We start from the raw sequence: 72,089 nt of genomic DNA, 5'->3' as shown, positions 1-72,089 counted from the left end.
TGAGCATGTAGGTAACATTGCTGTCCCTAGTACTATCATTCAATATTGGGATGACTTGTTGGCATGTAGCAACACAGAACATCAATGCAGGGAGCACTCTATAGCATTGTTACAATTGTTGGCTGACAAAGCGTACAAGGTGGACTGAACAAAATTACAATATTGTCAACAAGAGGTGTATTTAGGACAGATGATTTCAGTAAGTGGTAAAAGAGGAACTCCAGAACGTGCAGCCACAGTGCATACAACACCCCAGCCAGTGGCAGTAAAGGATATGCAGACATTTCTCGTGTTATATAACTACTATAGAGATAACCCATCACATACTAAACCATTGCTCCAGGCCCTCAAATAAGCTGCGTGGACAGAAAATACTATCATTTGGACAGGAACTTAAAGATGTAATTTCTGCTGCCCAGTACCGGCTACTTCTGATTATACGCAAGGGATATATCTTTTTTCAAATTCTGATGGTCAGATGATGACTGCCATGCTGACACAACACAGCACAATGGGGCAAAAACCTTGGGCCAATTACAGTGGCATGTTAGATTCTGTCATGCAAGGGCAGATCCTGTGCGAACAAGCATTGGCTGCTGCTGCCTTCACTATTGAGAAGTCAGCTACTTCTCAGGGGATGAATACCAGTTTTGTTTTCGAGGGCATGGAACTGTTCCGGTAGGTACTAATACCAAGTGTAGTAAGACATTGTTCATCCCAGATCTTGCAAAAGGAACAGCGGCATTGGTGGACATATGCGGGGTGTGCGGTCAACAGGGATATCTTCATCTTCCACCTTTTTGGTGAGGCACCTGTGCACTGACAACCCTGCACTCGGCTATCCTGGTGGTGCCAGAAATACACTTGACAATAGCATCCGAGTGTGAGGTGTTACAATCTGTTTCATCATTCATCCAACCCCCCCAATGAAAAAGAACAAGCGGATGCCGAACTTGTGCACGAAGAGGTAGAACTATTTGTCGGAAGAATCATCCAAGCTGCTTAAAGCAATCCCAGGCAAATATTGATTGTACACCAAAACAAGTATTCTTCGCGTCCCTGATTACCTGCAAATATCAAGTGGTTGCAGATTGTTTGTTAGGAGGTGATCCAATTTGGAAATGATACTGAACAAGGTCTCAATACAATAAAAAGTGAGCTGATTGCGATCCGGTTGATGACACTCCAAAACAGATATGTTTTGGACCTCATAACGTTGATGGAAGGGTATGTGTGCAAGAAGATACGGTTGTCATGTTGCACATGCACACCCCCAAATGATCGGAGAACGGGTCTGTGACGCATATCATAGGGGCCTTGCATAAGCTGAAGACTGGAATGGAAAACGAAGCAGGTATGTAATCCGAAGATTGGTTCGACATGTTGTTCTCCCGGGTACCGTCTTGGATTAGGGCACTGGTGAAGATTGTGGTTCAGATCGTGATGTTCCTGTTGGTGGTGTTTTGCATGTGCCAAATGATGCTCCGAAACTGTGTCAAGACTATCCCGAGCAGTGCAAAATTGATGGTTACTATTGGGGAAAGGATAGCTCTCCCAGGCACAAAAGAGGGGCAGGCTCAAACTGAGGATTTGAATAAGACATGTGTGGTTAGAATTGAATGACCCTTTAACCCCCAGGGACTAAAATCACCCCTACCAGATCCTGAGAACTACACTGAGTACTAGGTAGATTTAGCGGGTGTTGGGGATTGCATATACCTTACATACACCCCGGAAAAGTATGCACAAGATGGGGGCAGCTTGTGCCACATGTGTAGGGCATGGGTCCCTAGGGATGAAGCAGATAGAGAAAGAGATAATGAAGGATTAACTAAAGGGGGGAATGTTGGGATGCATATCCAGACCACCGCCCCTCCAAGACGATTTAGATTGCGAAAAATATATTAAAATATGCAAATGAGCACTGGACGTGTAGGGCGGAGGGGGGTTGTTATGGGTGGGTATAATTGGTGGCAGTGGAAAATCATATAGGAGAAAGTTATTTAGTAAAGTTCTAATTGAATTATGTAGGATGTAGTCTACATATACACACGACAGTCATACACGACAGTCATAACCTGCACTAACACTGCATTTACGAGTAGGTCTGAATCCTTGCAGGCCGTGTTTTCACAAAGACGCAGAGCAACAAGGCCTTATCCCTTGCCTCACCATTGCATCCCGATTCCCAGGTGCAGCAAAGGAACACGCATATGCCCCCACATCAGTTTCCCCTTTGAACTAACAAGGAAGGAATGTGTGCAGTCGAATAAGTGAAGGGCTGCAGTCTAGTACCAAGGTCATATTCCTGGGAGCGAAGGCAGAGGTTTTGGGATGCCAAAACATGAACCACGATTTAAGACACTAGCGTCCCCCAAAGCGTTGGTCACACTATTTGAACTACCAGATGTGCAGGGAAATGGGTTCTAAATCTTTTCTGAACTGGATTGATTTTGGGACACTAGGTTTACTCCTGGTGAAGGGAACTGATAAAGGGTAAAGCAGAGAATGCCATGATCTATGTTTTGTGCCAAGGAGAGCTAAGAATGAGGCCCATACAGCGGGGAAGGCATGATGTGGGCGCCAACATGTCTGGGTTGAGAAAAAGGAGGCTTTGTTTGCCAGGATCAGGCTGGCCTCGAAGTTGCCCACTGAGTTCACGTTGATAACCAGATGCATGTCACGTGGTTAGGATCGAAGGTAGGGTGGTGCCAGTTGATGTTAAACAATTGCTTTGCAGCATTCCTTGATGGACAAAGATGTTGGCGAAGAGGAGCGAGAAGACAGGGGAATCTATCGAAGGATGGGCTATATCTAATTATTAGCATGTATAGAGGCAGCAGCCAATGAGGGGGGATTAACACTGTATGTCGAGTCCATCATAAGTGACGATTTGTGTGGTTATAACCTGAATATCATATGGAAGATGTCGTAGAGCTCTTTGGCAGTTGATTTGTAATACCATGTCGCCTTTTTCTTTTTTATTCAAAATAAAGCTCCTCTCATCTTTCTCGTTAATGGGTAAAAGGGTGCACCTAGCCTTTTTGCCTAGCGAGTTGTATTTTCGTAGTCTGATCTCTGGGAGTTTCCCTACAATAAACTGAGACCTGGAAGAAGCTCAGATTTTGTGTTGATCAACATTGCTTTGATACTTGATCTCTCTACACACAGTTTAGCTTTAGTTGTGAGGGAAAGTATAGATTTTGGATGCAGACTTTTTAGTTGAACTCTTTGATTCAGACTTTTCTTAGGAAATTTCCTTAGGAAATCCCACCTTGGCATTGGGCAAGTTAGGCTTTCTACCAACCTGACATTTAAGTTAATAAATATCTTTTGTTTGAATTTTAAGTCTGTTGTCTGTGTCTTGCTTCATGATGCCTTCACAGCGCCTATGTGTCTGAGATGAGAAGAGAGTTGCTTATTGGCAACGACCAGGCTGACATCAAAGTTATCTGCTGAATTCATGTTGATGAACAGGTGCACATCACGTGGTTAGGTGTGAAGATAGTGGTGAAGAGGCCTTTACCCAGCTAGGGAAAAGATGGAGGAGAAGACGACACAACCAATCCATGACAGGTCCGTATGTGGCTGTTAGCATTAGCAATAGATGGTAGCCAATGAGGGTGGAGGATTAATACTGTATATCAAGTGCATCATGAATGACAATATGTGTGTTTATAAGATGAACTTCACTTTGATGAGCTCTGCAGCAGTAGACTTATAATACCCTGTCGCCGTTTCCTTTTTTTTTTTATACAAAAAAAAGCTCTTGTTCTTCTAAAAAAAAAAGGCGCACTTAGCATTTTTAAATAGTGGGTTATTTTTCCTATGTCTGGTTGTTGTACACTTCTCTCTCCCCACTTGGCTCATATGCTTGTACCACAGATCATTGGACACATAGACAGAATCATCAATATACTTGCTCAGTTTCTTTGAGTTATCTAGCATATTTCTTTTCAATGTCACAGTAGTTATGCTCACATTTACTGGTCTAGCTGTGTTATAAATGAACAATTCTCGTAATGCAATGAGAATAAGAAAATAGTCACCACAGCATGTAATGATGTTGCTAGAATCATGATGGCTACCATGTCTACCTTTTACAAATAACTGGGGGCATAATTCCCCCTACGTGCTAAGGGAGAATATCTAATTTTATTTAATGCACCATTGTTCTTCCAAAGGAAATATTTCTGTCTTCTCTCTAAAATAAGTGCTTACAAGGACAACTTCAGTTAAGTGTGCAAGAACATTGTTTTCTAGAATGATAGATGGTCTTGAATTCAAACAATAGAACTGTTGGTCCAATGTTCCAAGTTCTTAAAAAAAGAATAAGTGTTCAAGAATAATGAGAGGATCAAAATAAAGAAAGGGCATGTGCTTCTTTTGACGAATGTTAAATGAGAAATGTTCTTTTGCTGGAAAATATAGTTCTGTTGCTCTTATTCTTGCGGTTTCTCCTACTACTGATTGGCTCTGATCATCACTCACGTCTGAGGTCACATCACTTATTCAGCTTTGGGTTCAGTAGCTGCAAGCAAGGGAGGGTTTCGGCTCAATACAGTTTGACGGTGTGGAGGTGAATCCTGGCTCTCCTTCTTTCTACCTTTACCACAGATGGAGTGACCGCTTCGATGATCTAGGGCGCTTCAAAACGTGGTGTGTCCACTTCTTAACAAAATTATGATGCAGCAACTGGTAACCAGAGTATAGGAGGAGGGGTTTTAGCAAATTGTCCTGGTCAGTTTGTTTGTTGTTGTCATGTGTTTCTCGTACCCCCTGCCGCCTCTGCACCTGTGCAGACATACATTTAAGAGATTCCATCATATCTGTCAAATAATCGTGCATCTCTTTCCCTAGCACAGTAGCAGCATTCTCTGCATCAGTATGAGCCCGTGTGGGTGGAGCAATGGGCATATGCGTTCTGCGACCGGATCATATGGAGTCAGGTGATGGTTAGTCTGGCTGATTATGTAAGACAAATGGGGCTAGAGGAAGGCAATGTAACTCTTTTTCAGTGCCTCTTTTAGTTTGGCAATTTGTTTTTTTTAGCATACCATTGAGGCTATCACAAAGATGTTTGCTTGTGGATGATAGGCGGACGAGAATTTGTGCCTTATCCCCAACAGAATGGTGATGTGCTCGAAAACCTCCTTTACAAAATGCGGTCTGCTGTCGCAACGCAATACATTGCACCCTCCGCAACTTGGAAATACCTCTTGGCGAGGAACTTTGCTGCATATATGGTATCGGGATGTGTCCGTGGACCAGCTTCGATCCATCGGGAAAATGGACGTACGACCACTAACATTCCTGTAGCCGTTAAAAATGTGGGTCATGTCTACATCATCAATATGAAAATGCTAGAATGGTCCTGTGGGAGGGGCTATTGCTCCTCTTGCAGTTCTCAGGGTGTGACCAGCAGTGAATTTCTGGCAAATCAAACAATAACAAAATTATCAACATGCTCATTTAAGTTGGGGACGAACCAGTACTCCGAAATCAGTACTGCAAGACATTCTCTGGATATGTGTGCTGGATAGTGCAGCTGTTCTAACACTAATAGAAATCAGCTCTTTGGACATAACAGGTTTCTTGGTGATGTCCTTCTGCCTCATTGCATCTGTGGGGGACAAAGAGAACCCTTGTCTTTACCAACATTCCTTCTCTTCTGTTGTTTTGGAGTTCTCCCCTGTAATTCAACAATGTGTGCTATGGGCAGTGCATTAAAGCCTTCCTTTAGCACCATGTTGTGTGCACGTGCGTTTTTGTTCAATGTAGTTACAGTGTGAGTTACTCCTGTGAAATACACTGCTCTTTTGCTTCTAAATCAGTGGCCTTGTTGCTGCGTGGAATAAATTCCACACTTATGGTGTTCACTGCACACTTCACGACGATAGCAATGGGATTACAAGTGTGTCTAAGTCTATCTAATAATGGCGCAGCTTTACTGGTGCTCCGTCTGCATGCAGGAAGCCCGTCCTTTTCCAACGTGACAGTCCCGTGTGTACTGTTGACATCATGTAGGCGGCGTTGGAACACACCGTTCCCACCTCATCTCCATACGCTTCAAGCACCAAGATCGATGCTACCAATTCTGACATTTCTGCTGAGAAATGCTCTGGCAATTTCACGCCCGTCACTATCTCAAAGCTGTAATTTCCTCTTACCTTCACCACCGCGCTTCTCCTCTGCTTCTCGCCAATGCTCTGGTCTATTGATGATGACACATCAAAAGAATTTCCCCCGTTCCTTCCCCTCTGCTTCTCGCCAATGCTCTGGTCTATTGATGATGACACATCAAAAGAATTTCCCCCGTTCCTAGGGCATTTTTCTTAACATGGGGTACTTCATTGTGATATACGGTGTAGCTGGTGCAATCATGCACCCTCCTCCACTGGCTCTGCTATAAATCTGGCTAGGTTTACTACTCGACATCTGACAATTTTGATTGAAGGGTTTTATAGAATCACCTCCTAACCGGATGCTCTCTGTGTGATCAATGTGCTTTTGGGTATTTCAAGGATGGCGAAAAGGGCATGCTCATTATATAATGTTACTGAACAGCCCATAGTTCTGTTGGCTGACTTTTCAATTGCAAAAGCTGCTGCAGCCAATGCTTGCTCACATGGGTAGTGGCCTCTAATTACTGGATCTAGGATTCCACTGTAAAATGCAAAAGGTTTAAGTCCCTTGGTGGTTTACTGTGCGAGGACAACAGTCATCACTAATCCATTTGAATGGGAAAACAGAAACAATTCTTCATTGTAATCAGGGATCGCTAACACCGGGGCTTCAGTTCATTAAAGGTGTCGATCATTTCTCCTGTCCAGGCTATGTTGCTTTTGTCTTTCTGCACTTCTTTCAGTCCTTTTAATAGTGCTCTGACATAAGTGCTGTAGTCAAAGACCCATTCCCTACAGTAATTGCAAAGGCCTAGGAACTGCTCTAATTCTTTCACTGTCTCTGGCCTGCATGTTTTCATTATTGCTTCTGCTCTTTCATGGGTCGCCTTTCTTCCTTCATTTGATATCTGCTGACCTATGTATACGATATCTTCCTGGCAATATTGCATTTTCTCTTTGTCAACTTTGTACCCTTTCTCTGCCAGTACTGTCATCAGTTTCAGTGAGCCTCTCCTGCACTCTTCCTCTCTCGTGCTGCACACCAATATCTCATCGATGTACAGGATGACTGCACTATCAAGTTGTACATTTCCTAACTCCATCTGCAACACTTGGTTGAAGACCAAGGGTGATTCACAGTGCCCCTGGGGTAAATGGATATGTGGCAGACGATCACAGGCAAATATTGTGAATTAGGATGCAAGAGAATTGAAAAGAACGCATTCTTTAAATCTATCACTGTAAAATAATTTTCTTTGGGCAGGAAGCTAGACAATCTCGTGGCTGGGTTTGGCACTAATAGGAATTCTGCCTCAATTATATTGTTCAAGGGACCCAAGTTCTGTATACATCTCCAAGAGCCTCCTGTCAATTTTTTAATTGAATACATAGACCTGTTGCATGTGGATTCTGAAGGCACTAATATCCCCTGTTGCACTAAGGCAGCAATGGTTTCATAGATATTCTAGTTGCTTCCTTTGACATTGGATACTGTCTTACCTGTGGTAAAATAGCCCCTTTCCTTAGTTTAACTTTCACTGCCGCTACTCCTTTTAATAGCCCAACATCATATGGACTGCTGGTCCAGAGTGAGCTCGGTACATAGGCCAAATCTCCTTGCAGAAAGGGTGGTACCTTCTTAACTAATGATATTCTCTGAGGAATTTCCCTTTTCTCAATTTGCTGCTGGTATTTGAAACAAATGCTAAACATCACATCTCCATCTTTCATATGTAAAAAAAAAAAGAAATCTGTCAAGTCAGTCTATGCACCTCGTCAAGCACCATTACTGTGTGCCAATTTACACTGTTGACATCTATTCCATATAAAAGTACTCTGTCTTCCCTTACTATTGCTGCTTGTAGGTCAATCGAAATTATCTGCCCTTCCTCTACGTTTGTGGGTACTTCTGGGCGAAACAAAAACTCTGGTGGTAACCTCAATATTTTGATCTGTATTATTGGCAAGTCATGCTAATAATATGTGTACTCTGCAAAGGAACACTTCCAGGTTGAGTGGCACGCCCGCTGTGCTTTCTGACCATAAAAGGCTGTTATGAATTCTTGTGCATTTACATAATGAATCCTTGAGGTAGAACATATTATCCCATCATCAGTAAAGAATATGGTCATGTTTATTTTACTCATCAAGTCTCTCCACAATATGTTCAATGGTGTTTGGCTGGAATATAACAGCATAGCCATGTTTTGTTCTCCTATAGTTATGGGCAAGCTGTCTATGAAAGGAACCTTTGTTATGACTCCCGAAACTCCTTGCATGTCCATGGGTATATCTAACATTAGGAATTTTCCCTCTTTAACACATGATCGTGTAGCTCCCGCATCAACTAAAAAGGAAACTTGTTTTACATCTATTATTACGCTGACCCGTGGGTCCGGTGTAATAGATGGGATGGGACACCTCAAGTCTGTCTGTGAGCTGTCCTATTGTGGGTACATATTCAGTCCTGTCCCTGTAAAGAGATTCCCTCCCACTACAGTCACACCCTCTATTCTAGATGTTGGTGCCTGTGGCAATATGTCTGTGGTCCATGGTGTCACTGTGTTGTACTGGTGCCTGTGACTGCATCAGGGCTTGTTGTGTCTTCATTGATGCTTGATGTGTTTGCATTGGTGCTTGCTGTGTTTGGGGTGGCATTCCCTGTTGCATCTGCTGTATTTGCGGCGCTTATGCCTAATTCTGTGTTTGATTTTAGGCAGAATATGCTGGTGGCTCTGTGCTATGTGGTGAGGGATATGTTGTCTACTGGTTGCCAATTCTGTAGCATCCCTCCCCTACTCCTGAATACAGGTGAAATGGCCCATTTTCCCACATGTTCAAAACTGTTGTTTGTGGTGTTCCTCCAAAATTGTGGTTGCCCCCCCCATTGAACCCTTCTCCTTACTGGGCTTGGAATTCAAACCCTGTGCCTCTGGGTGCAAACCTTTGTCCCCGGGGAAAATAGTTCTATTTCCCCCTTCCTGCAAAATGTCCATTTGGGCCTGGTTGCCACTTTTGCAGCTCTTGCACAGCATTATGTTCTCCTACATTTGTTAACATAGCACCCTTCATGTTAATTTCAATAATTTGTTTTGCACCAACTTTGCTTACTCTATCTTTCTTTCCTCAACTTTTGTCCCTCTCTCGTTTCAGTCTATAATGATGAACAATATTCAATGGTATCTCGGGCCATGGTTTTGCTTCTATTCTCGCAATTTTCTTTAAATTCCTTTGTACTTCTTTAGGGAGTCCATGACTTAAAATGTGATTTTAAAAAAAGTGATCTTTTTCTCACATGGCTCCCTAGTCTCTAGTCTCCAATTCTCTTGATGAATGTCGTGTATGTATGCAGCGTCATCTTCCTGGGACCACTTTTTCCATCTCATATTTGCACCCATATCCGATGTGTCTGGGTATTGTATTCTAAGTGCCTGTCAAACTTCTGCTCTGTAATTATTAAAAGGTACCCGGTCATGTTGTGTGTTTTGGGCAGTCACTCCAGGATACCCTGCCCGCTTCCAAATGTCTTCTGATTGTTTGTCCAATATGGCAGCAAACAGACTTTTTATGTCGCCTACTGCTAGTGTCATCCCAGCTCTCATTCTTTCCAACTCATAGACCCACTTTCCTGCCCCTGCTGTGAGTGATGGTGTTTTATTAATCATATTATTTGAGTCTGTCTGTGGCCATGGTATTATATATTGTGCTATCCCTCCCCTTTCTCTAATAAGGGGAATTGGTTTAGCCCTGTGCCCAGTCGCAGCACAGTTGTGCCCCTTGTCTTTGTCACTGTGTCTATCATGTTAACAATCTTTCGTCCGGGTAGATTTCTCAATGTAGTCGCATATGGCGTCCTACCTTCTGAACTGTACAAGCGTACCTTTGAGAGCCTCGAATATTCAACGGGTTCGGACCTCATCGCTGGATCCTCTATTTCTGCTCACGCTACCTCCTCTCCCTATCTGAGTACACTTGGATGAGGCTTGAGTTGCCTCTTCTTCGCTTCCCCCTTCTTTTTTGAAAATGATATTGCCACTTTCTTCATCCTCTCTATCTTCAAAATCTAATCTCCTAAGGGGATCTGTTATTTATGTCCCATTCATTACTTCCTCCTTTATGTTCTTGCCTTCCCCTGGCTGGCCTGCTCACCAACTTCCTATTGCACCAACACCCTCCTTTCTGTTCCTGTCTAGACCATAATTTCGCCTTCTCACAACACCTTCTTCCTCTTTATCTAATCCTGCATGTCTGCGCATATTGTAATCCACTTCCTTGCAGCATTTCACTAAGCTCCTTTATCATTCCCTTTCTTCACCTTGCCATTTCTCTTTCTTTCTCCTCGCATCTTTTCTTTGCTCTTTCCTTTTCTTTCCGTCGCCTTTCTCTTTCTCGGTCTGGAAGGGTAGGCTCCTTAATATCAACTTCCTTCTGGTGCCCCTCCCTACTTCTTTCTGCATCTCGCTGTCGCTCTCTCTCTCTCTCCCTCTCTCTTCCTGCTTTTCTTTTTCTCTTTCCCTTTCTCCTTCCAGTCTCTCCCTCTCTCTTTCCTTTCCCTCTCTCACGCTCTCTTCTTTGTTCCTTTTCCTCTTCTCTTCTGCGCTCTATTTTTCTCTCCTCCCCCATTCTTTTCTCTTCTTTCTCTTTTCTCCTCTAACTTCCTTTGCCTTCACTTCGGAATCATTGATGCCCTTTCCATTCAGTTTGAGCATTATTTGTCCTCTTACCCACTCGTTTGGTACTGTTGCTGTCTCCACCTTGTTGTTTTATTTTTTGATGTTATTGTTTGCTTGTTAGGCGCTTATACATGAAGTAAATACTGTACCTCGTTGTCTTTCCTGCCTCTCTGTCTCTGAACCTATTCCTCTTTTTTGGTTAGCCTTGCTTACAACTCGCAACATTTGTCATATTCCACATGTGTGGACACTGGTCGTTGTTTACTTATTTTTCTCTCCACTTATAATGTCTTCAACGCTATATGTGGGCGGCGCATATTCAGGGTTAGTATATCCTCCTGTGGCTTTTAATACATGTAATGTTATAATCCCTGTGCAGTCGAGGGCTGTTCCTCGCTCTGGGGAAGAGGAGGAGGAGGAGGAGCTGTTGGTGTCGTACACCCTTCATCATGCTGATTAAGCATCCATTCTTTTGTATCTAGTTCTATGTCCTCTGAATACATTTTCCATAATTCCAGTAGACCTAATCAGTTCCGTAACTGTTTTCCCTTATAAGCAGCATGTAAATATGTGCACATGTGCTTCAGTGCTGTCTTTCGAATGAGTGCCTTCTTGTGGCCAGGCATAAACATCTTTCCCACTGTATCTTTAACCCATTCCATATGGTACTGGGGGATTTTCCCCTTGTACCTGCTAGTGATTTACATAAATGAATGATTGGAGTGTCCCCCATTTCAATATTTCACAACACAATTTACCAATACTCACCAAACTTTACTTTAGTTCTCTTACACCCTTTTCAAACCTCCTCCCCACAATACTTTTCCACAATTGAATACTTCTGCCTCTCTCCTGCATCACCCGATCCTTTTGATCGGCACCACAAAATGCCACTCACACTTTGACCTATGTCTGTGTATACTTTTAGGGAGTCTTGCAGGTGTCCTATCATATGCTGGTTCCTACTGAATAGCCAGTATTCTTCATAAGTCATGTATTAGAGGACTGTGAATGAAATGGATGGAATTAGCTCATATTTATTGTGAGTTTAGCTAAATGTGCGTCATGTTTTCTGTTTCCACTAGGGACACTCTTGAGTTATTCTCTATGGAGTTTATTGGCTTCCTATTTTACTGCACCTGGTTAACAAGGACTTGTATTCCTATAAACCGTTAATTAATCTGGGAGTATCCTGCTTGTGTCTTGGGAATTGCTGTCTCGTGCCTTTGTTCTGCTATTCCCATCCTCCCTACCTCATTCCTAACCTTGACACTAATCGCCAGCTACCGTCTAAGCTCTGCAAAGCTCTGTATTTCTGTGGATTCAGCTTTTTTGAGTTCTCTCCAAGTCTTGAGGCCTTTGTCTATTTAAAAGCTTGCTGCGGCTTCCATTAAGTAGATGCCTGCCCAATTACACTCTGGTTTATCTGTCAGTGAGCCATACTTGCGTGTCGTTCATGTTGCATTCAACGTATACATTGGTTATGTTAGTGTTCTTGTCTTATGGATGCTATGTATAAATGCACATATTACCTTGTGTATGTGTGGTTCATGTGGAGTGCATGTTTACTTCGTGCCAAATGCATGTGCACGTTAATGTTGTAACATTAGCTTGACTGTTTTTGCCATCTTTTTCTTAGATTCTCTCTGTCTTGATGTACCTGCCTGTGATAAGGGCCGTACATTATTTTAGTGAGTAGTGTTTCTCATCTGTGTGGAATTTGATCTGGTGCTGGGCAGAAGATATAGATGACCTATTCATCTGCCTCCCAATACCATTAATAGGAGAAAGATATGAAGTCCCACAGATCACACAGATCCCCACCAATGGTTTGTTCTGTTGGACACATGTACTCACTTCGAATCTCTCTGAGTTTGTGTACAGGATAAGTCGGTAGGCATCCTCGGTCATCTCATGGGAAGCAATGTGACATGGTTATGGATGATACGCCAAAAGCCCTTTTGTCTCTGGTTATGGATGGCCCAAGCCCCAATCCTTCTCTCTGCCTCTTGTTATGGATGGCCCCCAGCCCTTCTCCTGGTTCTCTCCAGATTTTAGTTTCCACCTTCCTTCTTAGCTTCTTGTCTCCATCAGTTAGTCACCTTTTCCATTGTGCGTCTAGCTTTAAAATCTCCTGACCACACCCCACAGATGTCTAAATTATGTAGTGCCGGCTCATTGGTTGATATTCCTGTTTCAGCATCTCTTGTTCCTCCCATCTCTAACAAGGCCTAGCCCCTTCAATTTGATTGGTTCTTAGGTCTCCAGGCCCTATCACTGAGAGTTCCTGCTCCACCTATCTGAAATTGCATTTCTGAACAACTCAGATATGAGTTTAAAAATCTTCAACATGACACTTTTATCTAATTTACAAATAAGGGTCGCAATCCATATATTTCTAAATTGGTCTGATCATGCTGCTCGCGATGACCTGTGTCTGGCGTCGGCATGTGGTTGCATGTGCGGATGAAAGATTTAATTTGATTTCCCCCGAAAGGACTTCAGTTAAAACCTTGATATTTCACAGACAGGATTCAGTAAGCTACCATATCCCTGGCTCTCCGATACATATCTTTTTCCGGGAAGCTTTAATCACATTTTAGCTTATAGCTCTGATTCCCAAGGTCAAATTGTGAGGGGATTCCTAGCAACAGATGGGGCTTGTCACGTGCCTTCTGAAGTTCACGAAGTTCATGAGCAAAATAGGATTCCCCAAATAATCCTATGATACTCTTTAACTATATGCATATTATTAATTCAATGAAACAGCACATTTCTGTGGTAGGTAGCTCAGCCCTCTGGCTTTTGTTGACTTTGTCTGCAATAATATCGCTTAACATTCTTACGGGGCTAAGACCTTAGCACATGTTTTTTTATCTTCTCGGGCAGAGGAGTGTAGCTATGCCCGTGACTCATGTGACATTCACTGGTGCCTGCCAACTGTCAATCAGCCAAGATCACCACCACAAATTTAATTTAATTTTGAGTATTTTAAAGAGTTCAGAATCCATGGGCTGTACCTTTTTATTTACTCAGTGGTCATCCTTTTACCCCATAAACCTCTGCCCCAGGCACAAGCTCCATCCCCTTCCTGGCTCTGTTGGGCTTCAAAGATTTGACCAAATTGAGAGGTGATGGAGTGTTTGACCTTTGTGGTCTGATTGTTCCAGCACAGGCTGAAGTCAGTTCTTGTGAACGGAAACTAATGATTTTAAATTCTGCATTTCTCTTTCTTTACCTGAGACCTGCTTTAATATTTAACATTGCATCATATGTATTTTTCTCCTGCACTATACCATCAATGTCCAACCTTACATTCTGATATACATTTAAATTACTCTGGCAATGGAGTTTCATGGTTGATTTGCTCATAGTTCCATCCAAGTTGCAAAATGCACAGACTTCTCCATGGCAGCTCTCTGCCTTAGCAAATCTACACTTTAGTGCATCTGTACCTGTAATGGAAAGTTGGCCTCATTATATTCGGCCTGGTTACTCGAACACAGGGCACAATTAGTTTTTATTTTCCTCTTCTAGATGTTTCTTCTTCTAGATGTTTGGTAGTTGAGTTACATGCTGGCCTTTTGGTCTGATATCCAATGGTTTGATTTGCATATTCCTGCACCTCTGGGCCCAACACAGTGGATGCAGTCCACTTATATGCCAGTGTTAAAAAATACCCCACGCTAACGAGAAAGGGGAGACGGGTGTGGGGAGGCCGATCTTCAAAGGCTTGGAACATTTAAATCTATTATGTTGAAGAGAGGGTGTGTGGGAAATTGCAAGGAAGGGGGAGGTGAAGATAAGTGCAGACAGGAAGATATGGCAAAGAAAAGTGCAAAGAACTGTTTATCAGGCAACAGTCCAGTGAAATGCAGAAAGGAGCAGGAGATGGCAAATAACAAACGTAGTATGAGATGTAGTTGAGAACCAAATGTCCTTTCGGCAGAAACAGATCTGGAGGTCCAACATTTTGAGGTAAAAGAAAGTCTTGGGGTCCTTTATGGAATTAATGTGGTCATTTGTTTTTCTTTTTTTTTTTAGAACATCAGACAGTGACAAATATGGCAGAGGCCTATCTGAAGGGCTTGAGGGGCCCATACCTGGATTTATTTTTGCAGAGATAAGCATGGCCCAGCCGCAGTAAGCCTCCGTGAATAATGCAGAGTATGTTAACGGTAATGAGGGAATCAGTGTGGAGATGTTAAAACAAGTGCTGTCTCTGCATCAAGCCCAAGGATTAGCTGAGTGGCCTTATTTTTTAATGATCTCTAGTTGGTGAGTATGAGCTTTATGAAGACAGTTAAAAGCTACTTCCATAGTCAATCTTGGACAGAACCCATGCCCTTGTTACTTTATTTAATTTATTTATTGGATATTTTCAAGGCACCTATACAACAAATGGTGTTTCAAGGCGCCACAAGACAAAAAAAAGGGGGGGGACAAGGGAGAAAGATAACAGTAAACAATCCTACTTGGGCTTGTGACATTCAGATTGTGCAAGTGCAGTAACAAGAAGTGCAAAGGGGGTGCTGGTCTGCACAAAGCGTGAAGTGCTAGGTTGGGAAGGGAAATGTAGGGTGAAGAGGAGAGAGCAACTGAAAGGAATGGGTGGAGGAGGGGAAGGAAGAGGGCCACAGGGGCTAAGCGAGTACCAGGGATTGCATGGGGTTCAGGGTTTGAGGGTCCACGTGCTAAGTGCGAGGAGGAGCGGTACTAGGCAGGGGGGGCCTGGTGCCATATAGAACTCGGAGGCAACCAGGCAGCCAGTCACTGCGGCAGACTGGGGTGTTAGCAGGGAATGGGGAGAGGGAAGGAAGAAGATTCTGGAACTTACGGAGATCAGGCTCAATCCTGAGAGGGGAAAGGGGACCATTCCAGAGGGAGGCTCCTGTGGAGGAGAGAGATCTACCGCCACTCTCTGCTTAGAGAAGTATCTGATCTGCAGAGAGTTGGAGCTAGTAGACCGAAGGGCTCTAGTAGGGAGGTTATTTAGGGATAGAGAGTTGGATATAGTGGGGTCTCGGGTCCCAGAAAGCCTTGTGGATGATGCAGAGGGTTTTGAACTTGATCCTAGCAGCACCCGGGAGCCAATGGAGAGATTGTAGGCTGGAGAGATGCAGTCCCTGGGCTTGAGGCCAAGGATAGGTCTTGAAGTCCTATTCTGGATTAGTTGAAGGGGGAGAAAGGGAGGATAAAGGAAGATCGAGGAAGAAGCTGTTGCTGTAGTCCAGCCTAGAGAAGACCAGATCTCTGGAGACAGTGAGTTTCTGTGGAAGGTGAGGAAGGGGAGAATGCCTCTGAGGAGGTGAAGCTGATAGTGGGCCTTCTTAGCAATGTCCATGATGTGAGGAGAGAAGGAGAGAGAGGAGTCAATCATGACACCAGGGTTTTTTTGCCTTACAATAGGGTGAGGGGAGGGGACCCATAGAGGGTGGCCAGAGGGAAGGAGGGAGCTGGGGTCCCAATGAGAAGGATCTCAGTCTTACTGGTGTTAAGGCAGAGATCATTGGCAGCACATCATGCCTGAATAGCAGTCAGACAGTCAGGGATGAGAGAGGAGGAAGAGGAAGCAGTAGAGAGATGCTTGAAGGAGAGCTGTGGGCCGTGTGCATAACATCGGAAGTGAGAGGAGAAGGAGGAGATCAGGTGGGCCAGAGGGGCAAGGTAGATGTTGAAGTGTCAAATTGAGAGGATAGAGCCTTGATGGATGCTGCAGGTGTAGAGAGTGATAAGGGGAGAATAGGGCCCGGTTGAACCAGGGAAGGTTGGTTGGAGAGGAATGAGGTCAGCCAGTCCAGTGCCAGGCCCGTGATGCCATGGGTGTCATGGAGCCGATTTGTCAGGGTGGCAGGATTGACCGTGTCGAAGGCAGAGGAGAGATCCCCCAGAAGGATAAGAACAGATGGAGTGTTGGAATCGAGATTTGAGAGCAAGCCTTCAGAGGCGTTCCGTAGAGCAGCTTCCATGCCTCTGGCTGCTGTGAAGCCAGACTGGTGGTCATGGAGACAACCAACAGATTCAGTGTGTTGGATAAGTTGGGAGATGACCAGCTTCTCCGGGATTTTGCCCAGGAAGGGGTTAGTGGAGATAGGACAGTAGTTAGCCTGGCAGTAGGGGTCGGCAGAGGGCTGTTTGAGGAGGGGATGCACAAGGGAGTGCTTGAGTGGTAGTGGGAAGGAGTCGGTGGCAAAGGAGTGATTACAGAAATCGGCCAAGGCTGGCGCAAGGGAGGCAATGTTGTCCTTGATAGTTCTGGAGGAGCAGAGGAGCACCTGTTTGGAGGAGACTTTCATAGAGAGGACTTGTCTAGAGACCTCATCTGGTGCTCTGGGTGAGAAAGAGAAGCGTATGAGGGAAGGGCAGAGGGGGGGCCAAGAGAGGCTGGAGAGCTGGGGAGGGGGTAGAAAGGGGAGTAGAGGAGAGAGAGGATGGGCTGTCCTAAGTTTTGGTTAAGAAGTAGGAGGCCAGTGAAGTACAGAGAGATCGGGATGGAAGGGGAGAATTGGTGACTGCAGTAGGATTGGAGAATTCCTTGCAGATTTTAAACTGTTTGCCTGTGTTGTTAGTGGCCCCAGAGATGCAGGCTTGGATATGGGCCTTCTTCTTCAAGCAGATGGATAATCTGTATTGCCTTCGGAGCAGGTGACAGGCCACTCTGTCAGAAGATGTGCCTGATGCCTGCCACTTCCGCTCAGCAACTCTGCACTTGTGTTTCAGAGCAGCTATGTCAGAGTCATACCAGGTGTTGGACTTGGAGGTAGGCTTCATGCGGATCCTCATGACAGGGGGAAGGATTTCCAGGGTTTCGGTGATAGAGAGGTGAAGATTAGCAAGGGCAGAGTCAGTGTGGGAGTCCGTGGAAGGTGTGGGAGGGGGAATGAAAGTGGCAGAAAAAGCAGCAACTGGTACTTGCTTCATCCGTCGAATGACAGAGGAGACTGGCAGTACAGGCAGCGGCTTAGCTGGGGTACCGAAGAGATCCAGGTGAAAGGACAGGAGAGCTTGGTCAGACCAGGAGGGGTGTAGTGAGAGGGTTGGAGATGGGAATGTTTGCTGAGATGAAAGCATCCAAGGGATGTCTGGCTGAGTGCGTCAGACCGGAGGGATGAATGGTGAGGAAAAGAAAGTCATAGAAGCTGCAGAAGAGTCCAGTGGCCGAATCAGGAGGGTCAAGGTGAATATTAAAGTGTCAGAGGAGGAGAAGCTTGGAGGTGGAGGACATAAGATAACAGGTGAGGTCAGACCCCTCTGCGAGGAAGAGGGAGACCGGACCAGGAATCCTGTAGATGATGGCGAGAGTCAACAAAAGTGTTGGAGAGACACCAAAACTGCAGACAAGGCATTCGAAGGAAGAGTAGGTCTGGGTGGGAATGATAGTAGCAGGGAGCCATTCAGGGAAGATCAAGGCCACTCTGCCTCCAGACCAGTTAGGCCTGGACTTAGAGAGGATCTTGCAGCCCTCAGGGAGGAATGTGTCAAAAGCAGTGACAGAGCTGGCAATGAACCACAACTCAGCGAGAGCGAGAATGTCAAGGTCAAAGTCTTCAAGAAGGAGAAAGATATAAGAGAAGTGCTTAAAGCAGAGCAAAAGTTGAGGGTAGCTAGGTGAAGCGGGTGCCACCTTTTGAAGCTCTTCCAAGGAGGGGTACAGGTATGTCCGGGGAGGTTAGATCAGTGGCAACGTGTTCGCCTTGGAAGCAACACGACACAAAGCAACACAGGTTCGATTCCCCGGGTCCGTGTTTAGAAACCACTGGGTATTTAAGTGTGTTATAAATACACAACTAAGACAAAAAAAACCTATTACGCAATAAAAAAAAAACTGTTCCTGTAACAGCGCCTCGATGCCCGCGGGCTGTGTGAGCACTTTAAAAATGCAAATAAATATGTGATGCACCCATCGGTGGTGAAGGGGCAAGAGGGGTAGCAGACAGAGGAGTTGCAGGAGAATGGAGGAAGTTGAAGAGGAACAGAAGATGCCTATCAAGAAGGGGGAGGTTGGGCTGAGAGCCCTGGGCCATGGCAGTGCCATTCTGATAGGCATTAATGATGCACCTAGAGGATGAGAAGCATGCCAAGAGTACTTCCTATCTGGTGCCACCATTAATAGGTGACGAAGAGGAAGATGACCATGTGCGGAGTCAATAGGTCCGGAGAGGTCTGTGACAATCTGCCTGGAAGAAGCATTGACATAGGTGTCAGCGATGCACAGGCCTGGATTGGAGGCCAGGAGATCTTTTTTAAAGTTTTTCCTTCGAGGCTTCGAGAGAGAGGTAGGATAGGCGAAAGAGTAGCAGTTAGAGTAAATGGGAGGGATGGAGAGCACCATGGAGGGAGAGTGCAGAGAGATGAAAAGGGGGAGAGGGCGAGATGGAGAAGCTGCAATGCATGGGGAGACTGCACAACTACCTCACCAGGCAGCCTAGCAGCAAGGCAGTTGCAGACAAGTCAGGTGCACGAGATTTCCCAGGTTGCCAAAAACAAGCATGGAGAGACTTCACTTATTAGATGCTTGGTTTCAGAAACCAGAAGGTGTCTCACCTGATAGTGCCCGGGGATCTGTCATCCAGGTGGCCAGGACATGGCCATCGCTTTTGGATCCAGTTCCTGGGGTTGGACCAGTGCGGGAGGATCACCTGGGTGAGGGGTCTTTGGGGAGTGGGAGTGAGACACCGGACGGTGAGATGCAGTATCCCCTTCCCTGTAACAACTTTTCCCCATCCTACCAGGTAGGATACTTAGGAACTCTTCTCCCCCCTCCCTTTCCCAACACGAACACTTTCTCACGGACAGCTCACTGTGAGAGAAAACAGACTAACACCCGAGCTGTAGACCTGACATGTCCCAACATAAGGATCAGGCAGAATCCGGCAATTACTGATCATTACACACACCTGACTTCCATCACACTTCCCCACACGGATAAAAGGCGGAGCACGAAAGCACACGCTGAGCAAGGCAAAACGCACAAGAAAGCAGTAGTTCCAAGGTGGCACTTTAATACAAGGAGAAAGACGGCAAGACCAGAGAGGGTTGCAAGGGAAGAAGAACCCTTGACCTTTTCGGAGATAAATCACTATTTTCACGAGCCCTCGAGAATAAGAAACATAAGACCGGGAATTAAAGCTGAAGAAACGTGCGTCGAATGTATCCAGGGTGCCGATTAGTGCCATGGTACTGTCCTTGGCTTTTACAACAAAGCAGCGCCAGTAAGGTCAGCACAGCTGGTGAGTCAGGGAGCCTGATAGCAGGCCGGTCTGTCTTAGAACCAAGGTTGCAAGCAGCAACATTGCATGGAGAAGTCTGAAGAGAACAGTGTGTGAAGCGTATGTGATGAGCGACGCAAATATTATTGGACATCCAAGGAGTGACTGAACTTTTGAAGCCAAGATAGATACCCTATACAGAGTGGTTCGGCACTATGTAGGTGCTTATTCGAAAGTCTCTGTTAGGTATCCAACTGAGAGGTGGCAAATGTCAATAGTAAATTGTGGAATCAAAGTGGTCCTGCAACTGGTCAAGCTAAACACGTGCACATTCAAAAGTCTTCGACAGCTAATACTAACTGCAATTGGTCCCAAGCCTGGCTGAGGGAGACTAATTGTGTAGGAGGAAGGATCTGAGCCCAGCTGAGGGGGATCCGTGATGAACCGTCAGTCACCCGAGAAAGGATATTCTCTGAACATTGGAGAAGGGCAGCTGAGCCTGGAAGAGGGCGACCCAAAGTAACGATTGTGGTATAAAAAGGGAACTGAACCCGGCTGAGGGGGATCCAGGGTGAAGAGTGAATCACATGATTTGAGTGCTTGTAAGAGGAAAGGAACTTTTTGTTTGTTTTGGTACATTAGGCTGTCTGAATCAAGAGACTTTAATAACTTAAGAGACTTGGGCACAGAGGGCGCTGGTGCTGGTAATGGAACTGTGTCCTCGTGCCAGAGAGCATGCTATGCTCGAATGAACCGCCTTGTCCCGTGAACTGTGGTCACTTGTTTCTGTCTTACTATTGATATCATGCCTTCGTTATATAGGGGTAGCAGGGCCTCACAGGCTTTCAGAAGTGCTTTGCACCATCAAGAGCACTCCATCAATGGGGCCACTTCACCGTGCCAGCTAGCTGGACTGCAAAGCCCAGCAGAATCGCTGCTGTGAGCTTTCCAATTCAGGAGGGGCAGCTGTCTCTCCTGCGGCACCAGGAGATAATATAAACAAAGTGATCAGAATGTCATGGGTGGGAGCGATGGTGACAGAATCCATGGGGAACTTGTAGGGTAAGTTCAAAAAGGGGAAGGTGCACTTGAGCACATGAAGCTGGTCATGAGATTTGTTGGCAAGTTCAAGAATCCAGTTGCCATACCACCTAGTTTCCTGGCTGTAGGGACCAAGGAGGGACGATGGACCATAGAGGGACAGCAATACCAATGTAAATTAATTCAATTTTTTCTGCATTGTAGCAGAGTTTGCTACTGGACATCCTGCTTTTGACACATGTAAGACAAATTGCAATCAAGCCGGAGTCCAGAGCAAGATGACCACCCACATTAGAAGCAACCTGGATGGCTAAACCTGGAATGAGCAAGAGAAAGGGGAAAGATTTCAGTCAGTGGTTGCAGCCAGGTGTTAAAGACCCATGGGGAGAGTATGTATTCTTGGAGAGCACCACAAGTATAGGTTCTGTGGTTAAAAAAAATGATGAGTTTCTGTTGTCCGCAAGTGCCTTCCCCTACAGAATCCAGTGGTTCAGAATGGGTTGGAGAATTTCCTGGTCTCAGTAGGATAGGCATGCCTTAGCTGGTCTTTCAGAGCACAGGTTCCCCTTTTCTGAATTTCTTGATGTTATATGATAGGTCATTTATAACCCGCCTGTACACAAGTGTTTCTAGGTGCGACAAGACAAAGAAGGGAGGACAGAAGGGGGACAAACAAACGATCTTACTTGGCCTTATGTCATTCAGATCGCGCAAGCCACCCATGGTGTGGGTAGTCTTGGGAGGAATGCGTGTTGGGGAGGAATCAACCCAAAGGGGAGATACTAAGGTACCTCTGGGAGTTAGGAAGAATAAAGCACATTCAGGAGAGGGACAAATCTAAGGGTACATAATGTACTGTACCCAATACATGAGAATATTCTCAATTTCCTGGGCATCTAACCACAAGGTGTTCTTCAAGCAAGGATGTCTAAGTGTCCCAGCTCACTTGTGTTCTCCTTTACCCTGATGTTAATATTTGGGGTTTTGCTAGTATATTACCAGGGCAAGACCTGTACCTTCCCTTATTTGCATTCTGAGATACAAATTCTCCCCCTGTCTGATATCTTCTATGTAAGATTCTTTTTGCCACTAAGTGGGTTCTCAAGGGTTGAACAATTATTTAGTTAGGCTGGGGACCTTGCAGCTTCCACCAGGATCTGGGCTTGAGCCCAGGCTTACTTCCCTTCTCAAGGTCTGGCTCGTGACACCCATTTGGAATAGATGTCTTGCAGGCTGTCTAGTCCATCCTTTCTTTTTAAACTGGCCTGTTCTTTGGTGTGGCTCAATTGCCACACCCACCTCTAGTTCTGACTCCCTCTATTGAACTGGGCTTATTCTTTGAGTGTTCTGGTTGTGGGTCAGATTTAACATTAATACCTTTGTTCTCGATATGCCCTCTACTAATGGGATTAACTGCTTCCTGGATTGTTTGACTTTAAGTTGCACTTATTTTCTGCTATTGCGTCTTTTACCTGGGATTAACCCCTGCCCAGAGTCCCAGGTCGTAGATTAGAAAATTATTGACACTGTCATTGCAGCCCTATGATCCAATGCTCCAGCTCACCTGTTTTGCAGTAAATGTGCCCCTCTGTTCCCCATATCGTCGCATGGGACACTCACCCTAGTCCTTTTTTGGGATTGTCATAAAATGTGCATTTAGCTTGGGTCCACACCTCATCTTGGGCTGTGCATACCCAGCGTGTACTGCGGGGGCATGCATACCCAATGGGTACTGCCGGTCGAGTAATCCTATCTGCACCGTGTGGAATCCTACTGAGCGTAAAATCACTCTCTAACCCCTGTCCTGGGATTGATTTGCTCAGAGTTTTGTCCCCAGGGAGAGTGGCTGACCCTTGCAGATCATTCTGGACCCTCTATTACATGTTTCTGAAAACATATTTCTCCTTGGGGCATTTGGTTGTTCTGCATTGACTCGGCTGTTGTGGTCCCCTTTAATTATCTGAGGGAGGAGTGGGGCGCTCTGGTGGACTTCATGGACCACCGTTAGAGGATGCATTGTTGAGCCGATGATGCACTTCCTCTCCAGAGTGCCGCAGCCTCAATCCTTGGCCAAACACCATTTTCTTTTGTCACTTGCATGAATTCAGTTCCCTAGTTTGCAGTTGGTAGCTGACTAAAATTAACCAACTGCTTTGGTTGAATTTCACTTTCTGCCACCTGACATCCTGGGCCGTCGAGACTTGTAATGTCCCAGTGGCACTGGGATCTCAGGCGGCGGAACAGTGTTACGAGGTCGGCGGCACCGGCGTATTGCCGCCGACTTTGTAATGAGGCCCATAATATCTGAGAGAAATAATTGGCTGGCCTGCTATTTGCTGGGCAGCATGACACTGCAGGTTTTGATAGGTTGGCATCTTGCTAACCAACCATGGACACTTGGCAGGCCTTCAATATATGAGCCAAACGAAGAGTAGGGGGTGAGAGGCCTATAGACGGTCCATTGTTCAATTAAAGAAGTTACCATCCCTCCTTCTCAGGCCATGACCTTGTAAGGCAGCTTGTGCCTGTGTGTGCTTTTAGGGAGTAATGCATATGTCCTATCTCTTGGCTTTTAACCCCTTAAGTGCCGAGGACGAGTATGCTTGTCCTTTTTGCATAGACTTGCATAATAGCCTGGCAGTTAATAGCTAGTGTGTTCCAATTGTAGGTCACGTGTTAGAAGACCATGTATAAACTGGATTTACCGCCTATTTATTGGGATTTTAGCTAGTATTAACGTGTGTGTCTGGTTTTCTGTTTCCACCATGGGCACTCTTGAGTTACTCTTCATAGAGTCTTTTGGCTCGCTATGCTACTTTACCTGGCTAACAAAGACTGGTTGTATTCTTATAAAACTTTCATTAAAATGGGAGTACACTGCTTGTGTCCTGGGAACTGCTATCTCGTGCCTTCGTTCTGTTGTTACCAAACTCTGTTAGTTCACTTTAACATTGGTCCTAATGATCAGCTACTGTCTGATCTTTGCACAGTTCTGTATTTCTGTGGATTCAGCATTTTAAGTTCTCTCGAAGTCTCGATGCCTTTGCTTATTTAAAAGCATGCTGTGGCTTCCATTTTTAAGGAGATTGCTGCCCAATTACACTCTTCTTTCTACATTAGTGAGCTATATTTGGACATTGTTCATGTTGTATTCAACGTATACATTGGTTATGTTAGTGTTCTTAATGTCTTATGGATGCTATGTTAATATTCGGCATGTATAAATGTATATATCACCTAGTTTACGTGTTCTTCATGTGGAGTGCATGTTTGCTTCTTGTCTAATGCATGCTCCTGTTACAATGTTAGTTTCACCGTTTTCGCCATCTGCAGCATAGAGGGTGTCTATATCCTGTTGTAACTGCCTGGGATAAGGGTGGTATGGTTGTCTCAGTGAGTAACGTTTCTCACAGGTGCGTTATTCGATCAGGGGCAGAAGCTATGGATGGCATATTCATCTGCCTCCCAACAACAGGAAAGGGTTTAAAGAAGAATGAATCAAGGGCTGTTGGGAGTCTGTGCAACACACACAGTTTCGGTTTCCATCTGGTCCTCGCATGTGTTAGGACAGTGGTTCTCAGTCCTTCACTGTCTCCATTAGTTATGGGCGGAGTGTTGGTGCAGAGTGTGGTCAGCTGTGGTGCTCTGCTGACTGAGCTTTTTTGTAGTCTCTTTACAGTGACTATTATTTTCCCAGGAGAAGCAAGAATCCAGAAGCTGCTTAAAACCATTTACTCTGCGCGGATTGTTGGTGCAGAGTGTGGTCTGCTGTCGTACTGTACCAAGGCAGCTTTTTTGAAGTCTCTTTACAGTGACTATTTTTTTCCCAGGAGGAGCAAAAACGCACAAGCTGCTTAAAACCATTTACTCTGTACGGAGCAGTCTGCTGTGGTCCACTGGGAGACGGCAGGCCGCGGGAAACTTGCGGATTGCCACACATTTCAGCAAGGACGGTGAGCGCCGTAATGGGAGGTAAGCTAAACATGCGTAACTCGCACTGTGAAGCAATATCTGATTTACTGTTTTCTAGCTATTGTGGGATACATGTAGCAACACCTCCATTAGTGATTCACTCATACAGGTGAGTTTTGACAAATGTAAGCCTGATGCCTGCGAAAGTACAGAATAAAGAGAAAATCTCAAAGCTGAGGCAAGCCAAACTTTATGACAAAATGCATGCTACAAGGTCACGGACAAATGTTGAAGTTTCACATAACGACGCAGCACCTTAAGCAGAACTGGGAAGGCGGCTGATCTAATAAAAGTTAGTAATAGGTGAGGTAAGATCACAGCATTTTTCCATCAGGCTGAAGACACCCCCAAGTGTAGGAACGAGGTACAAACACTCCAGCAGGAACGGGAGCTTATGGAAAGCTCTAATGGCTCCTGCACGGAATATGGCAGCATTGAAAGTAACATCCTACTTGCTTTATGCTATGCTTTGCAAGATACCTTACAACTGTGTGTTGCGAAAGTAACAACTGTTGTGGAGCCTATTCCAGAACCAACGCAATCACCGGCAGCTCTGCCGCCCTTACCCCCCTCTTTGACTGCGCCACTAACCTTACAGAGAATGTCTACAACCACATTGCTCTACCTGGACTCTGATTATTATAATTGTTCTTTTATAGCACGCTTAATACCAACTATTGGTTTCTAAGCGCAGGATCAGATTCAAACCTGTGTTGCTCTGCGTTGTCGTGCTTCCAAGACAACCGCATTGCCCCTGAGCTATCCTTCCTCCCAAATCAAACTATACCATCAATAGTAATTGAATTAATGCTGGGTCCAATGTGAGTACTAGGACGGTACAATTTGCAGATGTTACTAAAACTATGCAGCATCATTTTGCAAGAAGTCACGGTCCAAGTTGCCGCGATTGCAAATTTAACAGAACTAAGGATGAGCGGGTAACAAAAACTGGCATATCGGCCAACTCAACCAAGCTGACAAATGAAGCCGCTGCGGATCCGGTCAGTGTCCAGGAGATTTTATAGAGGTGGTGGACATACAGGATGAGTCCACAATTTTTCAGACCTGCAAAGGTAGGTGGCTAGCAAAATGCTGCTTAAATAGGGGGGATTAAGTTAATAATGGCTGCTAATTCCCTTCGCCGCTAGCAAAAAATGATCCACTAAGTTCAACCACCAGTACCACCGCACATCCTAAATCACGGAAGACTATAAGGAGGGAAAGCAGATGTGAAAAAAGGTCCTTGAAGGAGCCAGGAACATTGTCAAGTTGGCTCGTAAAAGACAAGGATACGGACTGAGTGGAAGAACTAGGAGAAGATTGAACTTTAACCTCCTGTGACTCTTCCCCAGAGTAGTCTGAGTAGGTCTCCTGTAGTCTTAGTTCCTATGGTGAAACCCAGAGAGAACAGGGCACATTATGAAATTTCAACGACGCATGAGGATACAACTCCTAGCATGGATCATGCTAATCAGCATCTGGAAGCAAAGACTTTTACGCTTGAGATTGAGCCCACAGACTCAACTAAAAGGAGGGTTAATTGCACTGAATAGTTACGCATGCTTCACAAAATTCCCTTTCTAAGAGTATTCATCTCTAGTGATTTTGAAATTGCGGAGCCGCTGGTCTTTAACAACGGTTCAATTTCCGGCATTCATTGTTCACTTCCTGAAATTGTTCAGCTGGTATGTACACAATCTATTTTGTTAAATCTTGGGAATGCACTGGATAGAAGGCTACCTAATAAATTGGTGGGGTGCTGTGATAAATGTCTCTGGCAACTTTGAAGGACAATGAAAGAGGGTGGGAATGGCTGAAAGGCTTTTAACCAACATTAGGTACAGAGTCAAAATGAACTGCACAGATAGCCTGTTGGAATGCCAGGGTATATGTGCATTTAATATCAGAGTTGGGATCCCTAGATGTCATCTTAAAATATGATATATTTATGTTACAGGAAACTTGGTTGACTTCGACAATAAGTATAGATGGCTTTCAACTGTGCTAAGAGCCTGCAAATAAGGGCTCCCAGGGGAGACCGTTTGGGGGCCTTATCATTGGTGTCAGCCATAATTTAAAATCCTGGCCTATTTTGCTAAAGGATCCCAACGCCGATGTGTTGGCTGTGGAGGTCCAGTTCAGCTAAAAAGCTGGATTGAAAAGCTTCTTTTAGTGAACGTGTACGTCCCAAATGGAGGGGAAAGTTGGAGGAAATTCATGATAGCATTGATTGTATATAATAATAATTGTTCTTTTACAGAATGGGTAGGGGGAACCTAATCATGAGGCTATCCTGGTGGGTGAGGATTTGAATGCCCGATGCGTAGATGGTGCAGAATGTGCTGTCTATAAAAACATTGCGAGAAAGAGTGCCCTAAAACAAAAAATAGGTATAGGCACGGTACATTGTGGGTGGCCTTTATGAAAAAGTGGGACTTGACCCTCACTAATGGAAGAGCCAAAGGCGACGGCCCTGGTACGGCAACTTGGAGGAATGGTCAGAGCTGGGCCACGTTGGACTACCTCTTTGGTAGCAATGTAAAGGTGGAGCCAAGTGCCCCCACCCAAATCTCCTCCCCCATGCTGCCTATATGTTGGGAGCCAGAGTGTGAGACACGTGCAATACCAGTAAGAATACCTATACCAAAAAGGATCATGGAAGCAAGGTTCCCATTAAGAAAACCATACATGCATACACAACAATATGATGACCATTTAAATAAAATCCCGGAGGAAGTGGAAAAACTGAGCAAACCAGCAGATTGGTGACGTCACACAGAGCAGAGCTGACACACTCAGAAGAGATGTCGAGATGAGAGAACATAGATGATCAATAGGAACCCAAGAGGAGGTGTTAAAGATGAGCAACATTTCGGGCTCGCGATGAAGATACTCAAGCAACAGAAAAATAATAAAGAAGATATCAAGTCATTTTACAATTGTACGCACGCATCAACGCAAGTAGACAAGTATTCTTTAAGGCTGGCTATATAGTGAATAGATTGCGGAGATGCTCCAACCTATACGTATAGAAATAAATGGACTACAGATATTCCATAATGCATTTTAGCAGAGCTGGACACTGTGAGCAGAAACGATTTAGTTAGAAATCGAAAGCTTAACAATGGAGGTGAATGAAGGAAGGGCTTGGTTGGCCTAGCACCAAGAAGTCAAGGCCACCACGTGTCAGGATGTTCTTACAGAAGCTACAATTAACCTGTGAAAAGAAATAACTCTTGTTGAGGTGAGGTGGAGAAACATTGAAGACATCAAAGGTTCTTCATCTAATAGAGTTTAATACAACAAAATGCTCTGAAATCATGGTCTGCAGTCACGTTCATGGATGAAAATAGACACTGGACTGAGCTGAATCGAAGCTGAAGGCAGGGGATGCCTATACTCCCTCATATTCTTGAGCACAGAGAACATTCCCAAGGCTGAGTTCAAAGCCTTAATTGACTAGCAGACAGCAGGGTGATGGATATGACCAGCCCACCAAGCACCTGGATGCCAGCCTGCGTGCTGCTTACGCATGTGGAATATTACAGAGGGGTACAAGGGTGCCAACCAATTATAGAGTGGCACGTTATAAAGAGCCCTATAGTTTGTGTAGCCAATGGGACGTTGTGTATTTGATGATGTTTAGAATGGCCTGCACTAGAGGAGAGCTCAGTTGCCCACCTGATCTTAGATACCCTATCACTTTCCCTGATCAGTATGGAACATATACCTAGATGTTCCCTGTAAGCCTATCACATCCCCAAGTAGGATTTTGTAGTTTGCCACGTAGATTGACGTCAGTAATGATTAACTTTTAGTATAAGAATGCTGTTTTTACATGTTATGTTTGAGATTGCTTGTGCGACGTCAGATGATGTCCGTTGTGCTCCCTGTTTTAGATAATTGGCATTAAAACAGTTGAACTTTGCCAACTTCCTGAGTCTGTTTTTATTATTGAGGTTCGAGTATATTCTGCATCACCATCCATCTCCCAAGTATTGCAACATTGTCTTAAAGGGCTGGGTTGGTCACCCCAGTTCAGCACTGTGGTACTAGAAAGGATATTAGATGTTAGTATCACATTTGGGGATAACAGCGGCCATGCAATACTCTCTCCGACTCCCAATATGGAGACTAAGAAGCGCAACACCACGACCAATGGTGGACTAGAGCCCAATCATGTGGGGAACTGCATTTTCTGTTCAGTAAATAGCATCAATAACGCGACGAATGCAGCATGGCAGGCTGCTTCTTATGAAGTTGACATGCTAAGCAGCCTCACTGACGATGTATTTAAAGACTGGCTAAAGCAAGTTGCAGATGGGGCAGGAGCATGTCAAGGCCAGCGCCTAGCTAACTCGGATAAAGACCACACAAATGTATTTGATGTGGTTAGACGGGATGCCAAGCTCAGGAAAGCATTGAGATCCCTTAGATATCTTAGTGACCCCATGAATAAGAAGGTTGCCCGGGTAAGATCAATAAAATGTGGGTTTTGAAATCGGCTAAAGCGCTGGAAAGTCTCTATCAAGAACGCACAATGGCAGCGAAAGCTATGTGTGCCTAGAAGCAGGAACATCAGGTCAATATGGCAAATACACGAGCTAACGGAAACAAATTAAAAATAGATAGTTAATCAAATTAAAGAGGAAGCCTGGGTGAGCCATATAACCAGGGCTATATTTTTTATTTTATTTTTTTATTTTATTGCATTTGTTACTCGCCCACCCTTAGGTATCTCGTATCCATATACTGGAGGGTACCCTGCCATACTTGATCCTTTTGCAGATGAGCAGTGACCGATTCATTTCACACACAACGCCTTAGTAGATACAATTGAGAGGAGCAAGAGCTCCAGAGCTCAAGGTCCTAATGGTCTGGCCAATATTGTCCTCAAGAAGGCTCCAGAGCAATGGGCCAAGATTCTTACGATTCTATTTAAAAGAGTATGTATAGACCATTATATCCCCTCCTCATGGCAGCAGTCTATTTTGGAACCTGTGTTTAAGAAAGGGGATAGAAACATACCCGATAACTATATGCTGCTGTCCATGTTGGATGTAACAGGGAAGCTCTTTGCCTCCTTTGTCTTGAAGGAAATGCAGGCATAGGTGGAGGCAGAGGAGGTTCTTTACATATACTTCGCCTAGGGTCATCTACCATACATACCATAAGATTGTTGGACAACTTCATGAAGGCCACTGTTCTATGTGCCTTACGTTCACTTTAGGTCTGCATTTCACTGGGTCCACCGAGCCATATTAGGGACTAACTGTTGAGTATGGGTTGCCCGAAGTGGCTGGTACACATGATCCAACTTTTACATGGGAACACTGCAGCCCGGTTGTGACGACTAGACAATGGAGGGGGGATGTTTGTGCAGGTTCTGGTACATGGGGGGGATCAAGCAATGTTGTATGATAGCTCCGCTATTGTTTAACTTGTACCCGACGGATCTACCATCCCATCCCTATTGCTGGCCAAGGCTATCTGCCTTCCAAAGCTGGGGAGGGGGGGACCTGTGTTGCAAGCATGCTCTATGCTGACGATTTGGTGATTTTTGACCATACCTACATGTTGAATGAACTCCAGGCTTATGCTGAAGAAAATGAACTGGTCATAAATCTCTCTAAGACCAAAAGTAAGTTGGTTACTGGTAAAAAGGTGCACAGGTTAGAAATGATCACGACCCTGGGCAGCATGATTACAGATCTACCTGCTTGGGCCTGGAAATGAGTAATAGAAATGGCTACCACTTGATAAAGGAAGCAAAAGCTGTTCTGTAGATTCACTAGGCAGACAGCCTGGTACAGTATCAAGGGGGCGCTGACGCTTTATAAACAGTGCTTCTGCCCCATGGTGATCTGTGGCCTAGAAGCTTTAACCATGGGAGATCTGACATGACTGAACCAATTGGGGGATTTCTTGGGAGAGAAGTGCTAAAATTGCCCCTTCTATTTCAATAGAATATGTGGGACTTGAGTTGGGTCTCGTCTTCTTAAGCACCCAATTGCTGAAAATGAGAGGTGAGCTTTATGTCATGTGTAAGACAGCTCTGGTGGGCCCTTTCCTTAAGGCAATTGGAGGCAGTTACAGGGCGGAATATAGGCGTCAAAGGAGAGACTTTGAAGACCTTAATATGGAATTCTTCAAATCTATAAATTGAGCCCGCCAAGTAGAACATTGGGAAAACTGCGAGGCAATGAACAAGAACAAGATCTCTCCATCGTAAGGCCAACCTGTGGGGTCGGAATAAGAACTCTATGCACCTGGGCAGGCCGCGGAATTATAATGGTGTAACCAATGTAACACGAGGCTACATGAAAACGCAGACTTCTCTATTACAAAGCCTGAGCCCAGCAGTGTTAAATCTCGTGTAGCTTTTAGGTACGAACCAGCTCCCGCTGTTACCAATTCGGGGGGCCTGATTAAAAATTTCTGTTGAGTTGAGGTGCTGCCGTATGTGCAATCTGTCCAATCATCAGGAATGAGCAACACATGTATTCACTGAATCCATGAAATTGGCAACCGTGTACATGTGTATGTTTGATATGTTGCACTTTTTCGAGTATCGTCACAAGCAAAAGAATTCTTATTAGGTGTGAACTAGGAAAGGCTTTGACCATGGCGATGTCGGAGCATGCATGGACACTAGTTGCTAAAGGCTTTAAAAACCTCTGGGCTCAACCTTGCTTATTCTGTGAGAGAATTGCATGGTAGACCTAGGATGAATTATAATGTTTTTATGTCTTAAGTCTTCAAATACAATTATTTGTATGCATATTTTAATTATTTATATCTGATTTTGAGTCTTTTAAAGCATCACATATATTTTTGAGATGGAAGAAATGAAATGGAATGTAAGTACGTGAATACGTATGCATCATCCAATGTTTGATCACTAGAAAATGATTTTGTTAAAGTTCTTAATGATCTAAAAAAAATAATTAATTATAGGTCTGGTCTGCCTTCCTGAACAGGCCAAACTGTCACTCACAGTCTCTGGGATTGTATAGTATCCCAAACCCTTCTTTCGTGGGCTTGGGTCATTATTTGGAGATACAAACGAGGCCAGGGTCTAGTGGCTCTTTGTTGGCTGATGCAAGCTTTGCCAGTTGCACCCAATCAGTCCTTCTGGATTCTCTTATGTACCCCTGGTACCTTAGGGTTGTCCGATGGAGGGTCAGCTATCGGACACTTCTGGAACTATTTGACCCAAGAGTACGTTTGCTTTCCCTTCTGCTTGTCCTCCCAAATTACCCTCTCAATTGAGGTGAGTCTAAATAACTCCTCTACTAGTCTCTATTCGCAGGCCTGCTTCTGGCCTTTCCTCCAACAGCCATAGACTCGACTAGAAGCTCCTCTCCTAATCTGTGGCTTGGAATTGTACTTATCCCTTACTCCAGAATCTTAAGACTGTACCAGAGAGCTCTTTACTTAGAATCCGGCTTATCTTTTGTCTCCGACCCTTTCTCCAGCAGTTCAGGAGTACATCCAGGTCTTAAAGGATTCTTAACTCTCCTTATAGTTTCCAACATTATTCCTCTCTCCTTTTTCTAGACTCTTCCTTCTGCCTCTGGCTGTTTTCCACCACTTCTCATTCTCTCACTCTACCTGCTCTGTCCTTTCTTTCTCCTCACTTACTCCTTGTTTCTCTGCATCATGTTTCCCTATAATGTTTTGTTATTCGTCAACGTCCTTCCTCCTCAGAAGTTCATCCTCCACCTCCTTTCTTTCCTCTCTTCTCAGATGTCTGTCCTCCGAATACTTTCGTTCCTCTCTTTGTAGCTGTTTCTCCTCCACCTCCTCACTGTACTCCCTTCTTGGATGTTTCTGCTCCCCCGTTATTCCTCTGTCTCTCCTTCTCTCTGTCTCACTCTGCTCTGACCCTTATTCTCTCATCTCTCCTCCATCTTTCTCACGGCGAGCCTGCCTCTGGGTTGGCCATCGAACTACTAACGTGCACCCTACCAACATAGCTGTTCTCCTTTTATACTCTGTCAGGGTTTGTAACTAGGCTCGTGAATGGAAGACCCAAGGCAGGTGAGAACTGGGAACATGGCGTATGATGGGGGAGGAGCTGACCATAGCACATATTCCCAGATGCATTGTGTTCCACAGGCTGTGCTGCTGCTCCGTGTACCAAGGGAAGATGGAGGTGGCTCGCCATCTTGGAATCATGCAGCTTTTCCCGTTGCAGCCGATGCATGCCACAGCCGAGCGTCTGTGTCTCGGTGGCTTCCGGCTTCTCTGTGGAGTTCTGCAGAGCTGCCGATATGAGGTATCTTCTAAGTTTGAGGTGCGGTTTGCAGAGCCCCGTTAGGACGGGACTCAAGTTGCATTTCCTGTACTCCAACTGCTTCTGAATTCTGCGGGTAATGGGGAGCGTCACAGATTTCTCGCAGTGCCATAACACATAAGACTATGGATGGGAAGGGAAGCCTGAGGAATCCCCCGTGTATGCTGCCTCTGAGCATAGCAAGGTAGAGCAGACGGCCCCCAGAATCTCCAAGGCAACAGCTTCTATCCTCTCAAGACTGACTTCATCACAGTACAGAGATTGTGTTCAAAACGCCATCTGATATCTCCAAGAAAATACAAATTCAAAAAATTCAAATGTCTTTATATGGGGTGGAGTTGTGATGTCTGTCTTTTCCATCCCACCTCGCCCTTTTCAGTCAAGATTTCTGTATTTGGTGACAGTTTCCTCTTCCTGTTATCGGTTTCTCAACAGAGGAAGAGAGTAGGTCTATGAACATCTCCAGCACCCGCTGGAAGTGGGGGTTTGGGGTTTTACTCTGTATTCATGAGCAAGTGGAAATGCATGAAGACTATGATGGTAGTAAAAGTGCAGGCCACAGAGGCAGGGTCGGACTGGGCCATACAATTGTCTCGGGCACCAATGAAAAAGTGGCCTACTGGTGCAAATGGCAACTCATTCCTTTTGTGACACTGTTTGAATAGTAACCAAGGGTTAGCTTTTTGATAAAGTGTTGTGCATGTTAAAGAATAGGTATTCAGCAACACTGGTCAAAACTACAAGCCCTCCCTCCCTCGCCTGAGAATGATTTGCAAGATTAGTCAACACACTCGGTTTTTAGATGCATTGGTTTATTTGGCTTTATCCGGTCTGCAGGTGTGTGCTGTGAATTCAGAGATGTTCTAGTTTCGAGAAATGACATATTATACAGGTCAGACATTTTGAAGAATGAGAATGGAAATCTGATCCATAATAAAAAAGAGAGATCTAAAACGAAGGGAAATTCTCTTGCAATCTTGCATGATTGTGCATACATGTTTCACAGGTGAATCTACTATGCTTTCAAGCGCATCAGCTCTTGCTAGACCCTGTTGCAGTACATGTGGATCGGTTTCACCAGGATGAGAGAGCTTCTGCAATTGTGGTTGCACAGTGTGTGCCAGTGGATTCCGTTCTTGCGATTTAATTGAGCATCATAGCAGGAATCGTACCACCAGCCACCACCATGAAGATCTGCGCATTCAGAGGAGGTTGACCTGTCATTGTCCTGATCGTGGGTCGAAAATTTCATGTTATCATGCATGTTTTTCGTCGCCATGTTGGTCAACGAGTCCCCTGCGTCGCCATGGTATGTCCCCAACCGCAGCATATACCCGTGATCTGCGTTTTTCACATGGAAGCTGTCATACTCAGCGGAGCGGGTGTGATTAGAGGAATCTGACAGTATGATTTTGACCTTGTACCACTTCTGTGTGGTTATGAGATTGATGTAGTAGTTGCCCAGCCAATGGTCGTTCTCGATGAAGCCAAACCCATACTTGTATGAAGTCCAAGACTCAGCCCAGGTAATCTCAGTGTTGAAGCTGTTCTTCTGGATCACAGTCCACCCGTCGCAGTCATGCATATAGCACTGGACGACCAGCTTCGAAGACCCTTCGGGACGGATGACGTACAGGCCACTCTCTGTGTGACCCAGCTGATACAGTTCTTGACAGTCCCGGGTATAGAAGACTGGAGGATAAAACAAGAAAAATATGGTCAAGACTTGTGTTCATTAGTTCAAGGGGCTCATCACTTTAAGATCCCTACCCCTTTTTACCCCACTCAACATAGAACATCAGAAACTAGCATTGGAATGTGCTCCCAGAATTGGTATCCCCTCTCTTTGTTGAAAACACATAGGGCCTCATTATGAGTCTGCCGGTCCGGAAATAAGGGTGCCGGTAACAAAGTACCCGTACCCTTTCCGGACCAGCAAACTACAACTCTGCTTTCTGGGGCCTCTGCGCCCGGCAGGTCTGGCCTGCCGAGCGCAATGGCCCCGGAAAGCAGAGTTGTCATGGAAAGCAGAGTTGTCATGGAAGCACTGGCACCGTTGGCAAAAGTGACAGTGCTTCCGAGTCCCATTCCCGGACTCCATGGAAATGGGGACTAACATTTTCTGGCACCTGCCTTCCAGATCCACCGGGACTTGTAATGTCCCGGTTGCACCAGGAAATCAGGCGCCGGAAACGGTGTTACAGTCCGGCAGAAGCCCACCAGTATCACCGACGGGTTACCACCGGACTTGTATTGATTCGTTTAGTTGTTTCAAGACACTTAAAATGTATATATGCATCCTAATTTCTATAGGAAATCTTTATCTTTGCAGTCCTTAGGGTGAAATAAGTATAATACACAAATCAGTTACACAGCACACAGCAGTTACACGCATAACAATAAAGAAAGTTTGTGGGCCCCATCCAAATGCTTCTTATGGGTAAACCTCTTAGTTTCCCTCCCTTGCTCTCATCAAATGTGACAAAAGCATAAGCTACTAGCTCTTCCCAGCATACCCTAGGTGTAGTCTCTCTTGGATTGGAGGCCGTGCTTTCTCGGTAGCTGCGGCACGGGCTTGGAATTCTCTTCCTCTTTGCCTGCATGCTATTGAGGTCTATTTTTAATTCCGGCGTGCCTTGAAAACATTTCTTTTTTAGTTTCTTGTAGGTACTCAGCCAGTGTGTACATTGTTTAAGGTATAGCGCCATGATGCCTTCGTGCGACCGATGCTCTATACAAGTGTCGATAATATAACATACCCCTTGCTATTACTAGAGCCATTCCAACCATTGCAGACAATAGCATGACCAGACAAAAACACAGATATCTTGAAGAGAGCGGGTGAGGTGTTTTCAGTGTTAAAAGTAGAGTGAGATCAGATGCATCTCCAGAAGTGGCGTCAGGCTTGATATTTGGAGGTATTCTTTTTAATTGCATGCACATTGAAGGAAAGTCGACCGTAAACACCGATGGTGCTTTTCCTTGTGGGGTGGGGAGGGATGCGGATAGGCTCTTTAAGTGGACTTGGGGATCTGTCAGACCTTGGAAGGGACCAGAGGGCCAGGCTGCAGGACCTACGCCTATTTTTTATTTTCAAATTTTTTGTTAATTATTAGTGTTTGTGCATACTGTAACAAATGTCTATTTTCTTAGCACTGCCAATCAATCAGTGGCCAACACTTAAAATTAAAATTTTCTTGATGCTCGTGCTCGCAGAAGAAATAGATAATTGAATTTCATTTGAGCATGCCCCTTTATAAGGAAGAAAGACATCTTGACAGATGACAAATTATAAAATTGTACTAACATTGTAAACTGGCTCTTTCTAAAATGCTTCAATGTTCATCTCTAATGATCACTTCCAGTGTATATTGTAGTCAGAATAACAATGATAGTCTTACTAAGCATAACACATCTGAAACTAGAATTATCATATCCATTATTTCGTATAGAACACACTCCTATTGTACACTTTCAAAATACTCCAAAGAGAAAGGGGAAAGAGACACACAGCACAAAGCGTGTTTGCTGGCTACTTAGCATAACATTAAAGAGCATTTTGGGACAATGGAATGACCACAGATCTTTATAGATGAGAAATCTGTCTCTGATAAAGTAAGTATATAATGCAGACTGAACTTAATGCCCCTTTCATTTTTCGCAACACTCATTCTATCATTTGAATGTTTGTAATCATGTACCGTATATTGTGGGATATTTCAACCCATAACAATGCGCCACACTACATCCCTTTGCCAATGGGGGAAAGAATCTGCCAAAAATGGAGGTGCTAACCCCTGTGCGCGCCAAATCTGCAAAACTGCGCATGGTTCATAAATCACAAAAGAGCTGCACACCCTGCCACACACAGGCAAAGTTGATGTCAAAGCAAGAACTCTCTGCGAGAGAATGCCTGTGGGTGTTGTTACCAGTTGCATGAATTAAGGCTGCAGAAGTGGGTTAAAATCCGAAAACGCCTTAAAATTCAGTTCCCTTAATCAATGGCAACCTTCAAAGTGCTGTTTTGGTGCTAAATTCAGTCCTTTTTCAAGTGAATTATTGAAATGAAAAGTTGCTGAAACCACAGATTGTACAGGGGGCTCAGAGGAATCCAGGCCTCACTGACAGCTGCATCAGAAAATTACCTGTCAAGTTTAAAAGTGTTTCTGTTTCCTGATTAAAATTGCAAAATCCGCCTATTTAAAGCATGTTTGTGAAGGGCTAATTCTTTTAAAATGTCCAAATCCCTGTGCTTAAATTTTATATGTGTGAAATGAAAATACTTTAATTTAAAGGAAGCCAGTCTGGAGCTAATCAACTATTTAATTCTGATCTGACAGCCCAGCCTGGGAAAGATTCACATTTCAGCTTGACACTCAATTGCTACAGGAAGGCTAACGGCTGCTTAATGGTTGCCGCATATTGACAACAAGGAGCACAATGAGGCTGCAATAGACATTCGTCTCTGGCTGAGCCGAGAACAATGGCAAGCTGTCCAACTGATCTCTACAGGGAACCTTCCCTCTCCAAGAAGGGGACTCACCTCCCTGATCAAAGGACTGGACAGCTGCTGCCTGGGAAGAGGCGGTTACAAAGGAGAATTTTGATGTTAAATCATTATTTGTGATTAAAGTTTAAAACTCTTTAACTGTGCAACCGAAAGAAGGATACATATGAAAATTGGTAGACATTACCTTAAGTTCAGGCTTTTGATTTGAAGACATTGATGAAACCTGTACCATTTAAGGGACCAAAGTTATGAAAACAATTCTCATTGTAGCAGAACGATTAATGTTGCAAACCTAAGATTGTATGTACATGCTCCACTTATAAGCGCCCAGAGATGTACCAAATTAGAAATCATTAATCCAAACTGTTATGGTTGGCTTGCTACCATTAAGGCTTGCCCGCTGAAACTTGCATCCTGTAATCTGCCGTGTCCAGTGACCAGAAAGGCCCATCCATAATCCAGTCTGAGGCGCAGTCCAAAATTGACCAGAACCGCGCCGCTGATCCAATCCCTCCAGAGGTGCCCTGCTGCTGGTAGACCTGATCCGACCCAATGACCAGAGCTGACGGTCCAATTTAATTACAAAGGACTGTAAGTATGAATAGGAAGAACAGTGACCCATAGTATATCTGCATTGTATTATCCCAATCTCAACCCATCCCGTCTTTAAATTCAGAACCCTAGTATCGTTAGAATCCTTCTTGCGCTGATTTTTCTCATCTGTGTTAAACCATAACTCCTTAGTTATTTTGAGTAACTAAAGTAAATCCCAGAACGAAATCGAGTATCCACCACGTGAATGGTTGCGCTGACCACGTAGCTGTTAAGATTCATGTGTCGCCTCCTCTTTTTCATAGTCATTAATTTAGTGTAATAAAACTTATTTGTCATTTTTTAAACCGAATTCCTGTTCCATTTGCGCGCCTATTTTGCAAAAACGCCTCTCACTAACACCTCCTTTAACTTCTTCAGTTTTAAAGATCTAAACAAAATTTCACCTCTCACTGACACCTAAGACCTTAGCTACATCCACAACTAACAACCGCATCGCAGAACAGTCTATTTGACTCGTTTTTCTCCACTATTGCATAGTAAAATGTTGCCGCAAATTGCAGTTTTCACAAGTTTACATGTCTTTTTCCCATTTCAAGTGCTTCTTCCAACCCATCCTGATCTAAAGTGTGTACTGTTGTTTATATTATAGCTCATGTGTGTTAGGACCTGTTTAGTGTTGCTTTCCTTAGAATTTTTCTCCATTTAAGCATTTTTGCACCCTTTTGCATTATTTTACAAAGCAATTGTCACCTGTCAGTTTAAAAGTGTCACTTTCCAAAAACGGGTTTCTCTCTTGTTTGGGGAGGGAAGATTGTATTTAAGCTCTAGACAATATTTTTAATTCCTGAATACCTGCTGATTACTTACATCTGTGTAGGATTTCTCATTTGTATTTAAAAAAAAACTTTGCAGGGGGAATATTAACCTTAACGCTATCTGTTCACAAACCAAAACTGTTCTTTTTCCTGTGTTTTCTATGCTGCATCATTATAAGTTAATTCAATTGCTTGACTTATATTCTGAATTGTCTTAACACTGTTAGGTGATTGCTGTCTAATATATATATATATATATATATATATATATATATCTTATGTGTGATTTCAATATTAAATAAATAAATATTTACCTTTCCCCACTGTGGGATTGGGTGTGAGCTTGTTCCTTGAAAACCTGATGACTACAGCTACCAGAGGTCCTTGCAGCAGAATTATCATTGATTGCTAACACCTGCACTTGCTGTGAGCTGCAAGCTAAGACTGCCTCCCTGGCGATGTGAAGAGCACAGAAACCGGTAGGAGGAGAACACCAGTGGCTAACAACGTTAACTGTGCTGGGAACTGGAGTGCGTCCCTCTCCTCTTTCATCACATTTCCTGGATTTTTGAAGGGTGGAATCTTCAAAATCTAAAAGGGGCTGCACCGGGGTGACACATGCCCTGCTTTGGAGTGCCTCACTGTGGGCTACCCCCCCCCCCTTTCCCCACTGTGGGATTGGGTGTGAGCTTGTTCCTTGCAAACTTGATGACTACAGCTACCAGAAGACCTTGCAGCAAAATTATCATTGATTGCTAACACCTGCACTTGCTGTGAGCTGCAAGCTAAGACTGCCTCCCTGACGATGTGAAGAGCACAGAAACCGGTAGGAGGAGAACACCAGTGGCTGAGGAGGTTAACTGTGCAGGGAACTAGAGTGCGCCCCTCTCCTCTTTTTCATCATATATATATATATATTAAGGTTATGATATGAGTGGTATATCATTCAGAATATTGAACTTATAGACACAAATAAAATAAGGGTTTCATTGCGCACTACATGATAGGCGAGACCTGGGTGTGTGCCTGATTGAAATCCTTAACAATATACTCATTGTGACAACCTCAGGATTTGGAGTGAAGGATATCGTCGTCGTGACATGACTGCATTGAGATTTACAGGCTGTTCTGCTTCTCATTCCTGGAAGCCTTGCAGATTTTTGGAAGCGGGGGCTGAGATGGGAAGCCGCGCACACCTAGTGAGCTATATATGTATTTAATTATTGTGATAAAAATGCCTTTTTGGTATATTTTATTTATTTACAAGTCTTGCTGGCACTGGTGGCCATATTCAAACAACAGGTTGTCTCCAATTCTGGTATGATCTGGGCGGAAATACTTGCTGATTGGGGATTAGTCATGGCCCATGGGGGAGGGAGGTATTCTGGTGATACATACCCAGAGAATTCATGAGATGCCTTCAGTATCGAGTCCCCCTTACAATGTATTTGTATTACAAATGCTTGCCTAGAATTGTTAAATAGCCTTAGTATTCAATCTAATGAGGCTGTTGATCACTCTCCCCTTCCACCAAGGTTGTGCTTAAACAAGAGTTATTCAGAGAAGCATTGGAGGGCAGGTGGTCTGAAGTCGACTATACTAGAAATTGACTTAAACGTTTGGATACAATTGTGCAAGAATGAATGCAATTCTGCATACTCCTAATGCAATGGCTGTTAATGGAAATAACGAAGTAGATTGTAAGGTAAACACTTGATCTACCTGCATTAGGCAACTCACTGTGCCGCTGGCATGTGCTCTTGGTAGTAGAATTGTGTTTATTGAAGAAGAATTAAATTTCACCTATAGACCTAAAGGTAGCCACTCGTGAGCTGGCTAACGTGATCTGGGAAGAGAACTTTGCCACCTAAAGCTCTCTAATGGTCAACAAAATAAACCTTCTGTTTGAAAATATTAAATAAGCTAAATAGAAATAGAAATCTGGTTGAAGACATACAAGAGAAATGGCACGCACACCCCTTGGCAGGGAATGTTTTCAGTAATAAATTAGAATGATACTGAGGAATTCTGGACTTTGTTAAATCACATTACTGCTACTTCTGGGCAGGCACAGGTACATTCTATTGGAAGTAAATGGGCGCAGTCGATAAGTCATGTCTTGGGGATTCTGACCCCGATGATTGATTATAGTTACTGTGATCAGCGCTTTGTATGGGAGGGCTACTCTACAATGCTTGACATTAATAATATAATAATTAAAGTGAAGTCTTTTAGAGCTCCTGGCCCCGATGGTCTCTCTAATGTTGTCCTTAAAAATATCCAGATTTATGGGCAACACTATTGAATTCTGTGTTTGTGGATATCAAACAAATTGTAATTGGCCACTACAGAGGCCTTTATTCACAAAGGAATCTAGGTATGATCCACACAGTTATCACCTGATGACTCTTATGGATACTACGAGTAAGGTTTGTATGACCTTTTGGGAGAATTGTGTCACTAGGTGGGGCATTCAGAAACCCTTTCAAAAGGTCTTCAGGAGTAACATGTCACCCACCCACAATGGACTTTACCTTAACCTCCTTGCCAAAACAATGCTGATCTCTGGAAATGTGCACCCCAGCCTTTTGTGTGTGCCTCTCCATTTCTTGTTCATCATTCCTCTAACCATTCACCCTCAAACCTTGAGCAGCTTCCAAATGCCCAGAGATCTTCAATATGGTGCACACTGCAGCACTGTAACCCTGCCTTAGGAATGGGTGCAGACATCTCCATAAATGCAGTGCCTACAAGAAGCCCCTCTCCCTCCGGCACATCCATTGCCAGCACCAAGCACCCTTGTCTATGGTTTCCCTGGGGGCACCACTTTACCAGTTCTGGCCAATCAAGCTCTCAGACTGAGCTTTTGTGTGCCACTGTACAAACCCACCAGCCTCGCAAAATGGGGTTGGCCTATTGCACCAAAGACTGCACAGTTGGCCCCATCTTCAGTCTGTTTTTAAGTCCAGGGTCTTGGGTGCACCATCGATGCAACAGTTCAACAGAGTAAGGTCGCCAAGGGTGCCATGCATTGTCACTGAGAACGGTTTGAACCACTATCATCTGAAATGCTGGCCGCCCTGCCTTGTTCCATGCCATTATTCCGGCATGGCAGTGGCTGGTGCATGGGTCAAGATGCTGTGGAGAATTTCTTTAAGACACTTTATCAGATATATCCACCAGGCGGACACATGAACCGTGCTGTCTTCAACTCTGATCTACACTCTTACCAAGAGGGACCTTCCGTCTCCAGCCAAATCGTGCTCCCAGTGCATTGTCATCAGTTTGCTAAGGCCCTGGGAATTAAATCAAGTGTTCAGCCTCTCACCAAGACGTCAGGCAGAGGTAGGAGTGTTTACCATCTCTCAAGAAGATGACCTTGCACGCTGCCAGCCAGCGCATAACACCCTAACTCTGTAGTCCACAAAAGGTATTAACAGGGAGTAAGAAGCGGCTGCGACTGTTGACTATCCACAGGCTGATACTACCGTGGCAACTTCTTCTATCACTGGTAACAAAAAGAGGACTGATTGTGCATGAGAGAGACAGTTCTAATATTGTGACACCATTACCTCGGTTTGTTCCATTGGAGCAACGTGTCAGCAGATTGAAAAAAGTAGTAGGAGCAACCTGTGGCATTGGTTAAGATTGTACCTGAAGAATAAGGCAAATAGGACTTTCCTGAATTTCAGTTGGTTTTGTTCTTTGCATGGCAGACCCTTGATCAAACATTCTATCCCAAGTCTCTTATTCACCTAGCAAAAGAAATCAAGACATTCATCAGTATGAGCAGTTACTCTGGCAAACCACTGGCAACCGGTGCTTACTCGGTTGACCACGATTTGCTCGATTCGAAATGAATGAGGGAGAAAAAAACGAAATTTATTTTTTTGAAAATAACTTTCGGTTTTGTCTCCCACTGATTTTTCAGACAACCCGCTCCCATCCTTACCTTCTGGCGGCACAAAGCAAAGTGTGACGCTGCCTCTGCAATCCCTCTGCAACGTGGGTTCCCTTCACGCACATGAAAGGGAACCAGTGCTTCAGGGTCCTTTCCTTTTTTTTTACTTTGCTTGTCCCTTGCTTTCCTTTTTATAGAAGCAGGGGACACCTCCTGCAACCCCAGAAGTGCCGGAATGTCGATCAAGGGGAGTGGGGAACCACCCAACCCCCACTCCCCTTGATCGACATTTCTGGATTTTTTTCAATGTCCTATTCGTCATTTTATTCCATTGTTTTTTTGTTTTTTTTGATAATCTATACGGATACCTGCTTACTCAACAGAACTCTGCATCTAGTTCCACATCCTTTCCAATTGGAAATTCCAGAAAATACACTTGGGTGGCTGCTATCTTTCTGCTGATGAACACAACTTAGCCTTCAAAACCTAAATACCCACTTTTTGTCCGCTTTTTGCTAACCACCCTAACCTTTAACCAAATAATGTTGTCAATTCCCATTCCAGAGAACTTTGTTTCTAAATCGTGTTTCTTTCTAATTACTTTCCTTGTAAACCGCGTATAGAGGCATCAAGTGTGCCTGGACTTGGGGAGACCAGTGCTCGTACCGGGACTTCATCTCCCAGCTTGCTTTTTGTTCCACACTTGCATGCACCGTAGACCACAAGTCTTTCCTTGCTCTCTTCCATTTGCTCTGGCCTTCTCTGGAATTGGTCTCTACAATTTAATGGCAGCCTTATTTAAGTGTCAGTGCCCGGAGCGCAGCCCGAAAACAGGCCAAAGTCTCTGGACACAGCACAATGTTATTAAATTTGCTACTTGTGCATAGATACTTACCTTGGCACCACCTCAGACACTTTCCCCAGCCGGTTGGCAGGGAATACAGGAGAGTTTGCCGCCTGCTTCTGCCTGCTTCTGGACCCTCCGCTCTTTTGCATGCCTGCTTGTTATAGACTCGAGATGCATTACTTTCTAGAACTTCATTGCCCCGATTTTGTGTTTGTAACGGAAAAATGGTTGACTGAATCCTCTGGTCCCAACATTATACAAACGCTAGCCCCAGGCTATGCCATATTGCAGGTAGGGCGGGGGGTGGCACAATGTGCAATAGCAGTGCTCATTGTTGCCTAGTGTTTTGGAGGCAGAAGTGGAACACCTATTGGTTAGAATTATAGTAAATGCTGCCTGGGTGTGCCATCTTGTGCTAGGCTATCGCCCTCCCTCCACTAATCTCGCTATTTTTTTACACAGCCTATGTGGCTGATGCTTCAAATTTAGCACTGCATTATAAGAATTTTATTATTCTAGGCGATTTTAATTTATGGGCGGAGGGTGGATCGACCCAAGAAAATAAGGTATTCTTAAAAGCTATGAAGCAAGTACAATTAGTACAAGTGATGGGCTCTACTCATGTCAAAGGTCATACTCTGGATTTGATATTTGCTTCCCCTTTGCTTGTGAGTGTTTTTCCAAGTCACCCTCTTACTTGGTCTGACCACTACGTTGTCCCTTTCACGATGCAGACAGTAGGGACACCCAAGCAAGTTTTAAATCACAACGTCCCACGCAACGACGTAACTGGGCTAGAATAGATCCCGCTCTAGTATTTTCCAAAGTTGCACTGCATTATGCCAAGGCTTCTCATGCCCTGGGCCCTGTGCCATCAGATATAGTTAGACTGACAAATATTATGGAATTAATGGCAGATGAGCTAGCACCATTTCAAATGATGACGAAATCGTCCTTACACTGTGCTCCATGGTATATGCCTATGCCTCGTGCGCTGGGCCTTGAGACTCGACAGGCAGAGCGCAAATGGAGGAAGCATTATGATGCTCAAATGTTTGAAGATTTTACGAGATGTTGGACAATCTATCTCAATGCCTTGAAAGAAGCTAAATCATTGTATTTCGCTGATACTATTCAATCAGCAGTAAATGCCCCAAAAAAACATTTGCAAAATTTGACAAAACCAGGGGTTAATACTGATTTAGCCAGCTCCCAAGCTTTGTGTGATGATTTTTCAGGTTTCTTTATTAACAAAATCGAAACAATTAGGAAGGATATCGTGGACAGAGCGACTGCTGAACAAAACACAAATAGGACTTTTGGAAGTGGGATGTTAACATCCTCTAGATTAGGGGATACGGTTACCCTTTAGTCTGCCTTTATCCCGAAAAATAAGGACGAAATTAGTAAGATAGTAGCAGACCTTAAATCAGCTTCCCCTCTTGATGATATTCCCCTGCATCTATTAAAGTTGGCACCAGAGGATTTCTTTGGGAACTTGGCTGAAGCGGTGAATTCGTCTCTGGCTTGGGGTCAAATTCCCAAGAAATTAAATGAAGCCTTGGTAATACCTCGACCTTACCATGATCAGGGACGAGGGTGGGCACGGCAGGTCTTATTTTGTTGGGGCCGTCGGCCGTCTTCGATAATATTGCTCATGGGATTTTGCTATCTAGATTGAAGGAGTCATTGGTTTAAGGATTTTCCGTTTTTCTGCTCTCAAACAGTCTCTCTTCCCCTTTATCGTTAGTCCCCTCTGGCAGTGACTTGTGGGGTTCCACAGGAGTCAGCCTTGTCCCCTTTGCTTTTCAACTTGTATATCAGCCGCTTGATGGCACTTATTCATTCATTTGGCTTCAGGGTTTTCTTCTACGCGGACGATACCCAAATCTTGTTTAGATTACACCCGGACCAAGCCGAACTGGGCGAAAGATAAAAAAAATTGTTTGGACTCCATCCGGGGCTGGATGGAGGCAAATTGGCTCAAACTGAATGTGGGAAAACGGAGGTACTGATCACTGGTCCGCCAGAGGCGGCTAGTGACTGGACCTCAGATTTGTGGCCAGCTTCGCTTGGTCCTCTACCAGAGCCAGACAAAATTGTCCAAAATGTGGGTATTAAAATACCAGAATATCTGTCTATGGAAGCTCAAGTCAACTCAGTGCGTGGCCTGGGGTTTCTTAAACTCAAGCAGTTAAAGAAGGTTTTCCCCTTTGTACCCGAAAAATTCCATGCTCGGGTAGTGGCAGCTTGTGTAAACAAAACGGGAGCATTGACTATTGCAAAGCGATTTACTTAGCACAACCATCCTACCTCATCCAGCGCCTTCAATTGATGCAAAATTCAGCAGTGCATTTGGTGAAACACATTCCGTTTGGAATGTGGGTAACTATGGCACAGCAATACCTTCATTGGTTACCTATCAAGGCAAGGGTTACATTTAAAACATTGTGCCTGATTCATCGAGTAAAGAATGGTAAAGGATGCTTAGCCATTGAGGAGAAGCTTCACAGTTATACCCCAGGCCGGACTGTGAGATCCACCAATGCAGCACATCTGCGCATGCCGTGATACAGAAAAGAGTGTCTGGGTGGAAGAGCCTTTTCTGTGGCTGGGCCTAGGCTTTGAAATTCATTGCCCTTGCAACTAAGAACCATTACAGATGTTGCATCCTTTAAGCAAGGGCTAAAGAGCTTCCTTTTCATGTAGTCTGTTTTCTCAGTTCTCCCCGGTATCTCCTGACAGTGCCATGATGCCTTTGGTGACAGTGCGCTATAGACGAAACGGATTGATTGATTGATTGATTGATTGATTGATCAGTGGGGTTACTAAAACGGTCTCTGCCTGAACAGCACATGCCCTTCAATTCCTTTCTCCCTCAACAGCAACCTTGTTGCCAACATTGTGCTGCATTGAGATGGCTGACCCTAAATAGTCAGTAGCTGCTTCAGTGCCCTCATGGTATTTCCTTTCTTCTCAGCAAGGTACAAGGGACGTTTGGATGTGGCTGACATTGCGACTGAACCTTGCTATCTGTACCCCTTTAGGATGACTGGATGGCCGGCGTTTGCTGAGAGTGCCGGAGATCTTTTGCATCAGACGGTCTTCGGGGAATCGCAGGTGAGGCAGCAGGAAGCGTTACATCTTCACATTGTGATGCATAATGCTCGTTTAGCAACAATTCAACATAACCGTTCTGAACATTTAAGGATTTGCTGTAAATTTACATCATCACTTGAGTTGGATCTCTGCCCATTTGGGGGTGGGATTGAACCCACCTTTCAGTTCACAGCCACACATTAACGTAGTATGCCACAGAGGATACTTGCGAAATGGTTTCATAGCAAGGTCAGGCAAAGCGATCGGGGCAAAAGCTCCTTTGTTTTTAACGTGCTTACAGTAACGGCCAAACCGGCACAGTTTATAGTCCTACTCAAACCTTTTCCACCACTACTGAACAATGACCTCCAAGCACGTTCACTGTTGGACTACATATGTGTGCACCTCCAAGACTAGAATATGCCATATTATCTAACAAGTCATGAATGCCACACCACCCAGTAGCTCTCCCCGGCAATTCATTTTCAGTTTGGATCCACTGAGCAATGCATTGTGGGTGCGCAAATTAGATCCAAAGCAGGCAGCGCTATTAGGCAAAGAGAATGTTCTGGAGCCAAATGCTTGCTTTGGAGCTAATCTGCAAACTCCGCTTGTTCATGTGGTTCTGAACTGGAGTTGAACTTTTAGGAATGGCTACTAGGTGGCACTGTAGCATGGTTGGTTTGTTGGCTGAAATGCATGCACTGAATGCCACCGTTGTGATGAAATGTGTTTTCCCACTGAACGCCAGCTACATCCTGCGCAATCTGCTCTGGTTGCTGGTAGGTTTTTGTCAAGTAGAAGTTGGCTACTTATGGACTTTACATGTTGGCAGGAGACAAACGCCACTCTGCCTGCATGTCTGTACTGTGCCTCACAGGCTGGCTATGCACGACCCGAGTTTCTCCGAGAAGCGGCCCCTCGCTTTGCCGAAGGTGCTTCTCCCGATGCGGGGAAAGGCATGCTTTCACAAGCGTGGTCCGAGAGATTTGGAGTGGCCCCACCACCAGAGGCGTAGACAGGGTAGGGTCTGAGCGGGCAAGGCCCACCCAAAATGTGTAAATGTCCGCTCAGCAGCACTGTGTGGGAATTTACAGATGTTAATGTCACTGTGGTGGGCCCATCTACATTAGCTTCATGCCCCACTTGTTAGACAATCCTGGCTACGTCTCTGCTTGCCACCGCAGCATTGCCACTTTCCCGAACACTTTGTGAAGACCCTTATTTTCCATAGACTTTCCTTTTGTGACATCCTTGCTCTGACACTAATCCAAGCTTGCCTGCTTTGTAATTTTCTCCCAACTTCCTATGCCCATGTCCCTATTTGTGTCCCGTTGCTTTTTAACTCTGATCTCTCCCCTCCTCTGTCTCTTTCCCGCTCTTTTTTTCTCTTTCTCTCCTTGTTTCCCTCCCCTGTTCTCGAAACGCACACACTTGTATCTATGGTGCCACACATACAATTCTTCTAATTTGTCTCCAAAGTATATTTCTCGCACCTGTTTGTCTGCGGAAACTTTCTTTCTATCCAGTGCTGGAAATGGAAAGAATTTACTCTGGGAACCCTCTCCTCCTTGCGGGGTGGGGGTGGCGAGTTGTTTGGGGTGGTGGGGGGCTGGGTCATGTAAGGGTGGGGAAGAGGGGCATGGCCTCAGGCTAGGTCACCCAACACAATTTCTCATCATGGAACCCGAGCCTGGCGATTTGCATAAAACAAAGGGAATTTTGGGAACATAAGAATGCCCACAATCTTAAATGTCTGTGATAGTGATTCAGCAAAACGCCCTTTTGAGAGAGTAATGGAAGTTGGACTTTTGATTGGTCACAATACTCGCCCTAACAAAACATTTCTCTAAATTGTTAGACATATATACCAATTTGGACAACTTCTAAAAAGGCTATGAGGCTTTGGCTGCCTTCAGTCTCCTGTGCGTCTTCTGAAATGCGTGACCAATCAAAACGGCAGAGTCCAACTTCCATTACTTACTCAAAAGGTTTTTTTGCTGAATCAATATCACAGGCATGTTTCAGATATAAAATTGTGGGCATTTTTATGTTCCCAAAATTCCCTTTGTTTGGTGGGGGTGAGAGCTGGTAAGCGCAAATGCAAAGTGCTAGGGTGGGAAGAGAAGTGCAGGGTAAAGAGGAGAGAATGAAAGGGGAGATATATGAGGGGGAGGTATTTAGGGAGAGAGATTTGGGTGTAGCGGGGTCCCAGACCCCAGGAAGCCTTGTGGATGATGGAGAAGATCTTGAGCTTGACCCTAGCAGCCACCAGGAGCCAGTGGAGGGATGTTAGGGCTGCAGAAATTTGGTCCCTGGGCTTGAGGCCAAGGGCAAGTCTTGCAGTCCTATTCCAGATTATTTGAAGGGAGGATAAAGGAAGATTGAGGAAGAGGCTGTTGCAGTAGCCCAGCCTAGAGAGCACCAGAGATCTGGAGACATTGAGTTTCTGGAAGAAGGCGAGGAAAGGGATTATGCCTCTAAGCAGATGAAGCTGATAGTGGGATTTCTTGGCAAGGTCTGTAGTGTGAGGAGAGAAGGAGAGGGAGGAATCAAAGATGACAACAAGGTTTTTTGCCTCACAAGGTGGCGAGGAATGGGATGTCCATGAAAATATCAAATTGTGAAATGACCGCATCTTTTATTTTATTTAGAATAATGTGAGAGGAGATCCCCATCTTCCCTCACCCTAACTATTACCCTTACCCCGCCCCACACCTATATATTTTTTTAAAAGTCCCAAAATATCACCAAAAAGATCTGTTTTTTTCTCAATTTGATATTTTACTTCAGGCCATTTCTGCGGATACCGAGGGAAGGGGAGGGGACCCAGAGAGGGCGACAAGAGGGTAGAAGGGAAGGAGAGAGCTGGGGTCCCAATGAGAAGGATCTCAGTCTTATTGGCATTAAGGCATAGCTCATTGGCAGCACACCATGCCTGAACAGCAGTCAGACCCTCAGGGATGAGAGAGGAGGAAGAAGAGGCAGTAGAGGGAAGCTTGAAGGAGAGCTGCGTGTCGTCTGCATAACACTCAGAGTGAAGAGATCAGGTGGGCCAGAGGGGCAAGGTAGATGTTGAGGAGCCACAACGAGAGGATGGCGCCTTGAGGGATGCCACAGGTGGACTGTGATAGGGGAGAGAAAAGGGGCAAGTTGAACCTGGAAAGGTCAGTCGGAGAGGAATGAGATCAACCAGTCCAGTGTCAGGCCCATGATGCCGCTGAGCAATTTGTCGGGGTGGCATGATTGACTGCGTCAAAGGCAGAGGAGAGATCCAGAAGGATATGAACGGATGGAGAGTTGGAATCAAGATTTGAGCGTAGAACAGTTTCCCTGCCTCTGGCTGCTCTGAGGCCAGACTGGTGGTTGTGGAGATAACCAACATATTCAGTGTGTTGGATCAGTTGAGAGATGGCCAGCTTCTCCAGGGGTTTGCCCAGGAAGCGGGTCATGGAGATAGGGCAGTAGTTGCCCGGGCTGGAGGGGTTGACGGAGGGCTTTTTGAAGAGAGGGTGCACAAGGGAGTGCTTGATGAGTAGTGGGAAGGAGCCAGTGGTAAACAAGTGATTACAGAAGTCAGCCAAGGCTGGCAAAAGGCAGGCAATGTTGTCCTTAATAGTTCCGAAGGAGCAGGAGAGCACCTGTTTGGAGGAGACTTTCATAGAGAGGACTTTATGGGCGAGAAAGAGGAGAGTAGGGGGGAAGGGGAGAGGGATGTGAAAGGAGGCCTGAGAACTGAGGAGGGGAGTAAAGGAGAGTGAGTAGAAGATGCCCTGAGTTTTGGTTATGACATGGTAGGCCAGCGAAGTACAGAGGATCAGGGATGGCAGGGGAGAAGTAGAGACTGCATTAGGATTGGGGAGTTTCTTGCATATTTTAAGCAGTTTGCCCATGGTGTTAGTGGCCTCAGAGATGCGGGCTTGGAAATGGACCCTCTTCTTCGAGAAAATGGAGAGTTTGTATTGCCTTTGGAGCAGGCGGCAGGCCAGTCTGTCAGAGGATGTGCCTGATTCACGCCACTTCAGCTCAGCAACTCTGCATGTGCGTTTGGGAGAGGCTAGGTCGGAGTCCTACCAGGTGTTGCGCTTGGAGGCAAGCTTCATGCAGATCCTCATGTCCAGGGTGTTGGTGATGGAGAGATAAAGATTAGCAAGGGCAGATTCAGTGTGGGAGTCCGTGGCAGGAGTGGGAGGGGGAATGAAAGTGGTGGCAAAAGCAGCAACTGATACTCGCTTCATCGGTCGAATGACGGAGAAGGAGACTGGCAGTACAGGCAGAGGCTTAGTCGGGGAACCTAAGAGATCCAGGTGAGAGGACAGGAGAGCATTGTCAGACCAGGAGAGAGGTGTAGTGAGAGGGTTGGAGAGGGGGATGTCTGCTGAGATGAGAGCATCCAAGGTATGCCCAGCTGAGTGCGTGGGACCTGAGGGATGAATGGTGTGGGGAAAAAAGTCAGAGGCTGCGGAAGAGTCCAGTGGCTGAATTGGGAGAGTCAAGGTGAATATTGAAGTCTCCTCTTACTCCTAACAACTTCAGTACCTCCGCCACCACTCTCTGCTCCCTCACTAGCCACAAAGACAGAAATCTAAATGGGGAGCTGGATAGGGGGATGGTTGGTAGGATTGATCACTACCCCAGACTTACTATCCTTCCTTCCTCACTCCATTTCTCTCCCCAGCAGAAAGCTAGAGCATTGGAAAGTACGTCTAACTCCTCCACTTTGAGGCTGGAAAAGCTGAGAAGAGGAGGAAATAAGATGGGAGCATTTGTGCAACGCGCATTATCCTTCCTCAACTCTATCGTCCTTCCCCAGTCATGTAGCTGGGGCTCGAGAGGCGGGGGTTGGGCAGTGGAGGACTGAAATGAGTAATTACTCCTCCCTGCCTTTTCCCTTTCATTCTCCTCCTCCTGTTCCATGGCTTTAGGTCTAGTTGGAGAGTGCAGAATGTAAGTGGGTGGTAGATCTGCTTGGAGACCATTATTTCTTCTTGCTCCTCGGAACATTAGCCTTTAAAATCCTTGTTTTATTATGGAGGAGAGCAGGGCAGCCCTCTCCCATCTGCATATCATGTTCGCAGTAAAGACAGGTGTGCTGTTCTCAGTGAATCTGCTGTATTTGACTTGTCTGCCGTAACATAGCGCCAAAAAGCGGACAAGAAGCACTCTGTGGAATCCCACATGCAAAAAGTGAAACATGAATAAGTGATCCATCCTGACTTGCTATTTATTTTCCTCTAGGGATCAGGGTTGGTGCTGCAATAAGACATTTCCAGACAGGTGCCCAGGGCTCCACCGGCATGGGGCCATCATGCGGCACCACAGCGACCCTACAACGGGGCTGTGCAACCTTCGTTTTGCAGATGATTTGGACTAGAAATCCCAGCAGTCTGATCCTGCATAGTTAATAGTGAGAGATCATGGTAGTCCTAGTCCAAAACATCTGGAGAACCCCCAGCCTTCCTCTAAAATAACAAAGGCCTTCCCTTTGTAAGAGGGGAGGGTGCAACATGCAATGTTGCTTGAGGTAGAGTCATACCTTACACATACCTAATACTGATGCGTACAGCAAAGGAACCAGTGACTCCAAGAGGTTAATCAGAATAGAATAGTGTGTTCTGCCATCTCATTATACTCGAGAAATCCCTCTAGGCAAAAGCATGCAGTCGCCACCATAACTGATAGTGGAAGCATCTTCCCACACGTGTGTGATGGCCCTGTGAAACGCGGAGCAGGCCGCTATTCACTTTCCTGAAAGAGAAGGTCCTGCTAGAATGCACTGCCTATTTGGGGGTAGAGATGTAGGGGGAAAGTGAGTACATCGATGTTGTGTGTGGTGAGTCTGGTATGAAAGGGAGACTACACTACAACAATCGACATAATTATATTCTTGTGGAATGACCTTCCGGAAGGGTGAGCTAGTGGGAACTCCAATAGTGAATGCGCGGGCTGCCACCAGGACACAGGTCAAAAGGTCGCTTCACTGGTGTTATCAAGGTAGGCCCACCGTTTGACATGGCATGCTATGAGAGGCTGACCCATCGCATGTCCATCTCATCCGCCAGGCATATCCTAAGCATCAGGGTCAGTGCTGGCTGCTGTTTTAATGGCACATGCCCACATTCGAACCCTGATTTCCCCACTATCTCCCACGAGATTTGGAGGCTAGTCACGTGTCTCCTCCTGCCTCAGATACTTATTTACACATTTTCTATATTTTGATGTGGGGATTGCCACTGTTTAGAAAGTGTGTGGGGGTTGGGGGGAGCATTACACACGATTACACAAATGTTTATGGCTGCCTTCTGAAGCGGTTTCCTTAATAAAAATTAAGAAATATTGGTTCATGCAGAAAAATCTGTAATTAGCTGGCGGGTAGCCCAATAGTATGTGAAATATCAAAACCTGCAGCCTTAAATGACAAACTGCGACGAGTATTTTGTAGAAATATAAATTGTTACTTGTGGTTTAATTGGTTGGTGCTGCCTTCATTAGTAGTTTGTTGCTCTAAGGTCTGCACAGAGCTCATAAATGTATATAGAAAATACAAACACTATTGACAGGCGCTCCAAAAGAAAATGTCTTTATTAGTCTCTGTTGTCTCCACAGTTTAATAACATCATTTGCTCAGTGTGTTAAACAATCTCAATGGCCCCCAACACGTGTTTCCCCACTTATCATCAGCGGTTCATCAGGAGCGATAATGGAATCGATATTTTGAATTACTGCAAAATTAAAGTGAACAAAAAAAGACTCTTGAGTTTTTGATTACTCTTCTAGTATGCCTAATACCAACAAAAACATTTGTTTAAATGTGCTAGATGACATCAAACAAACGAAATGATCATGAAGCACATGTTAATTTTGCTAGATAACATTTAATAAACAAAAGTAATTCATATTTGGAAATCCGCTTGTTCCTTAATAGTGAAAAATGACGATAAAAATAACCTGTTAGTGTTACTTACTATTGTTTAAATGTGGTCCTCACATATTTGGTTTAGTCACATTTCCTTGTGATAATATTATGGGTTGCCTTCATGTTTACGGAAACCCATTAACACATTGAGCAAATGATGTTATTAAACGTGGAGAAAACAGAGACTAATAAAGAAATGTTCTTTTGCAGCGCCTGTCAATAGTGTTTGTATTGTTTATATGGCCCAATAGTATGTATGCATGGACGGACAAGTGAATGGGCAAGTGGGCAGACAGGTGGACAGATAAGTGAATGGGCAAGTGGGCAGACAGGTGGATGGGCAGGTGGACAGACAGGTGGACGGATAAGTGAATAGACAGGTATACGGGCAGGTGTACAGACAGGTCGATGGACAAGTGTATGGGCAAGTGGGCAGACAGGTGGATGGGCAGGTGGACAGACAGGTCGATGGACAAGTGTATGGGCAAGTGGGCAGACAGGTGGATGGGCAGGTGGACAGACAGGTCGATGGGCAAGTGTATGGGCAGGTGGACAGACAGGTGAATGGATGGGCATTCAGATGGACAGGCAAGTGGGCAAGTGAATGAACAGGCGGATGGGTAGGTGGACAGACGCACAGGTGTATGTACAAGTGAATGGACAGGCGGATGGGTTGGTGGACGGACAGACAGGTAGATGGATAGGCAGGTGTACAGATAGGTGAATGGACAGACGGATGGGCAGGTGGATGGACGCACAGCTATATGGACAGGTGGCTGGGTGGGTGGACAATCGGACAGGTGAATGGACAGATACGTGGATAAACAAGTTAATGGACAGGTGGATGGACAAGTGAATGGGCATTTTGGATGTGCAGGTGCACGAATGAACATGCAGAGAGACAAGTGGATGGACTGGTGGATGGACAGGTGGACGGACAAATGGACGGACAAGTGGATGGATTGATGAACAGACAGGTGGATGGACAAGTTGATGCACAGGTGGGTGGGAAGATGGATGGATGGACAGACAGGTGAATGGACAAGTGAATGGCCATGCAGATCAACAAGTGAATGAACAGGTGGATGGACAAGTGAATGAACAGGTGGATGTGCAGATGGATAGATGGACAGACGGGTGCAATTGCAGGTGGATGGATGGATGGATGGATGGATGGATGGATGGATGGATGGATGGACGGACGGACGGACAGATAGGTGGATAGACATGCGGATGTGCAGGTTGACTGATGGACAGGTGTATGGAAAGGTGAATGTATAGGTGGAAAGATGGACCAACGGATCGATGCACATGTGGATAGACAGGTGGGCGGACGTACAGATGGATGGATGGACAGACAGCAAGTGAATGTACAAGTTGATGGACAGGTAAACGACCGGATGGATGTAATGTATTGTAATGGGCATTTGACTAGTGCCTTTCACCATTGGTATGGTCTCAACGCACTGTAGGTTGAATGCCCTTGGGGATCGGAGTCCGAGTATGGGAAATTCATCAGCGAGTTATAGAATGCGCGTGCATTTTGGCCAGTTTGAAGGTAGGTGGGGTGGCCAGGACTCTGCTGGTCATCCATGTGGAGCAGGCAGGTGGGTGCATGCCGGTAGGTCAGGCTGGAGAGTATGCAAGAGAGATGTTAAGTGTTCAGCTAGACCAAATTCGATCGATCGTGGGGGACAGCTGCATTCTAATAGCAGAGGTGTTGTACAAATATAAGGGCAGGGGAGACATTATGTGTGCAGCTAGGCTGGATTTTATCATGGGCTGGTTGCATTCTAATGGTAGAGGGGTTGGGCAAGATGTATGAAATAAGGAGACCATATATTTAATATCATAATATGTGCATATTACAATACATTGGATGCTTTTTACATCGTCTAGATTCAAGCATTGGCTACAATCCACATTCATCCAGGTACAGTACACCGGGCGCACTCCACCTTAGCCCAGGTTTAGGACATTGGCTATAATCTCGATTCCCCAAGGTTTATCATTGGCTACAATCTACTTTCACCTAGATAGCAATAGCTACCATCTGCATTCAGCTGGATTTCAGCCGTAGGCTACAATCAGCATTCGATCAGATTTCAAGACATGTAGCTACGATCTACATTCACCTGGGTTCAGAACAATGGCTGCATTTTACATTCACATGGCTACCTTCACACTTCCTCCATGTGCAGCACACTGTCCGACCAAGGACTCGCCAAAGTGCTGTACGTTGTCAGTCCCCCTGGTTCCTCCCGGCGCAGCCCAACAGATTCTTCTAGTGCCAAAATGAAGGTCGCCCTCCAATTTCTCCAGTTGCAGTAACATGGCCACTCCCACATTCCCTCTGAGCTCAACCCAGTGGGCTAACTAAATATTGAAACATCGTCAATCGACATCATGTTATGAGCGGATGGTAGTAATGTTGGAGTGACAGGGTTTTACCGGAGTACAGTGATGGCTGTGCACCCTGCCCATACCAATTTACCTGGGTCATAATTGTAGGGTGTTCTGTCAGACGTCCATGGGCGAAAGCGAGCAAACAGGTGAGTGGGAGCTGCCCATTGTCGGGAGCTGCCCTTTTTTCCTCTGGCCCTTAGCCAGTAGCCCAGGCAAGACTGCCCAGGGACTACCAGCTGTGGATATGGTTCATTCATAATGCTTAGGGGAATAGCCATGTCTTGAGGGCACTTGGGGAAAGTCCTGTGGTCTTGTGTGTGTCGGATGTGAGGTGACAAGGAGTACCAGATGGTGGGGGCCAGGAGTGAGAAGGTGAAACCTCCAATTCTGGATGATTTGGAGGGGGGATAACTAGAAGAAGAGCAGTGCTCGATCGCAGGTTTCTAGTGGGGTGATACAAGGTGATTTTCTGTTGTAGTTATTTAGGGCCTGTCTTGTGCTGTGCTCGTTGGGTGATGCACATGACTTTGAAAGTAACCCGCCGTCCAATAGGGAGCCATTGGAGGGTACATAGGGAATGGGACATGTGTTCTCTTCGGCCGAGGGCACGGAGGAGCCTAGCTGCAGACTCTTTGGAGCATTTTAAGTTGGTATGCAGGGACACCCAGGTAGAGAGAGCGTGCATAGTCTAGTCAAGAGGACAATAACTGCTGTCATTCTGTGGGGGTACGAGAGGTAAGGGAAGGTGTGTCTAAGTATGCAGCGATATAGGTAACATGATTTTGACACAGTGTTAATGTGTTGGATAGAGTCAGGTCAGTGTCCATTGTGCAACTCAGGTTTTTGATTGTGGTGAGGGGGGGCCTAGGGAGGGTGGCCATGGGGTGCGTTGCGGGAAGAGGGCTGTCGTTCCGGAGATCAAGGTCTCTGTTTTCCTAGGGTTTAGGAGGAGGTGCTTGACAGTCATCCAGCAGTCAATGTCTGTGAGGCAGGATGCAATGCCCGGGTGAAGGTTGGTGACAGACTCAAGGATTCTGAAGATGATTTGAGTGTCGTCAGCGTAGTTGTAGCCGGTGAGGTTGTGTGAGCATATGAGTGTGGGGAGAGGACAAATGTAAAGATTAAACAGGAGAGTCGAAAGGCAGGCACCTTGGGGGACTCTGTTTCTGAATGGTCGGGCATAGAGGTGAAAGGGGGATGGTAGGTAATATGGTGTCTGTTTGCAAGGAATGAGGAGATCCAGTTAAGTGCAGTGTCCCTAATGCCAAGGGAGTGGAACCTGTCAATGAGGATGCTGTGGTTGATGGTGTTGAAAGCCACTTGGAGGTCAAGTAGTATTAGTGCAGCACAACCCTGAGTCTGCTGTGTTTTTGTGGTCGTCCCATGTAGAGACTAGAAAAGATTCAGTTCCATGAAGGGGTCTGAAACAGGACTGGGCGGGACTGAGGAGATGGTTGGTTTCTGCATAGGTGCTGAATTGGGAGGAGGCAGTTGGTCAGTGAGTTTGGCCAGGAAGCAGAGATTGGAGATTAGTCTGTAGTTTGCTTGTTGGTATGTGTCAAGGGAGGGCTTTTCAAGAGGCGCTTGACATGGAATGTTTTAAAGGCTTCTGGGAAAGTGCCTTAGGTGAGGGAGACATTTAGGATTGATATAGCAATATCACCTGCACAGGTCGAAATGAAGATTTCTTTTAGGAGGGAGGCGGGGCACAGGTCATTTGGGGATCTAGACGGACGGCTGTCCGTCAATAGTTTGATCAATTCCAGCCTGGAGATGAGAGAGAAAGAGGTGAAGGAGGGGGTTGAGTTGGGCTGGTCGGTGGATTCATTAGATGTGGGAGGGTTGCTAGTTTCGTGTTTATGGTATGTGTTCTTTCTAGCACTGTCAAGTGGAAATAGTCGGAGAGGGTGTTGCAGAGGGATTGGGAGACCTGGGTGGGGGGAGGTGCAAAGAGAGGTCATGAATTCTGAAATGATCTTGTGAAGTTCCTTGCTATTGTTGCCGGAGTTGGAGAGTCTATCCTTATAATAGGATTTTTTTGCATTGGGGATTTCAGCTTTGTAGATCAGATGATGGTGGTCATAGGTTCTTTTGTTTTCGGGAATTCGATTGGTCCGCCGTCTATGTTCTACAGAATTCTTTTGCGTTTTGAGAGATTTGAGGATGGGGGTTAACAACCTAGGTATGGGACCCTGATGTTAGGGGTGAATCTTGAGGGGATGAGTGGTAGTAGGGCGTTGGAGAGCCATGTGTCGAAGAGGTCAATGTGTGAAGGTCCTCCTTGGGTTGGGAGGGCGGGAAGGGTGGATAGCAGAGATTCTGCCAGATCAGGGTTGATTATAACCTTGTTCCAGATCCAGACGTGGTATGGTGGGTCGCGGATAGTCCTTCATGGAGGGAGGGAAGGTAACAGAAGCAATAAGGGAATGGCTGAGTGGTCTGTCCATATGAGTGGACGGGGGAAGGGTGGAGATGAAGTTGCTAGAGCTAAATATGGCGTTGAGGGTGTGTGCAGCTGTGTGAGTGGGGCCCGTTACCTGCTGGGTCAGGTTGAGTGCTTCCAAGTTATCTAGGAGTGATCGTGTCATGGGGTTGTCTGGAGCATCTAACCAAATGTTGAAGTCTCATAGTAGGGTGAGTAAGGGGTGGGAGACCAGTATAGCTGCTAGGGAGTCGCTAAGGGTATTGGCGAAGAGTCTGCCATAGCCAGGTGGCCTGTAGATGAGTAGAAAGCTGTGGGTGCATGAAGGGTGGAAAGAGAGTTTAACTAAGAGTGATTCGCACTCTGCCCAGCAAGTCTGTGCTTCGGAGCGGGAGATAGTTAGGTGGAGTTTGTAGTTTGTGTAAGATGGTGATTCCCCCTGCTCTGTTAGCCCTGTTGTGAGTGATGAGTCTGTATTCAGGGGAGAACCAGGTTTCTGTGATGTACATGAGATCTGGGTTTTCTGAGGTGATGAAGTAAAAAATGCTGTGTTTGTTTTACGACAGATCGGGAATTGAAGAGAATGCAGGTGAGTTGTAGGGATGGGAGAAGGTGGGTACTTGCAGGACTCGGGGGGTGGGGGGTAGGTGGGTTGGATTGATGCTGTGTTGGGGGGTTCAACACAGAGGCTTTGTTGGGGAGAGTGAGGTGAATGGATGGGAGGAGAGATTGTGAAATGAGAGGTTGAGAGGTGCCGGCTTTTGGGCTAGAGTCAGGTGTGTTGGGTGGGGAGGAAGAGGTGGAGTGTTTGAGACGGTTTCAGTTGTGGTTCCAAAGGTGGAAGAGTTTCCTGGGGGAACTACAGTGTACTGACAAGTGAACGGGCTGGTGGATGGATGGATGGATGGATAGATGGATTGACGGGTGCTATTGCAGGTGGACAGGTAGAAGCATGGCTGTTCGGACAGACAGGTGAATACACATGTTGATGTGCAGGTGGACAGATGGCAAGTAAATGGACAGGTGGCAAGATGGACTGACAGATGGTGTACAGGTGGACGGACAGGTGGGCGTACGTACGGATGGAAGGATGGTCGGACGGACATGTATGTGGTGGGTGAATGGGTCTGCACTGGTGAACGCACAGGTGAGTGTTGGAACTGCGTTGATTGCATGGGATGGGTGCACAGAGCAAGACATGCGCTCACAGGTTGTTACATGGTTGCCATAACTTGGTAACATTGTACAAACAGAAGTTCTATAGTTAGAAGCGTGCATTCTCTCAACATGGACCAGACACACGCCCAATGTCGTGAGAACCATCGAGAGGACGCACATGGAGACGCTGCAAGAGAAAGAATGTCTTACTTTTCCGCGCTTTCAAATCGCCCACATTGAGAATGTCGCTCGGGTCGGACACCAGGTGTATGTTTTCTACGTCGGCCAGGTAGGCGGGGATTTTTTTCTGCGTCTTATCCTCGGACATTGAGCTGGCGATGCACATCAGAAGAGCGGCTGCCACCAGCCATCCCCGGCAGGAGGAAAGCATTCTGGGAATTCTGGAAGAAAGTGTAAAAGTGCAGCATGAGTGATTAGAACCACGTGGACAACACACAGCCCCTGGCTGCCAGTAACTTACATGCGGGGCGAAGCCGGAGAAGAAAATGCAGTGTCCCTCACAGTTTCCCTTATATACCCAAAATGCACGCTGCGTGACACCTTACTCAGTCACACATTAACAAGTGCCTGGGTGCGTGCGCGCTGGAGGCAAACATCGCAACAGCTGTAAAAGGCGCCCAGATGGAGTATTCTGATATTTGACTTTGCATCATGAGTCGGGCAAGGCATTTTTGCAGCCAGAGCAATAAACGCATAAAATGTTCACAAGTATGCTGCTTTTGGAGTCGTGAAATGCAGATAATCAAAGTCAAACACTGCCATCTGCTCGGCCTGCTTCCAGGACGCAGGACGTGTCAGGTGGGGAAAGTGGCGGAACTTAAAGGAATTGCACTAGATGGCATTTTTCCTGCTTATGTAGAGAGCACGGGCTAGTTTCCAGAGCAATGGAACGTTTTCCTAGCAGGGCGGGGGTACAGGATGGGGTGGCAGGATTCCAAAGGACCATGCTTGATGGGTAGGGGACAGGGGTGGAACGTTTCAGAAATACACGCAAGGAGTGGACAGAGGCGAAAGGAAAGCGTGGAAGGCAATGGCGAGGGAGGGGAGGGCGGTAAAGGGGCAACAGGCAGAGCACTGAAAGGAGTGGCTTCTGGCTTGCAGGAATACAAGGGTGAGTAGTGGCTAAAGCGCCTACTGCGCCCTGAAACTGCCATATACCAAGAGTGATCCCAATCATAAAGATAAAACAGGCACAGTTAAGAGATAGACCTCCTTCACCTTTTGTGGTAACGTGGCCCGAGGGAAGGCTCTACTCTCAAGAGGGGTGTGAATGTGATTCAGTAATGACCCAAACAGCAACCCATAACAATCCAAAATAAAGGGAATGCCCACTCAAGGTTCTATAAAAAATAAATGTACTTTAATGAAGCGCACCATCTACAAAAATAATGAAATAAGAAAACACTACACAAAACCCACCCCAGATGAAAGAGCAGAGGCTATGGGGGTGATTATAGGTTTGCCAGTCCAGGAAAACTGCTGGCAATTCCGTGACTGGCAATTTTCCCAGGCCAGCAAACTGGGGGTTCACTAATTTACCTCCAGCCAAGAACTGGAGGTAAATCGGGTTCCCACTGGCAAAAAACAGCTGGTATTTCCGGCACTGGTAGTAGCGTTGCCGGAAATAACGGCAATTCCCTCCATGGAGTCCTCGTGGACTCCATGGGTTGGGGATTTACCGCCCATTCTCCCACCTGTAATATTATGGAAATTATGGAATATCAGCCGGTGGAAACGGTAGGTCAGTTTACTGGTGGGCAAACTTGAAATGGGGGCCATTTTTATTTTATGTATTTTATTTTACATTTATTCAGCACACAAAACCCTCGAGCCTCATGGCGATGTTACAACCAATTACACCCAAAGTGTTAGAAAGTCAGGTACTTATGGCTAGGGCGGTAGCCAGTAAGAATCCATGTGTTAAGCGAATAGCCTGATTATAAGAGCCTTTCTGAAGGTCCAGTAGAAGGGTTCTTCTTTTGGCTGAGACGGGAGGGCCTTCTAGTGGTTGGGAAACTTGCACCTCTACTCTTTACCCTTTTATATTTGGGTAGGATCAGTCTGTGGGTGTAAACCTTTCTGACGGGTCTGGTGGATTGGGCTTTTTGGAATCTTTGTACAGGGTAAGCTGGGGCAGAGTTGGATATGTGTTTGTGGGAGATAGTTTTAAATATAATTCTTTCCTTTACTGGCAGCCAGTGGATGCTCCTTCTAGCCTCGGTTATGTGCTCTCTTTTGGGGATGTGAAGAGCCACACGTATGGCATTGTTTTGTATCACTTGTAACTTTGTGTGCCGAGGTCCCTGCGAAGAGGGCCTTGCAGTAATCCAATTTAGCCTTATAATGGCTCTGGCAATCACGAGGCAGCTACTTCAGCTAAGGAATGGTCTGGCTGCAGTAATCTGCTTCGTTGTGTAGGCTGCTGATGTTGTGATAGCATTGGCCTGTCGTGTCAGGGAGTGTGTAGAGTCGAGGTACACTCCTAGTGTTGAGACAGGTATTTGCAACACGTCAATGTTGAACTTGGTATACTGGGGGTCAAGATTTTTGATTACTGATGAGGGCCCAACTAGTAAGATTTCTGTCTTCTCATCATTGAGACAGAGGCCGTTGGCAGCCATCCAGGCTTGGTTTGTTAGGTAGATTCTGTTTAGGGCGTGTGAATCTTTGGTGTGGTTGCCTGTGAGTGGTAGGAGAATTTGAGTGTCATCGGCATAGTTTGTATAGGAAATACTGATGAGAGTCCAGGAGGTTGCAAAGGGGCTTGCTGAAAATGGTGTATAGTGTCAGGGACACACAGGATCCTTGAGGCACGCCGCAAGAAATGGGGGATGGTGAGGCAAAGGCAACATCGGAGAAAACTCTGATAGATCTGCCAGCCAGGAAGGAGGTGATCCGGGATGTGGCTTCAGGAGCGAAGTTGCCATCTGAAATGAGGTGATAGCAGAGCGTTTTGCGGTACACTAGGTCGAAGGCAGTGGATAGGTCTAATAGGAGGAGGAGGGCAGCCTTGCCATCATCCTTAATTTCGTCAAGTTGATTTTTAAGGTCTAATAGGGCTGATTCTGTTCTGTGACCTGGTTTGAATCCTGATTGGCATAGACCTACGAAGTGGTTGCTCTCCAGAATATGTTGGATTTGGGTGTAGGTGGCTCTATCTAAGATTTTTAGCAGGAAGGGAATTGTGGTGATGGGGTGGTAGTTACTAGGGAATGTTGGGTGTAGCATAGGTTTCTTTAACAGAAGGAGAACCCAGGCTTCTTTCAGTGAGGCAGGGACCACGATTGAGGCAAAGGAGGCATTGATGAAACTGGTGATAAATGGGGTGAGGGCTTCAGAAGAGTACTAAATGATAGGGGCATGGCAGGTGTCCCCTTTGCATTTTGAGGGCTTGAGGTTCTTTGGGATTGCAGCCACTACTGTTTCCTATACTTGGTGAAACTGGAATGAGGTCGGAGGGTGGGGTGTGGCAGCTGGGAGGCAGGGTGGCAGGGGGGCGGTGATTAGAGATTGTTTTGTGAGGATTTTCTCCTGTAAGCAGGTGATTTTGTTGAGGGCTTGTTGGATGTTTGCACACCAGGTTTTCGTCTTTAGTGATTGCTCGGGGAGGGGGTGGGGGATTCTAGCTCTTCGAGGATAGTGAAGAGCTCTTTAGAATTGGAGTTAGCATTGGAAATTCTATGGTTGTATGAGGTTGCTTTAGCATGACTTATGGCTGATTTGTAGATGTCAGCCAGAGAATCAGGGTTGTTGGCCAAATTGAGGATGTGGTTAAGCTGAAGGTCCAACAGCAGAGGTGTTATGCTGTCCTTGGTAATTTTGCGAGAACTCCGAGCCCATGTGGGGGTTGGTGGGGGGTTGTCCCATGTGTTGTCTGCAGACTGAGGGATGGAGAATGCCACGTCAGACCAGGGGCATGGGGAGATAGCACTGATGTCTAGCTCGCAGTTCAGGTCCGCTAGCCAGTCGAGGGTGCATCCTTTGATGTTTGTGGGGGCATTGACGCAGTGAGTGAAGCCAAGGGCACTTAGAGAATTAACTAGGGATGTGGCCTTGTGGTCCGAGAGGTAATTTAAGACCAGATTCAGGTGTTAGTGCAAGTGGACTTTGACTTCTTACGTCATGCCCAAAGTGCTCTGTACTGAAGGTAGTGGAGGAGACAGCAAGGAAAGACAGAGGCAGAGAGAAACAAATTGGTGGAACCTTCCTCCGGCTGTAAAGAGCTCCCTCTGACCACACTAATCCTTCCCCTTGCCTTATCAGTAGGATCAAAAGCCCTTTTGGTGTGCAGCACCCTGGTGTAAGGTCAAGCCTTTTTTGAATGGGTTTGCGCTTTGATTCGCTAGCTGTGGAGTGGCTGCCTCTGTGGAGGGTGTTACCTACCCTCACAAAGGAAAAAATAGAGGCAACCCCCAATACTACAGTCTTGCTAGGAGTAGCAAGGTCACCCTGTCTGGGGTAGAATATGCAAAACCCTCCACAGCTGAACTGGGCTCAAGGGGCTGACACAGGTGTGATATCAAATTGATATGGCTTGGATAACTCTGAGAGATGTTGGCCACCATACTTTAATCTCAGGTATGGCTTATATTTAAAGTTTCACGTGCCACCAGGACAATATGCTCAGTTATGTCGTTTCTGGAGCAGTTGTTGAATCTTAAATGCAGCCCCTGCGCTTCAGAGACTTGGGTGTCACTGCAGCTGTCAAATGCGCACCTGAGAGCTCTGAATCTGCTCTGTGCCACAGTAGAGTAGGCACCGCAGATCAAGCGACTGATGAAGCAGGGCACAGATATACATTATGCTTTTGACCTGGATCTCTTGAAAGGGTAATATGATTGGCAGATTACTCTTTCAGAGATGGAATTGCCAGTATCATTTTATTAATTTAACACAAATCTAGGGCTTCTACATCATTGCAAAAATGACAATCCATCACAGGTGGTGGTGGTGAAAGTGGGTGGAATGATTCAGAGATAGCAATACAGTTGTGGAGGGGTAGTGAAACGATAGGAGGTAGACTGCAAGGACTGGAGAAGTGGTGGTGGTGGAGAAGAGGGGTGTAGCAATATTCATGTATAGTATTGTAAGCAAGTAGTATAGGGGTGGTGGGAAAGGGGAGGTGAATAAATATGATCTACATTGCAAGGAACGGTGGGGTGGTGGAGAAAAAGACCTGGGACGATTCAGAGATAGCTAGCAAGGAGTCGAAGGGGTAGTGGGGAAAGGGATGTGGCACAATGTGGCATTAGTAACCTGTTGCATGGACTGCTCCGTGGGTTAATGGCCTGGCAGCCTGAGTTAACAGCCCGAACAAAGAAAAAGCAGTTAACGAGGTCTCCGGGATGCTACCCCTCTGGTGTAGCCCATGGAACGGGTTAATAAGGTCAATAGCACCCTGGTTTACCAAAGCTGTAACCTGAGGTGCTAATAAAAAAGAATTTTCATTAATTATGATATGATATGGGATTTGTAACGTACCTATACACAATTGAACAGGACGCCAGGTGCATCCTGTAAAATTAATGAAAATATTTTGTCAAGATGGCCGCCATGGTTGCAGAAGGCAGGCTCTATACAGAGCCCCGCTTCCATTACTCTGGTGGCTGGAAAAACGAGAAGCAGTGAAGCTGCTGTGGCAGCCAACGCCGCCACCACAATCAGGTAAGTGGGGTTGGGGAAGGGAGTTGGGATTATTGAAAAGAAAAAGGACAGGGTGGTTGGTGAGAAGATGGCAGAGCAGGGTGTGGGATGCAGCCTGCGGGTTCCGTGGAACGCAGGCTAAGATCAGAGGTTTCAGCCAGTGATCTGTGGAACCTGATTGGCTACACCCCACACCCCCTGTCCTGGGTGCTAATATGAGATACAGTGCAGGGAGTGGAGGGGCGGTGGTGATGGTGGTGGAGAAGGGGAGGTGGAATGAATCAGGCATAGCAAGCAAGGAGTGGAGGGGTTGATGAAGAAGTGGAAGTGGGCCAGTTAAGACATACTGTGCAATGGAGTGGTGGGCAAAGGGTGGCAGAATGATTCAAAGATAGCGTGCAAGGAGTAGATGGGATGTGGGGAAGGGGTAGTGGAATAGGAGATACCTTACAAGGGGTCGAAAGAAGTTAGTGGAGATGGGAAGGTGGAACAATAAGAGATACTTTGAAGGAGTGGAACGTGGTGATGAAGAAGGGTGGTGGAATAATATGTGATGCATTACAATGAGTGGAGAGATGGTGGTGGTGGAGAAGGGGTGGTGGATAATTAAGAGATACCTTGCAAGGAGTGGAGGGGTAGTGAAGGGGAGGTGGAACAATACAGAATCAGCTAGCAACGAGTGGAAAGGGTAGTGCTAATAGAGTGAAGTCAAAGGAAAGGTGGATCAACTTGAGATGCAAGGAGTGCAGGGGTGATGGTGGTGAAACAATTCAGAGACCGTGAGCCAAGAGTGGATAGTGTGAGGAGAAGAGATGTTGGCACAATTCAGAGATATTGTGCAACGATCAAGGGGTGGTGGGAAAAGGGTGGTCAAACGATTCAATGATATTGTGTAAAGAAAGAGCAAGGAGTTGAGGGAGTGGTGTATAAGGAGAGGTGTAACAATAGGAGATATCATGGGTATGGAGGGGTGGTGATGAGGAAGTGGAGTTGAAAGGATTTAGAGATGGCATGGAAATTTGTCGAAAATAATAACATTCTGGCCAGGGAACAGTCCGGTTTCAGAGACAATCATGGAACGGAGACAGCATTATTAGATCTTAAGGCCAATATAACAGAAATACTTGAGGAAGGCAATTCTGCTCTCTTGCTTCTGCTGGATCTTTCCTCTGCGTTCGACCTGGTCGACCACTAATTACTAGCTGAAAGACTTAAAAAAATTGGTTTATGCTCTCCTGAAGCAGTACTCTGGCTTAAATCATTCTTGGGCCCCAGAAATGCCTGTATTGCGAAGGGACCTTTAAAGCCCCGCAATATTTAAAATCCAGGCTTCATATAGCGGTACCTAAGTGTACGCTATGTTCAAATACCCTTTTGCTACTGGTACAACCACGCACCCTCTTGAAGAAATTAGGTGAAGCAAGTTTTGCTGCCAAGGGCCCGAAAAGCTGGAATATGATCCCTCTCCATCTCAAACAGTCCACCACACTGCAACAGTTCAGAAAACGCCTTAAGACTTTTCTTTTTGATGTCTAATCTTCATACACTAGTGTAGGACAACTGGCTATTCCTCAGGACTTTGCTAGTTGCCATGATCCATGGCGTCTATCTCCTTTGCTCCATCTCAGAACCTATGGGTGAGTGAATGCGCTATATAAGAAATCTTTTAGTTAGTTAGTGTAGATGGTAGTGAAGGTGGGAGGGTGGAACATTTTATAGATACAGTGCAAAGATCAAGAAGTGGATGGGAAAGGGTGTCTGGACTATTCAGAGATAATGGATTAATAAAGAGCAAGGAGATGGAATGGCTGGTGGGGAAGGAAAGGTTAAACAATTAGATGTACCAGGCATGAGTGCAGGGGTATTGGAACGATTCAGAGATAGCAAGCAAGGATGGAGGGGGGTGTTGAGGGGGGGTGGAACAAGTCAGAGACAGTGATCAAGGAGTGGAGGGATTGGTGAAGAAGGGAGGTAAAATATTCAGAGATACTGTGCAATGATGGAGTGGTGAGGAACGAGTGGCACAAAGATTCAGAGATGTGGTGCACAAAAGAGCAATGGGATAGAGGAGTGATGACAAGCGAAAGGTGGATCAATTTGAGATATCATGCAAGGAGTGCAGATGTTGTGATGGTAAAATGATTCAGAGATCGTAAACAAGGAGTGGAGGGGCTGGTGGAGAAGGGATGGTGGAACAATTGAGAGATGCCATGCAGTGATCAAGGAGTGATGGGGAAAGGTGTGCAGTCATAAAATCGAATAAATAATGTCAAATTACAAAAAATGTGAATTTCAAATTTCGAATAAAAAACGTCATAAAAAAGAAATTCGATTTTTATTTTTCGACATTTTTTTGATTTTATGACTTTCGACATTATTGTATTCAATTTTATGACTATAAATCATGGGGAAAGGGTGGAGGAACGATTCAGAGATACCATGTAAAGAACGAGCAACAAATGGGAGGGGGTGGAAGGAGATTTGGAACAATAGGAGATACCATGAAAGGATTGGGCAGGTGGTGAGGGTGGGGAAGTGGCGGTGGAACGATTCAAAGATCACGAGCATGGAGTGGAGAACGTGGTGAAGGGGACTTGGTGGTACAATTTATAGATACAGTGCAATGATCAAAAAGTGGCCAAGAAAGGGTGGCGGAATGATTCATAAATACTGGGTAAAGAAAGAGAAAAGAGATGGAAGGGTTGGTGGGGAAGGAAAGTTTGAACAATTAGAAATGCCATGCAATTAGTCAAAGGGTGATGGTGGGATGGTTCAGAGATGGTGAGCAAGGAGTAGTGGAGAAGGAATGGTGGAAGAATTCTGATATGCCGTGCATTCATCAAGGAGTAGCAGGGAAGGAGTGGGGGAAAAATGCATAGATACTGTGTAAAGAAAAAGAAAGGCGATTGCTGTGTGGTTAGGAAAGAAAGGTGGAACAGCAAGAGATACCATGCAATGGGGTGGTGGAATGACTCCGAGATAGCAAGCAAAGAGTGGAGGGGGTGGTGTGAAAGGGATAGTGGACCGATGTAGCAATAGAGTGCAATAATCTAGGAGTGGGCGGGAGAGGCTGTGGGATAATTCAGAAAAACCATACACAAAAGAACCAGGAAATTTGGGGAGGTGGAGAAGGAAAGATGGAATAATTGGAGCTATCGAGGGAGGACTGAATGTCGGATGGTGGTGTGCAAGGGGAGATGGGACAATTCAGAGATGGCAAGAAAGGAGTGAAAGGGTTGGGTTGTGCTGGGTAAATGGATCATTTGGCAGGTCAGTGCTAAGAAGCTGTTGAAGAGCAGGACAGAGGAATCCTTGAATAGATGGTTTTGCAATCCTTCCTGAATTGCAAAAGAGAAGGGGTGAGTCTGATGTGATGAACAATGTTGTTCCATAGCCTGAGAAATATGGCTTTTATCTTTTTTGTATTTTTCTTTTTTCCAAAAATGTTTTATTAGGTTTTGGAACAATATAAAACCATCAACAACTGAAAGCAAAAACGTGCAGCCCTGTAGGCAAAACGCAATCAATTTAGGAACAGCACACATTAGATCTTCAGCATTGTCTACTGGTACAATCAATCACCCTAAACCCATATTCGATAACAGCCCACAGGCTAAACCTTACCCTCCTCCTTGCATGCATTTTTAAAGTTCAAATTAGAATATGATTTTGTTTATCAAAGTTGTTTTCATTAAGAGAAATATATTAAAATATTATGTGTGGTCCCTATCTGAAAACATAATAAATTGCTGAATTTAATATCCAATTTCTGCAACTCACCTTGCATTTAAAATTAAATGAGAAGAGGGACATTTTAGCCCATTATATGGTTGGCATAACCTAGGAATACCCAACAAAAACATGAGAGCATACTTTTAAAAATGTTTATTATATGTGGAAAGAAGCAGTACTTTCTGTACAACAATGTGGCCATGTCAATCAGGGCAACTGCATGCCTACAAATCAACATGGATAGTCCCATAGTCCTTGTAGGGTCTCCAAAAACAAAGAGCGCGTGGTGCCGCCATCTTCCTCGATTACAGACTTCCAACCCCGAAATGATTGCCCCTGTGATTTCAATTGCAGGACACGCGAAGATAATCAGTCTATGATAAGAGCAAGTGCGCTTCCACATCATTGCAGAGAAGTGAAGGAGCACTGGCATTGGCATAACTGTGTAAAGTAGACACATTCAGTAATAAAGGTAGGCAGTGGAGTTAGCCCACTACATCATCCTCCACTGAGAGGGACAAAGAGTGGGGTGCAGTAACACCTTCAAGGGGACACAGGAGAAGAACTAAATGAGAACCTACTGGGATGAGAGCAGGAAGAGGATACAACTCTTCACTAAAGAGAATGGAAAGTAGAACTAGAATTGCAGTACCTCCTTACTGGAACAGGTGCGTGATAACCCTACAAGCCAAAAGACTCCAAGAAGGGCTCTAGGGTGCGAAAAAGGCTGATGACTCTTTGATGAGTGGACACATATGGGATCCTGCAGACCAATCTGAGCACCACCTCAATCAATCTATTGGCTAAGATTTGTCTTAAGATCTTGCAGTCTATATTAAACAACAACATTGATTTATTCTTCCCATACTACTAGAAATCCTGACCTGGCTTTGGGATCAAGGTAATGAGGCCAGGAAACATGGAGGCTAGTTTCAAGCCAATTTGGAGTATGCTGTTGAAACCCTTGATAATCATAACTAGCTTGGTCTTCAGGGTTGGATTGAAATCTACAGGGAATCCGTGCATCCCTGATGTCTTAACCTGTTTCAGCAAGTCCACATCACACTCAACACACCTTCATTCTGCAACGCAGGGAATCCGTGCATCCCTGATGTCTTAACCTGTTTCAGCAAGTCCACATCACACTCAACACACCTTCATTCTGCAACGCAGGGAATCCGTGCATCCCTGATGTCTTAACCTGTTTCAGCAAGTCCACATCACACTCAACACACCTTCATTCTGCAACGCAGGGAATCCGTGCATCCCTGATGTCTTAACCTGTTTCAGCAAGTCCACATCACACTCAACACACCTTCATTCTGCAACGCAGGGAATCCGTGCATCCCTGATGTCTTAACCTGTTTCAGCAAGTCCACATCACACTCAACACACCTTCATTCTGCAACGCTTCCCTTGTATGCCTTACGGAGGCTGAGGAAGGGGTGCAGACTGCATGGGAGATTGTTCCAGCTGTGTAAGACTTGAAAGCGGGTGTGGTGATTGGGTAAAACCTGGGTAACTGCTATTTCCACAGGTGGTCAAAGTTTGCGTTGCAGTCTGCTGCATGGCTCATCGCACAGAGCTTAGGAAAAGGCTGTCCACAATCTTAGATTTAGTCTGCCAGCATCTCCTGGTCAACCTGTTTCCTATAAATGTCACCACGCTTTCTATCGGGATTCCCCCCACTGTGTGGTTTCTGGCTTCCACTTGAAAATTGTGAGTGCCTGCGGTCTGCTGTGAATGGGCTCAGGGCAGTACCCACAAGCATGTACCCTTCTATGGTTGCCACACAGCCTAGGCAACCCTGATAATGTGGTTCTCAGAGCATGTCGCTTCTGAGTCTTCTCACTTGCCATTTTAAGATCTCTTATATGATTCTGGAACTATATCAGGGTTCTTGGGGCACTAGTTGGTTTCCTAAAAACAAGGCTATGAATGAGGTGAGACCAGGGCCCACATCGTTAAGTAATGGCAGTCCATGCCCTCCCCCAGGTCACCTCATTCTCACACCTTAGCCTCACGCATGTGACTTTGTCACAGCTGACACTGCTGAATAGAGACCTATGCACTATTTTGCTGATGATGGGGCTGTGCACAATTTTCATAAACAGTGACCTGAGCACTTTATTGATGAACGGTGAGCTGTGCACCGCATCCCCTGAACCAGGAAAGAAGTAAGCCGTGATTTAAAACCTAGAATAGATTACAAATAGCAGGCTGGGCACTATATTCCAGTGACTGTGATTGTGGCAAAGAATAGTGGTGGGCACAATATTCCTGAAATTCTAAATTGGGTAAAGAAGAGTGCTGGGTGCTATAACCTGAAGGCATACCCTCAAATGCTCACGCCAGGAAAAAATACAACCAGTTAGGGACAAAAGGCCAAGAGATTCTTCCAAGGATAACAAGGTTTAATCACACCAAAAAATAAGTATGCCTGCAAAGATCTCTGCTGCTCAAGAACGTTCTGCCGAAAAATGGTACAAGCAGAATGTTAAAAGAAAGAACATTGTCATCACGGACGTACACATATACAGTACGAAACCTGCATGGCTGGTTGGTGAGACCCTATACATGGGCAGACTGCTCCATAGGGCATACTAGGCTGCTATTGGTCCCAGCCACGTCCATCCGTCTTCTATCACGTGGGGTCTGCTGGGCTCATCATCTCCAGGGAACCAAGGTCGAGTTTACAATTAGTTACTATGCAAGACAGTGCTACTCTATCATTATGCCGTGCAC

At 45.5% G+C, this 72,089-nt stretch overlaps 1 protein-coding gene across 1 annotated transcript; it reads right to left on the bottom strand.

Annotated features, from left to right (window-relative positions):
* Positions 1–34,110: 34,110 nt before the first annotated feature.
* Positions 34,111–60,450, bottom strand: LOC138489123 (fibrinogen-like protein 1-like protein). The gene is made up of 3 exons (XM_069616752.1): positions 60,430–60,450; positions 60,159–60,349; positions 34,111–35,011 (listed from the first exon to the last, which is right to left on the bottom strand). The coding sequence occupies exons 2-3, from the start codon at positions 60,337–60,339 to the stop codon at positions 34,362–34,364; spliced, it is 831 nt and encodes a 276-aa protein (XP_069472853.1). The 5' UTR covers positions 60,340–60,349; positions 60,430–60,450; the 3' UTR covers positions 34,111–34,361.
* Positions 60,451–72,089: the final 11,639 nt, after the last annotated feature.

Source organism: Ambystoma mexicanum, chromosome 9 (assembly GCF_040938575.1).
Source record: "Ambystoma mexicanum isolate Mex_15411 chromosome 9, UKY_AmexF1_1, whole genome shotgun sequence".
Taxonomy (NCBI): Eukaryota; Metazoa; Chordata; class Amphibia; order Caudata; family Ambystomatidae; genus Ambystoma; species Ambystoma mexicanum.
The sequence above is the reverse complement of the archived record's forward strand: the minus strand, read 5'-3'. Positions and strand labels throughout refer to the sequence as shown.

Bases quoted from the DNA above. Each gene is read 5' to 3' on its own strand.
- LOC138489123 (XM_069616752.1), bottom strand. From the start codon at position 60,339: ATGCTTTCCTCCTGCCGGGGATGGCTGGTGGCAGCCGCTCTTCTGATG. The intron at 35,012-60,158 runs GTAAGACATTCT...TTTATCCTCCAG, and splicing joins CGATTTGAAAGCGCGGAAAA to TCTTCTATACCCGGGACTGT.